This window comes from Magnolia sinica, chromosome 13, assembly GCF_029962835.1.
Source record: "Magnolia sinica isolate HGM2019 chromosome 13, MsV1, whole genome shotgun sequence".
In the NCBI taxonomy this organism is placed as follows: Eukaryota; Viridiplantae; Streptophyta; class Magnoliopsida; order Magnoliales; family Magnoliaceae; genus Magnolia; species Magnolia sinica.
The window spans coordinates 9766017-9838105 of record NC_080585.1 but is presented as its reverse complement, the minus strand read 5'-3'; the positions used below and the strand labels follow the sequence as shown (position 1 = coordinate 9838105).

General features: G+C 40.4%; 3 protein-coding genes across 3 annotated transcripts in view; 2 read left to right on the top strand and 1 right to left on the bottom strand.

Annotated features, from left to right (window-relative positions):
• LOC131222744 (glycine dehydrogenase (decarboxylating), mitochondrial-like) overlaps positions 1-9801 on the top strand; it is an 11343-nt gene extending 1542 nt beyond the window's left edge. The window contains exons 2-15 of the mRNA XM_058217921.1: positions 445-690; positions 789-866; positions 1620-1720; positions 1802-1997; positions 2091-2216; positions 2340-2525; positions 3935-4048; positions 4203-4355; positions 7030-7218; positions 7548-7625; positions 7727-7852; positions 7945-8043; positions 8282-8399; positions 9568-9801. Of these exons, the coding sequence (XP_058073904.1) occupies positions 445-690; positions 789-866; positions 1620-1720; positions 1802-1997; positions 2091-2216; positions 2340-2525; positions 3935-4048; positions 4203-4355; positions 7030-7218; positions 7548-7625; positions 7727-7852; positions 7945-8043; positions 8282-8399; positions 9568-9662 (1905 nt within the window). The 3' untranslated portion in view covers positions 9663-9801. The remainder of the gene's footprint in view (positions 1-444; positions 691-788; positions 867-1619; positions 1721-1801; positions 1998-2090; positions 2217-2339; positions 2526-3934; positions 4049-4202; positions 4356-7029; positions 7219-7547; positions 7626-7726; positions 7853-7944; positions 8044-8281; positions 8400-9567) is intronic.
• Positions 9802-25995: 16194 nt separating this feature from the next.
• Positions 25996-40704, top strand: LOC131222743 (glucosamine inositolphosphorylceramide transferase 1-like). The gene is made up of 4 exons (XM_058217920.1): positions 25996-26629; positions 27024-27146; positions 30752-30919; positions 38450-40704. The coding sequence occupies exons 1-4, from the start codon at positions 26312-26314 to the stop codon at positions 40124-40126; spliced, it is 2286 nt and encodes a 761-aa protein (XP_058073903.1). The 5' UTR covers positions 25996-26311; the 3' UTR covers positions 40127-40704.
• A 2009-nt stretch (positions 40705-42713) lies between these two features.
• LOC131222742 (DEAD-box ATP-dependent RNA helicase 20) lies at positions 42714-63685 on the bottom strand. The gene is made up of 10 exons (XM_058217919.1): positions 63525-63685; positions 63132-63430; positions 51186-51365; positions 50884-51045; positions 50619-50773; positions 44868-44960; positions 44689-44774; positions 44002-44228; positions 43686-43916; positions 42714-43186 (listed from the first exon to the last, which is right to left on the bottom strand). Exons 1-10 carry the CDS (start codon positions 63578-63580, stop codon positions 43128-43130), a joined length of 1548 nt encoding a protein of 515 aa, XP_058073902.1. The 5' UTR covers positions 63581-63685; the 3' UTR covers positions 42714-43127.
• Between the last annotated feature and the right edge of the window lie 8404 nt (positions 63686-72089).

Below are 72089 nucleotides of genomic sequence, written 5' to 3'. Positions count from 1 at the left end.
TTATGAAGGGTGCTTTGTAGAATTCTTTGAAGTGCAATCTCCATAGTGCATGTAGGAAGCTTGAATCAGGACCATGACCATTCATCTGATGGGCCACTATTTGGATGGGCCATAGCCCGACAATACCAGTGATCGCTGATCAGACAATCCTGACCATCTGATCTTTGTGGATTTAGCCTGTTGAATTATCGCTATTGTTCATTTTTTGCTCAACTTTGAGCTAACCTCTAGATTGCAGCCAGTCATACAATGGTCCCCATAATCCAATTCCCTTGATCTACCGGTTATGGCCTATCTACATGATGGCCTAGAAAATCAACAGTCATGATCATCGTCGCAGGTTCCACATGTATGACCGGTGCACTTCATAGAACTCCATGAAGTGTTCATCATAATACCATCCATACTTCTCGTTATTTTGATTGAGTTTAGATGCTTGTGTAGGCCTTGCTTGCAAATATGTCTGCAATGTATGCGGTGTATCATGGTCCTGAAGGCCTCAAAACGATTGCCGAGCGCACTCACGGTCTTGCTGGGACTTTTGCGCATGGGTTGAAGAAACTTGGAACAGTGGATGTCCAAGGGCTTCCCTTCTTTGACACAGTGAAGGTCAAGTGTGCTGATTCGTGGGCGATTGCAGATGCTGCTTATAAAAGTGAGATCAACCTTAGGATTGTAGATTCAAATACGGTATGTGATCATAACCAATCACCATAAATCAGTAAATCTGGTTTTTGACATAGTATTATCAAGGTTTGGCATTAAGACTCCCAGTGCTAGCCTTTCAGGTTACTGTCTCCTTCGATGAAACTACGACCTTAGAGGATGTGGACAAGCTTTTCAAAGTATTTGCTTGTGGAAAACCTGTGAGTATCTCTTTGCTGATTCTAGCCATTCCAAGGATAAAAAACTGAGGATCATGCATTCTAGGAAATTGATTTACAGTGTTGACGCTGCGTATGTGTTTTATGATATGCTGATGATTTTGTTTTTCGGCTGAATATGTGTGAAATATCAGAAGAAAGAGAAGGCATGGTCAGAAATAAGAAAATTGTAACAATTAGTAAGCGGTTTTCATAACACAAATGAAATAAAATTAAGTGTGAAAGAATGAAGTATGAGACTTCGATAGTTTTTGTCTTTTGTATTTTCTATGAATGCATTTGTGGACATTTTGCAAGTCTGTTTTGTAACTTCCATTGCTTATCTAACTTCAGAATGGGTTATTTTGTAACTCTCTACCTTTGCGACAAGTTGTTACTAGAAAGTAAGAGGTAAGAATTAGCGAGATGTAAGAGTCGGAACTTCCATTAACATTTTGGTGGGTCTAGATCAGGATTGTTCAAAACCTTGTCCTCTTTCAAAATTTGAAAAAAAAAGAAGAAGAAGAAAGTGCATCATATGAGTCATACACTGCTCATCTTATGCATGTTCATTTCATCAATCATGATTACTGAACTAGCATAGGCTGATGGCAGATACTATTATGAATTGCATCCCCTAAAAAGTGGTGTTTATCTGAGAGTCGTTGCACACATGTATACTGTAATCTGTGATTCAATATCATGCATTTGAGTGATTCTCCTATTCAATCTGTATGATCTGATTATGATTCTCAGGTGAATTTTACCGCTGAATCTATTGCATCAGAGGTCCAATCTACAATCCCAAGTGGCCTTGTAAGGGAGAGCCCATATTTAACCCACCCGATTTTCAATATGTATGACCCCTTTCGGCAATCTCGCTATTCTTGCCAATTACATTTTATAAGTTCTAACACTTGGTTGCTTCTTTCTTTAAGGTACCACACAGAGCATGAGCTACTCAGATACATTCATCGGCTACAATCGAAAGATCTCTCTTTATGCCATAGCATGATTCCTTTGGGCTCCTGCACAATGAAACTGAATGCAACGGTGGAGATGATGCCAGTGACTTGGCCCAGCTTCGCGAACATGCACCCCTTTGCCCCCATTGAACAAGCTGCAGGTTACCAGGTATTACATTCTTCTGCACGGAACTGCTGATTCCTTCACACTCTTTTTTGTAAGCTGGGCACTGACAACCTTCATTTCATGTCTTTCTTATAGGAAATGTTCAAAGACTTGGGTGAACTATTGTGTACAATCACTGGATTCGACTCCTTCTCATTGCAACCCAATGCTGGTGCTGCTGGCGAGTATGCTGGGCTGATGGTTATTCGTGCATACCATTTGGTAGGTGATAAAACTTACAGAAGGGCAAGTTTTTTCTCATGTTCTTGCGGAAGAAACCTTTCAAGTCTCACCTGTTTACCCTAAAAAATCAGGATATTTATTGTCCAATTTTGAAAACTGTAGGCAAGAGGGGACAACCATCGAAATGTTTGCATCATACCTGTCTCAGCACACGGGACCAATCCTGCGAGTGCAGCTATGTGTGGAATGAAAATTGTCGCTGTTGGAACTGATTCAAAGGGAAACATCAACATTGAGGAGCTAAGAAAAGCGGCTGAAGCAAATAAAGACAATCTAGCTGCTCTTATGGTATGATTTCTGCATTTTAAGAATTCACGGGTATCTGCATTGCATCTGATATTGGAAATTGGTTTCCATTTTAATCTTTTTAATCTTTATCACTCTTCAATGGGCCTGATGAGGTGTGCATCGCTCTCTTATTCAGTTTCCTACACTGTCCTTGACCAGTCTGTTGACTTTTAGAGAAGCTTTTGTAGAAAACTAACATACCAGTGCTATTGTCAATGAGTTTTCTGTTTAGATGAATCCTGGACCATAGCTCTCTAGCAATAGGCAAGCATTCAATACCACATTATTTTATCAAACCATGAAAAATAGCAAATGTTTCGTGTGCATGTTTGATGCAGCCTAGTAGTGAATCCCATCAAAGCCAAGGAGTTGGCCCGCATATCTGTGCGACCAGAGATCTGGGCCCAAATTTTCCCTGATATTGCCCTGATGACGATTTTGGTCAATCTGTGGCTCCAAATGAATGGCAAACAGTTAGCGGGCGCCACATGTTACACAGTCAAACTGTGGGTCCACGAGCAGTTCATTGTGAATTAGCTCAGTCATGTGTTTTTGAACAAAATTTCTTTTAGAATTTTCATCGCTTATTTTGTTTGCCATTGTTCAGCTATCAAATAATGTCTCTATGATGTGAAATTGGTTCCGTTGGAAGCCTATTGAGTTAGCTTTCAAACGAGCTCAAATCAAGTAATTCTGACTGATTCAAGTGAGTTATAGCTGATTATTACGGAAGGATTGTGTGATTATGAAAGGATTTAGGGATATTTTAGTCATTTTTAATATTGTATCGAAATAAAAGTAATTATCAGGATAAAGGAGGGTTGCGTCAGGCTGACAGCTGGTATCAAACTCCCACCACAACTTTTATCATGAATCTTGACAATCTGATGTAGAAATAGATGGTCATGATTAAAGTAATGGATGGATAGGATTATACTGGGGGTTTCTTTTGCCAAAGTATATGAACATGTAAAGACTCTTTTTTGAATAGTTGAATAAAAATTAATTTTTTATGTAATGAGAGAGATTCTCTTGCTTTACAAGTGATTCATCAAAACCTCTGGTGTGTTATGCTCAATACAAGCTTGGTGTGATGCTATGCTGATAAAAGGTGGAATTCGTTTTGTCCGAATCATGCAATACTAATCACTATTGGCTGGTCTGATGCAATCAAACTTGTAAAATAAGATCTAAACCTATGATTCTAGTTTTTCTTTTTTCGAAACTATAGCATTTATTTGTTATCAAAGTATTGAGAATTTGAGATTTAGATTGTGGGCTGATTGGGACAATCCAATTATCCAACGGTCACCATCCTGCTTCAATGTTAATTTTGAAGAAAGCTGCTAATATTTATGTTGGAACAATCTCAAGTACATCCAAAACATTGATTTCTAGTGATTATTCAGGTCACATATCCTTCAACCCATGGAGTATACGAAGAAGGGATTGATGAGATATGCAAGATAATTCATGACAATGGGGGTCAAGTTTATATGGATGGAGCTAACATGAATGCACAGGTTTGTTTCCAATCTGTGTTCTTATAGAGTTCGTCTTGTGCCGTATGGTGGTTTATCTTTATTTCTTTCTTTTCTTTTCTTTTTTGAAAAATAGCAGACTGCATTAAATCTTCTACAGGTTTACATTCTATTTTGATGAGAATTCACTGCACAGGTGGGTCTAACAAGCCCGGGTTGGATTGGAGCAGATGTTTGCCATCTTAATCTTCACAAAACATTTTGCATCCCGCATGGTGGAGGTGGTCCTGGTATGGGACCCATTGGTGTGAAGAAACACTTGGCACCATTTCTACCCTCACATCCTGTGGTAAGATAATCTGTCAAACCAACATCTAATTCGCTAAAATCTTGATATTCTAATTTTGCCTTAGACATTGAATGTGTTTTGATGTGGTGTAGTATTTGTTGGGTGTGACTTAGGTATTTCTTTGAGCTAAAATAATATGATGGGCATGAACATGTACTATTCTTTTTCTTCAAACTCCCCAAATAATTTATTCTACAGAATATCTGCATTGTATTTTAGTTTGTAGGCAATGAGATTGAAGTTGATAGAAGTGCAACTATAAATTATGTGTGATTTACATCATGCAATTCTTAAGAAGGAGACTTGCAATGCTTGGTGATCCTTTGATTGATGAGTGAGTGTAACTTTTGAGTTTGGAAGAAGGTGATTTGGAGAATTTAGTTTCCACATTATGTGTGAGCCTTCGCCATGGATGATTGTTCAAGACCCAGGGTAAAAGAGGAAGGTTTATGTCTAATGTGCAGCTGACTGCAGAACTTTTGCAATCTATCATTTAAAAGCTAACCCAAGCTGGCCCCGAATTGCTGGGAGAAAGAGGCTAAGATGATGATTATGATGATGATGGTTGCCACACAATGTTCACATACTTGTACTTCCCACTCGAAGAGCACATGAGGGAAGGTTGTGTGCCAATGATAGCATTGTGCAATTTAGCTGTCCTGACATTTGTTTCGTGTTTCAAGGACTTGATTATGACTAATGTGCTAACTGCTAAGATGATGATTATGAATTCCTCTTTAGTTAATGGGGGCATCAGATCCATTTCGACAACCTTTTGAGTTTTCACTTTCACTAGGGATGGAGTAATGGTTTGGAGCTTCATGTCAACTAGAGAGTTGAAGGCAGAGACTTGAGACTTACGTCTAATCCCGTTGAACTGTCACAGTTGTTAACAAATGAAATATAAAGCCAGAAGTGGCCATGTGAGTCGCATTAATTCATTGATCACTCAGGTTATTATAGAAAGATTTGAAATGACTAACATGCTTCTGGTAAATAAAATAATAGTAGAAAAAGTTAACTACAGGAAATATATCTCTTTGGTTAGCTTTAGGCTTCCAAAATTCTTCTCTTCCTCTCCATTGCATCCGTTCTCTTGTATTCATTGCTCATGCGATAACAGTTTCTGCTATTCCTTGTACTTCTCCATGAGTTCCATTCTCTTCATATTTGCTGCCATTCTTCAATTTACTAATCTTATTCTTATCCAACTGTATTTCTGAATGCTTTGAAGAGAAGATAGAGCTCATAGGACTTCTAAGAATAGTCAGGTGTAAAAGACTCATAGATTTAAGACAATTTAGACCATATGGTTTTTATTTCTTAATTTAGACAACTTTCTAACGAGCGCAATTATACTTTGGAAAATTATCCTTTTTCAGTGACTTTTCATGTTGATTTGTAGACTGCGTAGGTTGGATTAGGAACAGCAATTTCAGGATTGTGAGGAAATCTAATATAGTTACGAACTTCCAATAGAAGTAAGTGCTTTTATATTAGGGTGTCAGCAAACTTTAAACTAGTGGAGAAATAAGTGAGTTCCCAATTACTATAGGCTTGCACCAGGAGTTGGCATTGAGCCCGTACCTTTTCGCATCAGTTATGGATGAGTTAACGAGGCATTTGCAAGAAGAGATTCCATGGTGTATATTGTTTGCGGATGATGAAGTTTTGATTGAAAAGATGATGGAGATCGTATACGCAAAGCTAGGTTTATAAAGGGGTTCTGAAGGATTTACAATTAGTCGGGACAAAAACAAAGCACATGGAGTGCAATTTTAGTAGCAATAGGACTGAAAACGAGGAATTAGTTAATATTGTAGACCAAGAAGTTTCCAAAATGACTACATTCAAAACCTTGGGTTGATAATTCATGAGAGTTTTATGCGATCGTCATGTACCACTCAAACTGAAAGGGAAATTTATAGGATTGTTACAAGACCAGCCATGCTTTATGTGACAAAATGTTGGGCAGAGAACAACATGTTCATAGGATAAGACTAAGAGTAGCTGAACTGAGGATGTTGAGATGGATGAGTAGCAAGACGAGGAAGGATAGAATTAGAAATGAATGCGTTTGAAGGAACTTAGGAGTAGCAACAATAGGTAATAAGATGAGGGGAAGTAGACATAGGTGGTTTGATCATGTGTAATGGACCAAGAACCGTGCTAGTTGGGAGTGAGTTGGTACATAATGAATGCTCTAAAAGGGCAAGGGGAAGGTCCAAAAGGATGTGGATGGAGGTAGTAAGAAAAGACTTGATGACCTGTGGTCTAACTGAAGGTATGGCCCTTGATAGAGTGGAATGGAAGAATAGGATTCATGTAGCTGGCCCTGGTTAATTGGGATAAGGGTTAGGTGAAGATGATGATATAAGGGTGTCTGCAAACTTTATTAAGCATGGCTATTCCATTATGTTTTTAGTTTAAGTGGACTTGCATGGTTTATGGGTGATATTTAGCTAGTCTATTAAATGGAAAGGTTATTTTGGCACGCTTAGTTCGGTCCCGAGTTGCTCTTATGGTCATATCAAACTTCAGCGAAATGCGTTTATCTTTAATTGCTTTTTGTGTTTTATATGTTCTGACTTCCGACATTGTGCGTGTTCTTAAAATCTGCCTATTTACTGCACCATCCAGGTTCTAACTACTTTATTGTTTTGCATCTTTTAAGGTGCCCACGGGTGGCATACCAGCCCCTGAGAAGTCCCAGCCGCTCGGTACTATTGCTGCTGCACCTTGGGGTTCAGCACTTATTTTACCCATCTCCTATTCATATATAGCCATGATGGGGTCCAAGGGACTCACTGAAGCTTCAAAGACTGCTATCTTGAATGCAAACTACATGGCGAAGCGTCTAGAGGTCTCCTGAATCTTCCTTCCAATTTAAAATTGCAATCCAGGGTTTTAAAATTAGACAGGTGCTAGTTTCTGGTCATACCATGGCTTCTTTGTAAAATATGGGTAATTTTGTCGTGTTACCACCCTAATAGAATAACCCATGACATGAAAATGATATACCGCTGTCTATTTAAACCATGGGTTTGACCAGGGTTTGGCATCTGTCTTTAGAAAGAAAAAAAAAAAGAGGAAATAATTATGATGTTTTGGAGCCTTCTTCTTCTGTAGGTTGAATTGTGGATCAGATCTTCATGTTGATTATTGTCTTTAATTATCATTTTGTTTCTGCAGAATCATTACCCCATACTTTTCCGTGGTGTCAATGGCACAGTCGCACATGAATTCATTGTCGACTTGAGGGGTTTTAAGGTGCTTCAAATGAAAACAGTTTTTATGGTTCTTATTCCTTCTCTTTTTATAATTTCCTTTTTAAATTCCTGCTACTAACTAAACTACACTTGTTTGTGCAGAATACAGCCGGTATAGAGCCTGAAGATGTTGCTAAGCGCCTGATTGATTATGGATTTCACGGCCCAACAATGTCGTGGCCAGTTCCAGGCACGCTTATGATTGAACCCACTGAAAGTGAAAGCAAGGTATACTCACAAAGGAACAGAGCTGTATTCCTTTGCCCCCTTTCCCTTTTCCCTGCTTCTAGTGTTGAAGGGTCTCTAATTTTCCATTGCAGGCAGAATTAGACAGGTTCTGTGATGCTCTTATATCAATTAGAGATGAAATTGCGCAGATTGAGAGTGGAAAAGCTGATATCAACAACAATGTCCTGAAGGTATATAGAAGCATTATTTATTTCCATATTGAAATCCATAGAGTTGTTATAACTAATAACTGTATACTAAGCTCTGTCTATTGATTTCCATGACATCTTACAATGCACTTTGTTGTGTATAGTTAGTATAGTACTGTGTATTTTATATATGTGTGTGTGTGTGTGTGTGTGTGTGTGTGTGTGTGTGTGTGTGTGTGAGATTCATGGAAGAGGGTAACCGAGATGAGCATGTGTGCAGGGGGCTCCTCATCCACTATCACTGCTCATGGGAGATGCGTGGACAAAACCATACTCAAGGGAATCTGCGGCCTTCCCTGCTGCCTGGCTCCGAGTTTCCAAGTTCTGGCCCAGTACAGGTATAGCTTACTTACCATCTAATACAACAGGTGTAGTTTCCAAGTTCTCATGGGATAAGGAAGTTGTCTTTACAATAGGGAATCTTAACCACTTGCTCCGGAGACGTGGAATGATCTGGCATTATTGACCAGACTGACCATCTGATTTTATGGTTGTCGGCCATGGGGACCACTGATCTTTGTTTGGGGCATTTTACCCATCTGATCATTCCTCATGGAATAATATCCATAGATTCTGCTTCTATGAACAATCAGTAATCTTACCCAGAAACTTAATTAAGGCCGAGTTTTTGATATCTGCTGTTCGAGTAGGAAGACAACTTTTGACATCTTATATGATTGCAAGCCACAACTGAAAGAGTGTCTTTTAATTGGCTTTTCCCTTCAAATCCATATGGAGAGATTATCTTAATCTTATTTTAGACACTTTTTCCTTGATGGTTTACCGGGAAGTAACTTGACAGGATGTGATTTTGGTGACATGGGAAGGAAGAATTACTTAGGTCAGAGGTTGTCAGTTATTGGTATACACGTCCCCATGAGATGCAAAAGTGGCCCTATACCTCTTTCATAGAAGAAGATTCTGTAAAGAGATGGGTGTGTGGGGTTAAGCAAACCTCTTCAAAGATTTCCTTCTTGTGAACAACTCATGGCCCTTTACCCATGAACATGACTGAATGCAGATAGTGAGTACAGAGAATCAGTACTCATGGCATCTCCACACCATTTAAAGATGCTTGTTAGTGAGAATATAGATAAATTTCAAAATCCAAAGCCAAAGGTTATTTGTAATGCCTGTTAAGATTTCCACCCAACATTTATTGATGGTCGATATGCACATTGGCACAAAACCTTCTCTCTATGCTCTTTCTTTACCTCTTTTTATTGGGGAGGGAAGATCAGGTGTCAGTTGACAGCACCACAAATTTCATTGTTTATCCGATTGGACGGTTGTCAGGTGTGCGGTCCGCCACCCAGCGACCTTCCAACTTGCCCCCAAATCTTGCGGTCAACCCACATTAGATGATACATCCTTTTTAATATCTGTAGATTTCAAGTATTCGAAAAACCCCATGTGCCCTTAAAGCCCCAAATCAATGGAATATAGAGGCATTCTAGGTTGATTCTTGTTTTGGATGCTAACGTAATATGTGGGTTTGTTGATCAGGGCGTGTGGACAATGTGTATGGTGACCGCAATCTCATCTGCACCCTTCTCCCAGCATCACAGGTTGTTGAAGAACAAGCTGCAGCTACTGCCTAGTCTCAGTAGCATTATGTTGTAATCTTTCAAGGCTGAAAGCCTTTTTTTTTTCTTCCTTTCATTATTGTATATATACTTTCATACTCTTTTTTATATTTTCGAAAAGCGCTGCTAAGGCGCTGGCATCCATTGATTGTTATCCATTTGAGTGCGTTTGGATGCACCAACAAGATGAATTTCGATTATAAGGCTCATTATTGGAGATATCCAAAGTGCAATTTCCTTAGCATTCATATCGTTGACCTGGGATCCAAATTGCAATTACATTGCTTTCCCACCAGAGGCATTTTCATCAGTTACTCTTGATTTAATGGAATGTTGACAATTCAATCCACCGTTCATCCAAATGCAGCTTTGATCTGTAAGTGGTGACGATGCTCTGCACAACTCATCTCACAAGGGTTCTCTTCCAACCAGAAAATGCAGAAACAGGTACAGGTGGATGGCTAGGATCTCTTCCAATCTAGAAGAGTTTTGGATTGCCCATCGGATCAATGATCTCGAATTGAACATGAGCCCCACTTGTGTGGAGAGGGTGCATCAGGACTCCTCAATTCCTCATTCAATAACTGTGTACTGTGCCACATTGCATTGAATCAGATTACCCAAGTTGGGCGCGGCTTCGGATACCTGTGGGGCACACCGTCCATCCGTTTTGACAGCTCATTTTAGGGCATGATCCCAAAATGTAGCAGATCCAAATATTTGGCGGACCACACCACAAGAAACAGTGGTGATTGAATACCTACCATTAAAAAAAAATTGGGGACCACCGTAATGTTTATTTGCCATCCAACCTTAGACCACACAAATATCAGCTTGTAACTAAATGCAACCACGAGCATTATAAGTTTTAGTGCTTTGAAACCACTGGCTTTTTTTCTATTAAAAAATTAAATGGGGAAAATACCTTTTTCACTTTTCATTGCTTAACCAAACATAATTAAAACATGGTAAGTCATAGTGCTCCCAGAACACTGAAAAAAAAAATATCACTTTTTAATGCACTTTGGTTAAAACATTAAATAGGAAAAGACCTTTTCCACTTTTCATTTTTTAACCAAACACAGTTAAAATATTACAAGTCATAGTGCTTCCAGACCATTGGAGCATTTCTTTTTAGAAAATAAGTAATTTTTTAGACTTTTTAAGTTATAAAACATTAAATAGGGAAAAACTTTTTTCACTTTTCATTGTTTAAACAAACATAGTTATATATATATATATATATATATATATATATATATATATGAGCATGATTTGGGCTCGAATATGCACAAAGGTCGAACAAGTAGGCCCATCTAGGTGGAACTCAGCATTAGGGGTGAAATTAAGGTGGGTTGAACCGGACCATACCTTGAGAGGATCCGACCTGACCCAAATTCCAACATAAACCCAACCCAAATTCCTTTATTCTCAATACAAAACAGTCCCAACCCAACCCATATTTGCTCAATTTTCCAACCCCATTGACCCTGAGTCCTTGACAACCTGACCAGAACTCAGGTTGGGTCAGTCAGTTTCAGATCAAACCGAACCTAAGTTGCAGCCTACTTAATATAGTGTTACAGGTGCAACTAGGCCAATCGGAGCCGGCTCTGTTCACGTTCCAGCCCATCCCATATGCAAAATACATGAGCCCAGTCCTACCATCTCTTTTTTTTTTATTATTAAAAGTGCTGGTTCGTCCATCTGGGTCAGATTAAGGGGACCCTGACCCCAAATTTTTTAAGAATCACGGCAGAATGTTGGACCCATACCAGCCCATTAAAACTCAGGTTGGGTCTGAGAGGGAACCAAGTAAAAGATAGCCGACCTGACCCAACTCATTTGTCATATGGGCTGGCGCTTGGGAGTTAAGAGTTAGGATTGAATTTTCACATGAATAATATTCTAAACCATTTAATTACTGATAATTATCAACTCAGATTGCAGGAGACCCATCAACCTTAGGGTTCGAAGAACTGCAGCCATGGGTTGCACTTGTACAAACTGAAAACCCATTTTACCTTGCATACTCTGGTCCAGCAACATCTAAGCAATTTGCTAAGCCCAACAGAATATAATACCATGCCCACCTTCTGGGATGATTCTAAACGCAATCTAGTCATATTCGGACCCATCATGAATGGGAATTAAAAATGTTCCCCAATTGATTATCCTAGCCGTTAAAAAATGATTCCCAACTAATGATCCTAACTGTCAGTTGCTACAGGCCCATGCCTAGCATTTTTTCAAAAAGCAGGCCTGCCCAACAAGCCTGCCTAAACCAGCATCAGGCCTGCCCATTGCCAGGCCTAGTCATATGATGGGGAAGATATAGGGGCAAGGTCTATCCATGATGGCCCACTAAAATGATCAATTTAGATCATAATTTACTACCTAAACATTACCAGGTCAAACCAAAAGGCATCGTTTCAAGGTTATGTGGGGCCCATGATGCCTGTGTGATATCTGTTTGGTCCGTAAGATGTAGCAGCTAATGTTAGGATACGAGCCCAAAAATGGAGCATATCTAAAATTTAGGTGCGCCACAACATTGGATACAATGGGAGAGATATTGGCCATTGAATGGCTAGGGACATTTCTACATTTTAAGACGTGTCTTCATTTGTTTTTAAGTTTTATAAGAGATATGGAAAAACATTTTGAATGTTCTTCCATACACTGACCTTCCTCCTAACAAGACTTAGCGGGATTTGATTGAGTAACTTGGTGTTGTTAGAGATATGCTCGACTTTTAAACAGACACGGATTGGGTATTAACCCTGCCTATGCCAACATCCATAGAGGCACAATGTGGTTAGATTTGATTGGCACGCAAGCTATTGTTTATAATGAAGCCCACACAAAGCATGTTTGAAAGTTGTTCTGTCAAATATATACTTGCCTAGGTCTCATCTCTAATAGTAGTTTGCCTGCCAATCAAATCATGCCCACATTCCTTTCAAACATGTTTTGTATGGGCCTCATCTCCAACCACTGTCCAACCAAATCTCACCACGTCAGATGAAAAGGAAGGTAGGTGCCAGTAGGGGCAGTACATAATCCTTTATTGCTTAATCAAATTTTAAGGCTTTTTTATATTAAAATATTAAATAGGGAAAAACTTTTTTCACTTTTTATTACTTAACAAAACATAATTAAAACTTTGCGAGCCATAATGCTTAGAGACCACTGGAGCATTTATCTTTAAAAAATAACTAATTTCTAAAGCCTTTTCTTTTAAAATTTAAATCAGTAAAAGACTTTTTCACTTTTCATTACTTAACCAAACATAGTTTAAATATTATAAGCTATACTGCTTTGAGACCACCAAATTTTTAAACTTTTTTTGGTTAAAACATTAAATAAGAGAAACCTTTTTCACTTTTCATTGCTCAACCAAACATAGTTGAAAAAGGGCTAATTGATTATTAATGTATCCAAACAAGCCCTTAGTACTGGCTCTGTTTTTGACAACTTTCTAGTTGAAATATGGCTCGAACTTGGTTGCCGACCTTTCGGCGTGACAATTAGGAGTTGGGCCCCGGCCAGGTATTTTTTGCCAGATTAATAATAAAGTTAGCAAATTAGTCTACCTACTTTAGGGTTTGGTCTGACCTTCAAAGCCCATAGATTAGACCCAAAGGCCTAACAAATAGGCCCATTCAGGTGCAACACAACATTAGGAGTGAAATTAAAGCGGGTTGAGCCCAACCAAACCTCAAGAGGATCCGACTTGACCCGAATTCTAACCCAGACCCAACCCAAACTCCTCTATTCTCAACACAAACCAGACACAACCCAGCCCAAATACTATTCGCAACCCAACCCCAATTTTCTCAATTTTCCAACCCTATGGACCCTGAGTCCTCGACCAACTCAATCAGAACTCACGTTGAGTTAGTTGGGTTCGGGTCAAACCAAATCTAAGTTGCAAGCCCTACTTAACATAGCATTACAGGTGCAACTATGCCAATCTGAGCATTGAGCCTATCCCATTTGCTAATACCTGAGCCAAGTCCAACCATCTCCTGTTTCATTATTGTTAAAATTGTCAGTTAGTCCGGCTGGGTCGAATCAAGGGGCGCCCTGATTACAACCTAATTAAGAATAATGTCAGAATGGTGGACCCATACTCAGCCTATTAAAATTCAGGTTGGGTCTGGGCGGGAACCAAGTAAAAAATAGCTGACCAGACACAACCCATTTATCACAAGAGCTAAGCCGAGGTATAAAAATTAAGATTGAGTTTTCACACAAATAATATTTCAAACCATTTAGGACTATTAAGAGCAATTAATTCTAAGGTTCGAAGAATTATAATTATGGATTGCACAAATGCAATATGAAAACCCGAAATCATCTTACAAACTCTGGGTCCAGCAACACTAACCCTGGTATAATATCTGAGCAATTTGCTACGTCCAACAGAATATTAAATGGGGCCCACCTGCCCACCTTCTGAGATGAATCTAAACTCAATCCAGTTGTATTGGGGCAAGTTCAATCCATGATGGCCCACCAAATTGATCAATTTATATTACTATTTACTACCTAAATATTACTGGGTCAAACAAAACATCGAGGCTATGTGGGGCCATGATGCATGTGTGATATCTGTTCGGCTCATAAGATACAGTGGCTCCTGTTAGGATACTAGCTTTAAAATAGAGTATATTTAAAACTTAAGTGGACCGTAACATTGGAAACAATTGAATGAGATGCGGACCATTGATTAGCTAGGGACATTTTTACATTTCAAGACGAGTCTTCATTTTTCTGATTTTATAAGGGATGTGAAAAAACTTTTTAAATAAAGTTATATTGCCCCCATCAACACTAACTTTGCTGGTATGATTCGGTGAGATTTGATTAGATAGCAGACCTGTTAAACATGAATATACGCAGAATATCAAGGCAGGTGCATGTGCACACATGCCCGTTTAAAAGTTCACGGCCTAGACTTTCCATGCATGTGGGCATACACTCGATTAAAAGTCTTCGGGTCATATTTTCCACCAACTACACCCAGCACGTGCATACAAGTTTGGGCATAATTTAACACATTTGACAAGAGTTTATATTAAATAAATATATATAAATCATATTTCTCCTTCCATTCTATCAAATATAAGATTAAATAAAAGCACAAAAGAATAAAAAATAAACCAACATTTTAGTTCTTTAAAATGACTATGGTTTTATTGAAATACATAAAATAATGTAATTGCAAATTCGTGATTGGTGGTCATTTCAAACCGAAACGGATTGGCTACTCCCCCTCTCATGAGCCAATGGCTGGTGGTCGGTGCTATGTGGGCCCACCATTATTTATGTGTTTCATCCATGCAGTCCATCTATATATCTAGATCATTTCATGGTACGCTACCAAAATGAGGTATGTCCAGTCCCAAGTAGGCCACGTTACTAGAAACAGCGTTGAACATTGACCATTAAAAACTTTTTGAGGGCGTAAAAGTTTTGGATCTACGTGATCTTTTCTATTCTCTTCATCTAGGTCTGTATGACCTAATCAACAGATTGTATGTCAAATAAATAGTAGTGGGCATTAGGAGGATTTTAATGGTGGATATCTAATCACTATTGTTTTCCTATGGTGTGGTCTATGTATGATTTATATCCCTTTCATTTTTTTGATCAATCCATAAAATGATATGTGAAAATGGACGAAAGACATGGATGAAACACATACATCATGGTGGGGCCCACAGAGCACCGACTACCGGGCTAGTGGCGGGGGAGTAGCCAATCCGTTTCCATTTCAAACATGCTTTGTGTGGGCCTCGTTTCTGACAAGTGGCTAATCGAATCACACCATCTCTGATGGCCGATTCTCATCTAGCCTTTCTTATCTCCGCATGTCACATGCCCGTCTTCTGGTGTAAAACACACCAATTATATTCTTCCTTATCTCCACGTGTCACAAACGCAGCAATCACATCATTATCAAACGTCCATCGAACCCTTTCCGGGCGATTTTCTGTCCGGCCTTATTTTGCAAGATAAGAGCTCTTCCATTTTACAAAGTATATATCGTGGGGAGCGGATTCGCTGTGACCCGAGTGCAGAGATATCTTTGTGCCTGGGGCTGTGTGGGGTCCAAATAGATGTATGTGACATATCTATTCCGTCCATCTGTTTTGAAATGCCACAATAGGGAAATTTTAAAAAAATCTAGCAAATCTAAAATTCAGGTGGGCCACACCAACAAAATAGTGGTAACAACAATGTCCACCATTGAAGCCTTACTGGAGCTGATCACGATGTTTATTTTCCATCCAAACCGTTTGTAGAATTACTACCACTCAGATAACTGCAGGAATGAATATCATCCTGATACAAAACTTCTGTCATTACCAGGAGCTCAATCCCCACTGTTTCGTGTACTATGGTTGATTGGAGTATTGGATCTTCCTAATTTTTAGAATATTGTACTATTGTGGTCTTTCAAAACTTATGGACGGAGTGGATTTGTCAAGGACATTTCTATGGACCCACAAAACCCGAGCCACAGAGATATCTGTTATAGGCTGGGCCTGGGTGCGTCTCGGCCCGGATTTGAACTGTTATGGCGGGCCTTTGGGCGGGCCTATTCATTTTTAGGCCGAGTCTGGCCCATTGACCCCGAAAAGCACTAGGGCTGGCCCAGTGCTTTCAGGAGTACGGAAGCTGCTATGTCCACTTTAGCCACCACCACACATGTCATGCATGGGTAAATCCGAACCAATCATTCATTCGGTCCATTTCTGAGTAGACTACTGGCCAAATTTCACACTGTCTGGATTAATCCAACCCTTTCTCTTAAGTGAATAAAGTTCATTTTCTTTGAATGGTTAGAATCGTCCGGCCAAGATAATCTTTGGTCAGTAGCAGATCAATGGAGAGTCGTGCCGGATGGATGATTCTGATCATCACATGTCCGACGCCTATGATGATGCGGTGGGCATGAGAAATGGATCTCCTCCCAACACTGTATGCAGTATCTCCACGGGAGCGGATTATGTGCGGCCTCGGCTCCACCCACCACGGTGCAGTCCTTACCGTGGGGACCACCTTGATGTACGTATTTTATATCCACGCTGTCCATCCGTTTTTCCATATCATTTTAGGGCACTAACCCAAAACTTAGGCAGATTCAAATCTCAAGTGGACCACACTATAAACAGTGGTGAGAGAATTTTCCACCGTTAAAAAGTTATTACGGCCCACGGTAAGGTTTACTTGTCATCCAACCTAGTGATAAGGTCAGATGAACCTGTTTGAAGGGGAAAAAAAACAAATATTAGCCTGGTCAAAAATTTTCGTGGCCCATTATATGTTGTTAATGATCAATCGCGACTGTTTCCTGGGCTATGGTGCACCAAAGGTTTAGATCTGCTTTGTTTTTCGGGTGATGCTATAAAAGTATCCGGCAAAATAGATGGACGGTGTGGATATAGAATACATGTATCTCCAGCTGGGAACGGGCAGGAGCTTTGAATGGCTACCCTGGTCTATGGGTCTTATTCACACCGTCCATCCATCTTTTGTATCGTTTTAGGGTATAAGCACAAAAATGAGTCGGACCCAGGCTAAAGTGGAATACATAAGTTTTGAATGGAGCTTATACTTGTGTTTTCTCTTCGTAGAGGTCTACGTAAATTTATAAATATATTGGATGGAAAATAAATATCACCGTTGGCTTAAAAAACTTTCAACGGTGAGGATCATTATTACCTCTGCTTATTGTGATGTGGTTCACTTGGGCCTTGGATATGCCTCATTTTAAGTCTTATATGCTAAAACGATACTAAAAAAATGGATGGATGGACAATGTAGATAAGACCCGTACATACGGTGGCCACTCAAAGCTACTGCCCGGCAAAAGCTTTTGGCCGAAAGTTCCAGTGCTAAAAACTTAGGTGGGCAACGTGATGTTTGCGAGAAATCTATCCCGTCCATCGGTTTTGTAGCTCATTTTAGGACTTGGTTCAAAAATTGAACAGGATCTAAGACTCAAGTGGGCTGCACAAATATAAAAGGTGAGTAGGGAAATTTCAACCGTTGAAGCCTTCATGAGCTCGACATGCCATCCATACCGTTCGTAACCTAATTCCTAATGGGATGAATTGAAAAAATAAATATTATCTTAATTCAAAACTTATTTGGCACCACGAATATTTCAACCGTGGACATTTAATCCTCACGTTTTCAGATCACTTGAATCTTGGATCAGGTTCATTTTTAGCACTGTGTTGTAGGATGAGCTTAAAAAATGGATAGATGATGTAGATTTAACACAATCATCAAGATGGCCCAATTAAGTTTCCAGCTGCGCAGGAACTTCCTGCGAAAGCAGTAAATCCGCGCGCTAGTCAACGCTTATCTAACAGGCTTCTACCCGCCAATGATATTCAGCCAGGTTGCCGGTAGCACCTGGGTCGGTGTTACGCGGAGAACATCTAATCCGCTCCCTAGCTCCACACAAGTTTTTCGACCGTCCATCTTCACCTCTAGATGACACGTGTGAAAGATCCAGGCCATCCATCATGCCCATCCCCATGCAGATGCCCGGGCCGAAAAAGCAGGTCGGGCCACATCTCCTTCATGAACCAAAACATGAAATAGCCGTCCATTACTGACTCCGTGCATTGTGGCCCAATGATGAGTGGACTGGCTTGGTTTCTGGACCAGCAAATCTAATCGGCAGGGCCCACCTGACGGATGCCCGGGATGATCAGTACACGTGCCAGCATGTAGATGGTGGAGTTATACACACGTGTGGCATGGGCAACGACGCAACGTTCATAGATTTTGAAATCCCACTGCGGCGTGAGTGTGTGGGGGCATGTACGTGTGCAAAAAAGTTAAATATTAAATTAATAATAATAATAATATAAAAATAAAAAAAGATTTTGAACTGGTCAGGCCGAGCCCGTTGCAAGCTATTGGTAATGAGATATGATGCAGTGCAGGACAAGAAGCTGCAGTGCTCCTGGTTGCAGAGGGAAAATTGTTCATTCCAAGCAATTGATCCAGACCATCCATTAGGTCCATCTCACATTTCATTGTTCTACCATGCAAGAATCGCAGTGACCATCCATTGGGGCCATCTCACACCCGTCCATTTTCCAAGCGATGGACACGATTGTTACAGTTTTCTGATCAAAATCACTTTTAGTAGATCCATGATGATCCCCAACAAATAGATGGCTTAGATTGTTCTTTAGACCCATTCCAACTGAATACTGACCGTCCAGTTTTTCCGGCAATCAATGAATGGATAGAATCATCCCATTGGTGTGCTTTTTTGCATGATAACACAAGGAAAATGTTTTAGACCTTATGGAAGGTCCAGATCGATGGATTGGATTGTACAAGTGTCATTATGTAAGCTTGAGCACTGTAAATTATAGCACGCTGGAGCACTGGATCATTTCTCAATAATAATAATAATATAAGATTAAGATCAGATGATGATCTCATGCCACGTAACCTGTCTTTAGTGCCCATTCGGTTGTGGTGTTTGGTGAGACTGATAAAATAATGGTACACCAAGTACATATACGGTGGAGAGACAACCAGGGGCCTCTGAATTCTTTATTTCCAGACATCTCGACCAATCACTGGTGGGTGGGACATCCGAAGCAGGTAGGAATCACGCATGAGTGACAAGGACGCTCCGATTTTAGTAGTTTAGTATTCCACTTGTTATACCCGTTGAAAGAGAGAGATAAGGATGAAGATTTGTAGCTGCATCTGAGGGTTGATGCGCACTTTTTATAATCCCATGCATTATTTTAGTTTTAAAATTAGTTTGGGAGTTTACGTTTGATATTCAAAATTATAAATTAATATAATTTTAAATTTACAATTGTGGTTGACAACTTATAATTGGAATGCATAGCAATAGAGACTAAAAGTGTATTAAAATTCTGTATTATTTTTTTAAAATAATTTGATTTAGTTATTAAATTAAGTTTAATATTTTAACTTAGTGTGTATATATAATATTGGACAAAGTGACTATAAGAAGATTATTGAAACATATACTTCTACAAAAATTGATGAAATTTCAAGCCCCTTACGGATATAAGTATAAGATCACAAACAAGCAATGTACCGATGTTTAGATGGTTTAAATCATTCTTTTAATGTATTTTTAATAATATTGCTATTTTTTTTTTTACACATAGAATTAATAAGTCACCTTATATATACTATTTTTTATACATGCCCTCTTCTACTTATAAAAGAGTCAAATAATGTATTTTATTACAAATAACAATAATTGAAAGATTTCAAAACACAATTATGTTCTAAATAGCTCTAAATTAACTTAGGGCTTATTTGTTTCATCGTTTAAGATGATAATTGCATGTATAAATAGGTAATAATTATTTTCAAGGGATGATACATGTATGAAATAATTTTTAATAGCCGATGGTTTTACAAAAATCAAGAAGAAAGCTGAGGAAATGCATAAAATCAATGGGCCGACAGTGATGTATGCGCCTATTCCAAACTATTCATCCATTTTATCAATTCATTAGTAAGGTTATCAACGGCCAGGCCTGGGGCGAGTCTCATCCATCCATCCACATCATAGTGGGACCCACATAATTTTACATAGCGAAATGGTGCAATACAATCCCATTCATGGATCCCTCTTCAAACAAAAAATTAAAAGTAATCTTTATCCATTTAACAGTAATTATCACCTACTATGGCATGGGTTGACGTGACAGGTGGATTAAGGCAGACTACTCACATGGTTGGATAAAAATAACAAAAATACCCTTAACTTGACTCAGGGGTCAAGCACGTCTCGTTCCCCTTTTTTAAATTAGCCATTCTCTCAAACTAATTGCAGGTCTCTCGACAGAGGAGCACAGGTAACCCCTCTCCACTGCACAACATGTGCCGATCAGGCACACGTGCCACAATATCTGATCTGTCCACCAGATGGATCCTACTCTGTATATGGCATGTTCCAAAAATACAGTGGGTCCACTCTCCAGACTCATCACATTATTGGAAACGAGTGTAGGGCTTGAAAGAAATATGTGAATTTGTTCATTCATCCCTTTGTTTTAAAATCTTTGGAAGATCTGATGGTTGGGATTGCGTTATTTTCGGGATAGGATATATATACTTTTGGGCCCACAATATGGATGGATTAGATCCTGTGCAAATGTTCCAGATAGGGACGTGCCTTGGCGTGTAGCTGGGTAGCCTTATACATGCGCGGGCTTAGAAAATCTCCAATACAAGACACGGAGAATCAAGTGTAAGTGTGTAACGTGGCCAGCAACTTGATACGGGGGAGCGGATTAGGTACGGCCCCGGCCTCACTCAACACGGTACGGTCATGACCGTGGGGCCCACCTTGACGTATGTATTCTATATCCACACCGTCCATCCGTTTTTTTCCAGATCATGTTAGGGCATGAACCCGAACAAGAAGCAGATCAAAATTAGAACATAATACAGGAAACGATGGTGATTGATCATTAAAAACTTCTTGTGGGCCACATAAGTTTTGGATCAAGATGATATTTGTTTCTCCATTCATCCAGGTCTTTATGGCCTCATCAATAGGTTGTATGGTAAATAAACATTACGGTGGACATTATGATGGGCTCCAAGAAGTTTTTAATGATGGGCGTTCAATCACCACTTCTTATGGTGTTGTCTAAGTGAGATTTCATTTTTGGTTTCATACTTAAAATGAGATGGAAAAACGGATGGACGGCGTGGATATACAATACGTACATCAAGGTAGGCCCCACGGTCAGAGCCGCACCGTGTTGTGTTAGGCTAGGGCCGCACTTAATACTTTCCGCTTTATACGGTACTGGCATGCAGGAATTTTCAGTTCGACCATGGTTCGGTGATTTAGACCGTTGCTGCGTCGGATTCCACCTTCGATGTAGAATGACTCTAAAAATTCCAAATTTAAATATCTGATGACGTTTTTTCAGTGGACAGTGGTGAATTTCTCTTCCTGACCGTCCATCTGAGACCACAAATCAAAAGGTTAATATTGCTCTGTCACGTATATTTTTTGATGAGCAGTTCCCCTAAGGCGGGACACAACAGAGGAATGGTCTGGATTATCCATTCATGGGCCCCACTTGTCAGATTTGGGAGTATGCGTCTATTATGCAAAGATGCCACTCACTTGTCGTGTAGGGCTGAAAGTCGGGCCGTTGAACCCCGCCGACCTGTGACACTGACCGACCCAACATTGGGTTGGGCTTGGGCAAGATGTATCAATTCTGATCTTGGGCTTGGGCTATACAAACACCAACCCAATGAAACTTGGGTTGGGCTCGGATTAGGGTCTTGGGTTGCGTGACCCAACCTAAACCCAATCAATATATAAGTTACTTATAAATTATAATTGTGTGTGGATCGTATGTGTTAAAGACATCCGGTGTTGTCGGGTCTCATTGGTCCACATCATTTCCGATGACTCAAGCTAACAAGAAACGCAGGATTTCTTTCTCCCGAATAGATTGTGTGCTACACGACATGACTTTTAAATGAGTAGTTATCCTATATTTTAACTTGTTTGTTTAAAATAAATGAAATTCTTTACGATAAATAACTACATATATAATTAATAAAATTATAGATATAAAAAATAAGACATGTATTGAAAAATAATAAGCTAATGCAATTATTAAAATATTAGCATGTACTACCTGATCAACCCAACCGAACCCGCTTAAGTTAGGCTTGGGTTGGGAATTCCCAACCCGAAGTTGGGTTGGGTTGGGTTAGGGTTGCGGTATAAGAACTTTGAGTTGGGTTAGGGTTGCGGTATAAGAACTTTGAGTTGGGATAGGGTTGAGCACCAACTCACCTGACTTTCAGCCCTAAGGTCATATAATCCATCTAGGACACACGCGTATGATGATGAGTATGGGCGTCACGTATCATGTGGGGACAGTAAAACTTGTGTCCTTGCCTCCTTGGAAGATCAGGAACATGAAGATTCATCACAGTACGTAAAGGTGGCAAGTTGGAGTATTAATCAGGACCGTCCATCTAGCTTCTTGAACCGATGCCATTAAATGGAAAGTGGTTAGTAGATGGATGGTCCTAATCCACCTTCAAATTCTAGTACCACTAGACTTGGCCCATTGCTCTTATGGGCCTTGTTATCACTTAAATCTACTCGATCTTGCAATACCTCTTGGGAGCTGATAAGTAACTGCAATATAAGCGAAAATTGAATGACAATGGGAGCGTGGGTCATGGACGGGATCCTCTAATATCTAAGTCAAACTCAAAGTTAAAATGGTTAAAAATAGGATTCTTCTACGTATCTTTTACCCATGATAAGGGGTGTATTTATAAGTTTTTTAGGCCGTTGGCATATCCGAATGAATTTGTTTGATACGTCGAAAGAGCCTATATTGAAATGGAAATATATTTTTGAGAACATCTTCAATTTTACTTCAATTAGCGTGATTTTCAACTATGATCTCGTCGGATCGGTCATGCTTTTATACGACGTGAGATTCTTTTTAGATCTTTTTGTTCCAAGGTTGAAGTCGATATCTAAGGTTGAGGCCAATATCTAAAGTTGAAGCCTGTATTCGTGATCAAGGTTGGTATCCACAGTCGAGGTCATATTTATGATCGAGGTTAACCTTGGTTAGACAACTTGATGAAGGTGATCAGGTTGGTCAATGAGTCTTATTATCGAGTGAGCTCAACTGATTTAGCTTAGTTTTCCCTGGTAATAAGCACCTCGATAGTCCAGAGAGTCTACTTTATAGTTCTCTACCACATGTCTTATATGTCAGATCAATTTAATTTTTCTCACAACATGCCTAACCCTTCACTTAATAGCATTGGGCATAACTTTTAGGCCCCGTGGTTAGTCTTGTCCTGATTGCTGGATCCAAAATATATATATTGGGCATAGGCCCACAAAATGATAGGCGTTGTGCACAAGCCTAAAACTTTTGGTTGGATTAATAACCATGGTGAATGGCTGAGCTCCTTGCTGTGAGTCCAGACCACTTTGCACTGGTTTGCCACTAGAATAAGGTCACCTAGCATATGGTCAGATGTGTATATTTATGACTGAAATCATTTTATTTTATTTTTCTTTTTAGCACTATGCAGCTGTCTACATAGCTATCATCGTAGATGGCATGCCTTTTAATATTAAAATCAAGTCAAGTCTAGTAAAGCCAAGTTTGATCATAGTAAGTGCCATTCTAAATCGGACAAAGCCAATTGTATCATTTATTAAGTTCAAAACAGATTTCTTGAGCTACCATTCAAAAATGTCGCTGGCCAGTGATTCAATCCATCCTTGACTTGGGCATAGCCTCAGTAAATCCCTAACTGTGGAATCTACCATGATGTGTCCTGCATATACACTGTCCACCCATTTTTGCAGCTCATTGTAATTAGCCAAAAATAAAGCATATCTAATTCTCAGGTGAACCACACCACCGGAAAGAAGTGATTGACTATTAAAAACTTCTTGTAAGCTACAAAGTTTTAGATCAAATTGATATTTGTGTGCTCCCTTCATCCAAGTCTTTATGAAGTTATCAACATGTTGGATAGCAAATAAACATTCGAGTGGCCCCAAGATGTTTTTAATAGTTGGTATTCAATAACCACTGTTTCCCATGGTGTGGTCCACTTGACATTTGGATCTGCTTCATTTTTAATTTGGATAATTCCCTACAATGATTTGTTAAAACGGAAGAACAGCATGGATGTAATGCAGATACATTGCAATAGGCCCCACAGTTAGGGATCCACTCAGCTCGGTGGATTCAAGGATCTATCAAAGCCATGCCGCCTCGACTTGGCTCATTTTAGTTTGATTTGTGAGTCGGACCATTATAGAAAAAATAAAAAATAATAATTTTGACTATCTAGGTCCAAGACCATTGGTCAAATGGGTAATAATGGGTTGGACTGTCCACGCGCACCAATGCAACAAAATAATTATTACTCAGGGCTTGTTGGGCACGGTGGCATAGAGAGATTTGAGTTTGCTGATTTTTGTCATTTAGTAGGAAGAAATTGGATGTACATGGATTTCTTCTCTATTGAAAGGAGGGCTCTTTTTAAACTCTCACCTCACATCTATGATTTCAAATTCCCTCGCTTTCGTATTCACTGAGATTCACCCATTTAAGAGATTTCAAATATCCCCTGCCCCAAATGCCTTTAAAGTGCTTATAAAAGTATAAGAGTATCTTTCTTTCTTTCTTTTTTTATTTTATTATATATATATATAAAAAGAAAAGAGATGTTACAGTGCTCTTAAAGCACGATAAGTTATAGTGCCTTTAGTCGAACTGTGAATCCAATCCATTAATCTAGACCTCATTAGGTCTTGTATACATTTCATGATTACCATGCAAATACCATAATGATGAGATAAATAACCATTTGATCCATATCCTTTAATATAGACAATTAAGATCATTCACACAAAAATAGGACTATGGGCAATTTGATCCGTCTATTTGTTAGGACTCATCATGTAGTGCTTATGATTATAAAGAAATAGTTTTATTAGCCAATTATAGTCATCCCATGCTTTGCTTGGAAAATGCATGGCTATTAAAATAAACCCAAACAAAGGATTCATGTAATTGGTGCAATTTTTGCATAACAAATTTTTGCATGTGTTATTGACTTAATGGATAGTTTAGATCACTATATTTACCGGAGCAATCCTTCCACTCTATATAATATATCAATCAAACTAGCATATGCCCCCGTGATCTACTCCATCCATTCAGGTGGTCTAGCCCGTTAAATAATCCCACTTGAAACCAATTGGTTCCATCCATGTCCATGTCTTGGAAAATGAGACTCAAACCTGAAAGGACTCAGATTAGGTGAGATCCAAATTCAATTAGCCAATGGTAGTGTTTAAAAACCTTATGATAGATTGTGTTTCAATACTGAAATCATAGGTTCAAGTCCCACATAGTTATGCATGTATTGAAAAAAAAAAAAAAAAAAAACAAAAACCCAAAATCAGCCATTTAATCCCAAAAGGGTGGGGTTGGTATTGGGTGGGCCACCCAATAGGCCTGACTTTATTCCTATGCCAATGGGCAGGAATAGAGATCTTTCCTCCCTGGTCACGAGTCGGATATTGCCCTGATTTAAGACCCGAAACTTGACCCGGCCCATTTCTGCAAAGTTGCGTCACAGATCTTTTGGTTTACTTCAGGGACACAGAAGTCCCAAAGGAACACTGTGCTGTCAGTGTCATGCAACTAATATCATGTCTTTTCCCGGTCAGAAGCGGTTTATATATATATATATATATATATATATATATAATTCGCCCATTAAAGTACAGAAACCATCTCCATCTCTCTGTCTTTGTAATCTTTCTCTCCTTACTCGCGATGGATTTTCGCTCTCTTTCTGATTGAAGCTTGTTGGGTTTCTTGTTTTCTGTCCTTTTCCTTCTTTTGTATTAATAGAATATTAGTTTTCAGGATCTTTCTCGCATTTTTATTCGATTTGGGTGGAAAGAATCGAAGAAATCGGTGTTGGTTTTGATGGGTTTTTCTCTTTTTTTCAATCTGGGTGCTTTTGATTTAATGAGAAGTTAGTAGAAATGCACATTTTCTGTTTTGGGTTGTCCTGGGAATATGGGGGAAAAGGGTCTCAAGACCTCTATATCTAGTATTTGGGGTTGTGGGGTTTGCTGTAAAATGAGTCTTTGGTGCAGGTTTAGATGGAGATGGAACCACTCTTTTCGAGTTCTCTCCCTCTCATCTCCCTTCTTCTTCTTTCTCGGATCTTTCTTCGTCGTTACCGTTATTGGGTTTGCTTTCTTTCGTTTGATGATATCTCCCTTTCGGAACCCAAATTTGGATTCTTTTGGATGTCGTCCTGACAGCGAAGGATCTTGGTCTATTGGCGTCTTTTACGGGAAGAGTCCGTTCTCACTTTCGCCCATTGAACTGGTAGGCATGTCGGATTCGACACTTATTCCCCTTGTTCTGGTTTTTAATTATAGTGGTATTACATGATGGAATTGAGTATAATTGTACAGGATCATGTGGGACCCATCATGGGATGGGGCATGCCCTAGTACTCTACTATGAGATAGTCCCAGCCATTCAATGGAAATGGATAATGGCAAACAAGGGCCAAATGGGAACGCTAATCCAATGGATGGAATTTCAGTGGCGTCTGTGGACCACAACGTGTCCTGCTATATGAATGATTTGGATCACCAGTTGGCTCCCAATCTTACAGTGTGGCGCCAAAACAATGCTCGATTGAGCGTTCTTAGTATTTCTTGATTGCGACAGTCATGAACGAAGACATTAGCTGTTTGTTCTCATGTGTTGACAGGAAAATCGGAAAGATGACAGTAGTTCGGCATGGCCTGTTGCTAATCCTGTGTTTACGTGCGCTTCAGTCATGGATGCGGGTTATCCCAGTAATTTTGTTGCTGACCCCTTCCTTTATATTCAGGTTTGTGTTCTAGTCCTTCTGTATCTGGTGATATTGGTGTTATTTAATTTCAGCCATTTCCATTGCTTCTCTGAATAAATCGTTAACAGGAACAGTTTATTTTGTGTTTGGAATGCAAAATTATACAGATAATAATAGTAGAATGACATTTCCCACCCTGGAACTCCTGTCGTTACTGCTGTCACCTCGCTGAACCGTGGTTTTGGAATAATTGCATGCGTTTCTTGTTTGGATCACTTCCAGTTCCAGGAATTATCTTAATCTGAAACATTTGCTATTGTCTTAACAGAGATGCTTGTGTGTAGAGTATCAACCTTCCAATCATCTTTCAACCAATTTTTAGCATGGGGTGTAGAAGTTCTTCTTAGCTTCCTAGAATTTTGTGTCATGCTGAGTTCTAAAAAGTGGTTGTGATGCAGGACCGATGCATGAACCAAATAACTTGTGAGATCAAATAACAGAATCAAGACAATTAACCAAAAAAAAGAAAACACAAGCATTGCCTTAAACACTACTGATATCATGAACCAAAAAGGACATAATGCATAATCCTAGCCTAATTTACCAACATTGTCACACAAGATCATTAAATAAAAAGAAATTAAGATCTAATGGATGTAGGGACATCCAATTAGCATAGAGTATAGTTTATTTCATTGTAGATGGCCTAATACAACCTAGGGTGAATTAGGGTTAAAGAGATTGAGATATATAGGAAGTAGGGTTAAGGTTTGGATTATTGATGGGTATGGGAAAGTAAGGTTTAGAAGAAGATGAAGATCTGGGATGGGAGAATGAAGAGACTGAAGAAAATACATGAATAGAGGGAAAAAGAGATGACGGTGTGGGATAGATGGAGACCTTGCACCTCCATTGATGAATATTAGCCTCACACCAATCTCCCTTCCAAATCATATGGAAGTATCTTCAAATCCTTTAAAGATGGAAGAAGAAAGTAAGAGCTTTTCTTTTAAAAAAAATTTTATTATTATTTTTTTAATCACAAAAACCTAATAAGGGAGAGGGTCACACGGCCACCCTCTTTTTATAACTTTAAGAAAGTTGAAAAATTACAATTAACACCCTGTTTTGTGAATTTTGATGAAAATAACTCTAGTCTAACTAAAATCAACTAAAACACTTATAATGATGTCCAAACATAACATAAACAAAACAAAATCCTATAATGTTGATAAAATCTAAGAAAACTAGTGTGGACGATCCACGATGAATGGCCCGATCATGTGATCCAACGGCTCGATCGTCACGTCCTTCCGATCCAACGGATCACTCCATAAAGCAGCCCATGTTTATATTCTCAGTGTGGGGTCTTCTAGATGCCCACACATGCACATGGGGTCTTCAGCACGATCACGGATACTCGCCTAGCCATTGGGAAATCGGTGCGGCTCACCTCCTCCTCTAATACGTATGCAAGGGTAAAATGTATTTTGAAAAACATGTTTAGATTGCTAAAACTCGATTTTGATGGATGAGCAAGTGCTGAGTTGAGTTTTGATAAATTGGTGGGGTAGTTGGAAATGAGAAGGGGAAGGTTGTCTACTTAGCTTAAGGACTTTGAATGAAGCTGAGACGAGGGTATCTTTGTAAGGGAACTCGTGGCTCATCTTCATGTTCTCTCACTGTTGAAGGTGATTCTACAACATCATTTCTTGGGATGAGAGTTGGGATTTTTTCAAGGAGGATGCCATCCCACTTAGGCAATTCCAGTGTGAGAAAGGTATTCGGTAACGGCAACGGTGGACCTTTTTTCCTGAAAAAAATACTTCATCAGCCCCGAACGGAATGGCCATTATGGCCTGTAATGGTAACGGCCATTACATAACCTTTTTTTGGTACCTTGCTTGTGAGAGAATGAAGTAGCTTGTTCCATTGGTAAGAGGGTGTCGTCTAGACTCTAGAGCTGCTTTATGTATTGGGCATGCTTTGCCTTTATGGTAAAATTTATGTACTTGATGAAGTCATTTTTCTTTTATAAGATGTACAGAAGACCACCACTTAGCTGTTTCCTCATGTTATAACAGCTTGTTTCATTTCCTAGTACTGATAGAGCTTGTCCTCAATGCTGAGTTTGTGCGCAAATGGAAAGGCTCAAAATCCCATGGTCTTTGCTTTCATCAAAGCCTTCAGCTAAATTTTAAGGATGCCAATGTTCTAAGAGAAATAGTTCCGCGTTGTGGACAATCTATTCATGTGCTTCTATTCTAACTTGAGCAAAGCGCTTGAGTGCTCTATTAGGATCTTTGGCTGAAATGGCCTTATTCCCTGCTCTTCAGGCATTTTTGAGTAAATACTAAAAAGCCGACAAAAGGCAGAGTGTTCACTGATTCTGCCTGTGGTTCAGATGGAAATGAAGGGAGTGGTGTTGTTAATTTTTTTAAGGGAGAAAAAATCCTATGGCCTTTAACCCATAGCCAGATGGCCCAGACAACACTAAAGGAGGAGAAGAAACAACACAGTTCCATTTAGTACTTAAAAGAGAGACACATGTATCTAATATATGAAAGTTGAAGTCCTTCTGACAAAGAGTTGCTGACCTGGCAATCCTCTCCTTTGCTTTTAATGACAAGTGGTAATGGCACGGAAGATGCATGTAAAATGAGCCCTTCAGGTAATTTGGTGACTACTTAAAAAAGTTTCGCTGATACTAGCACACAAGTGCAGGCAACATTGAACCATCTGATCTTGGACCAAGACAAATACATGGTGTTGGCCACCTGTTGAACAACTTGGATCTTACATGAAGTCCCTTTGCTATGTTAGGGCGCATGTGCAATCGTGCTCCGTGCAGTTCTCTGCTAGCACAAATGAAAAGGATGAATAGGGAAAGCTGGAAAGCAAGCCAAAGAGATCCAAAATTGATCCACGCAAAATGAGTGAGACCTTGTGGAAGCCTGCTTATCACCCACATTCTAAGATTAATTTCATTTTCATGGAAATATTGTGAGTCTCTAGCATGATGCTGGATAGGAGTGATTTATATGTGACATGGATTGTGTGGCTATTAATGGACAAGTAATACACATTTGTATGTTTGTGTGCTCGTGTGAGTGCGGGTGCATGTGCATGCGTGTGGGTGTGGGTGCGGGTGCATGCGTATGCGCGTCTGTGTGTGTGTTTGTATGTGTGTGACATCTCTGTTGTTAATCTTTTTTCCTTTTTGTGGGCTGAATTTTACGCCATTATAAAGAAGGAATTGTCCTTTTTGTTCATTTTATTTAATAAACTTCACATCTACAGCTAATGTACTTTATTACCTTTTTTTTTTTTTTTCAAAAGAAAATGTACCCTATATTTTGCCTTGAGTGCGCGTTCTAGGCATTTTGATGTGCTGTTGAAGTTATGGCTATTTCATGAGCATGTCTCTCTAATTCATTCCATTATTCTACTTGTTTTTTTTTTTTTTTTTTTAAAAAGCCATTCCAATCTCATGTTCGGTTTTTGTGCTATTTGCTTACCTCAGAATATTTGAATGCATTCAGCCAATAGGTTGTGAGGTGTTTATATTTAGTTTGAGTAGAATTTGATTTGTTGTTCGATGACCTTCCTGATGTAACACAATGAATTTCTCTGTTGGTTTTCAGGGATACAATCTGTACATGTTTTTCGAGACGAAAAATTCTATTACAATGCAAGGGGACATTGGTGTTGCGAGAAGTGTTGATCAAGGTGTGACATGGGAATATTTGGGCATTGCTTTGGATGAGGAATGGCATCTATCTTATCCATATGTTTTCAACTACCATGGGCAAGTGAGTAGAAAAAACAGTGTGCCTCTGCTTTTTTATGTTAAGGAAATTTTGTTATGGAGCATCATTGTTGATTATCTTGCTATAGTATGGGTATGAAAGGTCTTGCGTAAACCTGTGGTTCTTTTACGAATTTTGTGTCTAAACTCTAAACCAATGGTGCTATTACAAATATTGCGTGGGTAACCCTTGATGCTATTACATATATTTTGTGGCTTAATGCTATGGTCTGCTGCACCACCTTTGGAGTTGATTTCTATTGCCTTGGAAAGTATGCCCTTCTTTGAATAAATACAGAACTCCAAAATTATAATCTAGATGACCAGCAATAAGTTGTATTTTTAATCAACAATAAAGAATTTTACGGGAGACCCCAAGAGGAAAGAAGAAATGAGATCCATCAAAGCAAGGAAAAAGGGTCCCTTTCTATACAAAGAGAAGATCCACAGATCCCCTTAGCCAAAGAATCAGCAATATGGTTGGATTCACTAGGAATATGTACAATTTCCATAAAGAGTGAATACATTCTCAATTCCTTCAAAATGAAAGCAACTTCCAAGGAGGAGGATATTTTCTGGAGACCAAAGCAATCACATTCCAAGAATCCTCCTCCAAAAAGCCTGTCCAAGCAGCTTGTGGAAGTCTCCATGCCAGTTTTAATGGCCAAAATCTCAGCTCTATACGTGGTTTGTACCCCTGCCAAGCCTGAGGATGAGTTTGATGATACCATGCTCTATTCCCAATTCCAGATGATACAGGTTTACCAACTCTGTGTGGGGGGGGGGGGGGGCGGGGTGGTGGAGGAGAGAGAGAGAGAGCTAGCCAAATTCACCAAAGACCACCTGATTTTGGAAATACTGTAAAACTCTTTTACCATCATGATAGAGATTGGCTGCAATTCACCAAAAGGCCTTTCCGAGGGATATACTGACCTAGATAATTGGTCTTCGAAGATCCATTTATTTCTATCCATATTCCCCAGAATTATGTTTGCCAACCATATACCAAAGTCTGTATTGATTGCCATTGTTTCTCTTTACATGCGAAGACTAGCAAATTGTCATGTAGATTGATTTGTTATGGTTTGGCCCGTATGTCTATATTGATTTCCAATTCCTGATGCACCTGTATATTTTCTTTAAATTTATAGAGGTTTTAATTGGTGTTTTGAAATGCGGATTGAAGAATCCTCCCTACTAGTTTTTTAACAATTATTACTTGGGAGTAACCTAGCCTTAGATCCTTATGTGATATATGGAAGCAAGTTATCAATCATCGCATGTGTGTACAAGATCTGTTCATCTGCTGGGCCATACCTCAAAAATCACACCAATGAGATGATCCTAGCTTCCATTTGGTAGATGATTTTTTCCCACTAAATGTGGACATGAGTTGAAACTTTTGCTTACTATCTGTATGTAATTACACCAATCCTTCAATTGGTGGCGACGACAGTTTGACCAGTGTGAATTTTGGGGTACAATTAATGCAGGGGCATTTTCATATCGGGCTCGAGTGGGGTTGCTTGTGGGATGCAAGGGCACACTCGGGGTGGGTGGCCCGTGTGAGGTGGTACCCATGTGATTTGGGGCCCACGAGGGGGCTTTGGCCGAAGTCCTAACCCATGAGATGTATGGGGCCTGGGCTATCAGATAAAGGGATTGATTCGCCATGCTCTAATAGTTTGAGCTTTTAGAGCAAGTGGTTAATTGTCCTGCATCAACAATCCATCCATAGTAGGACCTCGTGGGTGAGTAACATGCATGTAACGTGTGCATAGATAGATTGCGTGTTAACTGAGAAATGGATGTAAAGCCAAATTCATTCTCTATCCTAATTGCAAACTAGGCTTTTAAAGAAAGTAAACTAGTTGCAAGCGAGAAGATGAACCTACCAAATTGCTGCATAAATCTTAAAACACAAGCCAATGCCATCCACTCACAAGGGCGCGTGCACTAAATTAAGATAAATCCCTCCTTAACCTGTGATGTGATAAATCTGCCCTTTTGCTGCTACCAATATTAAGAAAATCTTATATATATATATATATATATATATATAATCTTCTACAGCAACTATATTCTCATTAAAAATCATCCAAGAAGGTGTTCCTAGGTATGGCCACAAAGCCATATCTATAAACAGTTGTCCTTAGTTTCGTATTTGGAAACAACCCCAACACAAAGACTTTTAAACTAGGACTCTATAAAATTAAATAGCAACAAATATGGAAAAACTTCTAAAAACTAGGACTGTTATTTGCATTCGCATGCTATTTTAGCATATAAAGAGTGGACACATGTGTGACCAAGTGGGTCCTACTCCCACTTTCAATCTCCTCACATGTGTGGGTTGGAGATTTCGTTGCATCGGTTCTCACCAGCTTCGGGAAACTCATCTCCAAGTTTGAAACCCATTTCAGTCCTTTGAAACTCATCTCCAAGATTTGGTTGCATCGGTTCTCACAAGCTTCGGGAAACTCATCTCCAAGCATAACACATCTTCAGTAGCAATTAGAGAACTTCGATGATGAAGGCCTCCAAGTCACCCATGTGCCATGCAAACTAAATACTTCCTGTTCCTCGTGTGCCTGTGTGCATACAATGTCCTGGAATGCTTTCCTTTACTTGATTATTGGCTTCATGGGTTGCATGGCTTGAATGATCACCTCTTGCATCCCTTTGTTGTCTATTGTGAATCTTTCCTCATTGGACCCTCCTATCGTGCATAAATGAGCAACTTTTGGTGAACCCCCAATATTGCACATGGTGATTGTACAATCATCAACATCCTATCAATGCATGACAGATCCATGTTAGAGGAATTTCACACCAAACAGATTCCTTGTAGTGCGGGTACAATGAATAAATCACCAACATTGTTGGCTGATTGAACATGAATTCCCCATTCAACCAAGCAACTCGTGAAGGTTTTGGGTACCTTTTGGTTTGAAGCTTCAATTGATTGACAATTCCATATGACATTATATTGACGTCAGAACCATTATCAATTATGTTGTTCAGAGTATTTCCATATGACATTATATTGATGTCAGAACCATTATATCAGTGTATGGAAAACACTAGTATGCGGCCAATCGTTGTCTGCTTCCTCCTCATAAGCAGTCACAATGCATTGAACCATGAATGAGATAAGCACTTTTATCATTGATACCATGACTTTATCTCCGTCTTCCTTAGTAGTCTCATCTTTTTTCTCCTTATCCTCGGAGTCATAATCTGAGAGAGAGTCATCATAGTAGTTGAGGAATTTAGAAGGGCATACTGCAGAAACACACCCATTACCTCCACATGTAAATCATATAACAGTGTTGCACTATCTTTTCGATGTCTCTCTGATTTTTCATGCTGCCTTAGTACCAGGAGTTGAAACGACCGTTTGTTTCTCACCATTGATCATTATATGGACACACGGTCTTTCTTCAGCCCATGCTACCGTTGCTTGAGGTGGTGTGCTACCGTAATACCAGACAACTGATATGCCTTGATGTTGTGCCTGCAGCACGGTCTTATGATATTCCTGAACTTTAGCGCAATCTGATAACTCTCATCAACGGTATTCAGTCTCCCTGTCACCATCTTCTTCTGGATCTTCAGTTTTAATTCACTGTAGTATCAGGCAATTCATTGCAATGATGTCTTGAGTAACTCACATCAACCCATCAAATCATAATATTTTTGTGTATATTCTACAATGGTCAATAGGATGGCTGTAGCTGTAATGAGGATGGTGAGATGGATGAGTGGCTAGACAAGGAAAGACAGAATTAGCAATGAATGCATTTGAGGGAACTTAGTAGCACCAATAGATTCTTAGCGTGGCTGGATTGCAAATTACGTAAGTAATTCAATGTAAAAACACAATCATTTCGATTTTATGACATTTGTTTAAACACGTAATTCAGCAGTCAAATGTAGATATAATAGGAGACAAGTAGAGGAATTTGTAATCACTACGATTTTACATTGTAATGTGGTGGAAATCTCCTATCCAAAAACAGGAATCAGTGTAATTTCCCTGTTGATTTGACATTTCACTATTTTATCATTACGATTTTACCACGCCTATCCAAACACGGGAATTGTCAGTCAAATTGCTTGTTTTCTAGGAGACAAGTATTGTAATTTGTAATCATTGCACTTTTACAAATACATAAACTGATGTAATTCACAATCTAAACAGGCCCTGAGGGAAAGCAAACAATAGATGGTTTGGTCATGTACAACAAAGACCAAGAACTGTGCCGGTTAGGAGTGAGTTGGTACAAGTTGAAGGCTCTAAAAGGGCAAGAGGAAGGCCCAAAAGAATGTGGGTGGAGGTAGTAAGAAAAGACCTATGGTTCATCTGAAGTTATGGCCCTTGATAGAGTGGAATGGAGGAACATGATTCATGCAGTGGACCCCAATTAATTAGGATAAGGCTTAGACGATGATGATGATGATGATGATGTTCAATGGTCATGTTCTCTTGCCTCAATGAAAGGAGATCTTGAAATGTGACAATTACGTAATCTGAAGGCATGACCTGTCTTTTCAACCTGGCCTCCATTTCCTCGCAAGATGAAATTGGATGAAGTCCACCATGTCTCAGTTCGGATTCAACAGAAGTCCACCAATTCAATGCGAACCCTTAAGCTTCAACCCTTTAAATCGTAGCTTGGCTTTATCAGTCATTTGGCACCACTCAAAACAAATTTCCAATGATTGTAGCCAATCAAGGAAAGCATGTGGATCTAGGTTACCACTACAATCTTGAATTTCAACCTTAATATGTCTTCAAGTCTTTTCCACCAGGGGCCATGGGTGCCCATTGTCTTGCCGAGGGTATTCAGGCTGTTGGTACCCTTGGCAAGTCTGGTACTCATATCCTTAATTAGTATTGTCTCGGCCCAGTGTTTGAAACCCGGGTTGCCTAGACGAAAGATTCACTGTCTCCACATGTTCTTTAGTAGTTCTCCTAGGTACGTGAGTGTTAGAATTTTTCCTCTTACTGTTTTCTTCTAGCATAGACAACTGGCCATTGATCTCATCCATATGATTACGTAGTTGTCCTGTCTATTGTTGTATGGCTTTCACAACTTCACTCTGGTTTCCGCTTGTCTTCTTAGGACTATAAGATGGCCTGCTCCTAGTTGACATAAACAATTGGTATTGGGTGGAGCTAAAGGACAACCAAAAGATACATCAGGTTGTGGGCTGTAATAATCCAATTTAAGCCTAGAATTAAGGGTTGATGGTACCATCAAAATCTGGAATTTTCTGGGGCTGAATTTAGGGGTGAAATGGGAACTGAATCAAGGTCAATTGCAGGTTGTTTGAAGGGTACTGGCAGATGGAATACGGGCAGGTCTAGAGCCTAAAGGCTTGGGTGCACAGTAGGGTATTTTGGGACCGTTTACAAAATACAGTTTATGTTTGTTTTTTTTGGTTAATGGATGAGTGTTGGTAGAAACTTGGATTCTAGATTGTTGTCTTCGGCTAAGATTGATAGGGCTGCTGGATTTCTTGTGGTAGAGGGTGATGGTTAAGGTTTTGACAGATTGTGTTATTGGGGAAAGAAAAAAAGAAAACGAAGAAGAGAAGATGAGGGATAAAAGGAGAAAATAAATTCCTAGTTCCCAAGGATGGAACTCCCTCTGTTGCCAAATAATGCAAACTAGGCTTTCAAAGAAAGAAAACTTGTTGTAAGAGAGAAGATCAGTCTACCAGATTTCTGCAGATGTCTTACCATACAAACCAGTGAGGCGGTGACATCCACACGCAAGAACACATGCACAAAATTATAATAAATCCCTCCTTAATCTGCTACTGAGCTAACCCCCCTGTATGAAGAAAAGCTTCTACAACAACTATATTCTCATTCGAAATCATCTAAACAGGTGCTCCTACATATGGTCATAAAGCCACATTTATAAACAGATGTACTTAGTTTCTTATTTCGAAATAGCCCCAACAAATAAAGAAATAATTTTAAACAAGGACCAAAAAATTAGATAGCAACAAGCAAGGAAAGACTTCTAAAAACTAGGACTGTTTTTGCATACACATGCTATTGTAGCACATAAAGATTGGACACGTGCGATGAAGTGGATCCCACATTGGATCCCCCCACTCGTGTGGATTGGAGATTGGTTGAATCATATTGATGCAGGACAATTATCCACTTACTCTATCTCATAGCCCAGGCCCGACATCTCATGGGTTAGGACCTCGGCCGAACCCCATTCGTGGGCCCCAAATCACATGGGCTGCCCACCCCGAGCGTGTCCCCGCATCCCACGGGCTACCCCACTCGAGCCTAGTGTTAAATGCGCATTAATCACCCTTGGTAAGGAGTCTCGAACACGAGACCTCCCCCGTGGGCCCCAAATCGCATGGGTCACCCACCCCGAGTGTGCCCCTACATCCCACAGGTGACCCCACTCGAGCCCGGTGTGAAAATGCCCCTGCATTACATATCCCTTAACCATCTGTATTGGGAAGCATACAGCTTTGACAGATCTTTAGTGAAGGTGTACACAAGGAAGATCTCTGTATTGGGATTTCTGTCCTCCCACTGAATGTTTTCTTATCATTTTTTTATCTCTACTATTTATAATATGAGTAGGCAGGGTCAAAATTTCCTTTTCCGTGCAGTTAGCTTTTGGAGAGTCCAAAAAATTGGGTTTCCACATGGGAAGGGATTTGAACTAAATGTAAGGGCATTAGGTAATTTGAAGGTGTCTTGACTGCTTAGCAACCAATGGTTGAGATTTTACCCGCTTAGCCCCGTCAATTTTTTAGATTTTACCTGCTCCAAACGGTTATTTTTGTCATATTAAAATGTTGATGTGAGTAACCTACATGCCTTAATTGTGTGTAGCCACATCCACACCAAAATGAGGTTTGCTAGAATACATTATAACATATTGCTCTATGTTGCGTTGGGACTTTAGGCTTTGGGTATGGGGTCATCTTCCAATGATCCTGACCATTTATATGACATGTCTTTAGAGGGTGCATGTACAAATAATACAATCTCTTAGATCGTGATATTTTAGTTACCCCTTCGATCATTTGGCTCTTTTCCTTTTGAATTTGGAAGGTATCCATAACCTTTAAATAATGAGAAGAGATGAAGTACTTCAAGCTGAGAATTATTTTGAGTATCTCCAACCCACAGGAGACAGTTTTCTTCATTGAAAAGGGCCCGTCCAACAGCTGATGTCCCGACATATCCTATCAGGTGTCATACGCTACTGGAGTATGAAATAACTTTTGCAATCTCCTCCTACTCTCACCATGTCTCATAAACAGCTTCATTTCTCCAAGTTCTGCAAACAGCTTCTTCTCTCCGCATGCATTGCACAAGCCATGCCCAGCAACGCTGATATAGTCATCCCTTAAAAATCATTATCTTATTACATTTCTAGAATTGTAATGTGATATCCAAGTGCCAATTTCCGTTTCTCTTTAACCATCTCTTGCTTGTTGATGCTAAAGAGATTTGGCTACATTCTACTGTGGTTTGCAGATATACATGATGCCCGAGGGCAGTGAAAGGGGGGATCTTCGACTTTATCGGGCAACTGAATTTCCTCTCCTGTGGACATTGGAGAAGGTTCTTATAAACAGGCCACTCATAGACACTTCTCTCATCCAGTATGAAGGATACCATTGGCTCTTTACTTCAGATTTCAGCCGATTCGGTACCAAGGATAATGCAGAGCTAGAAATTTGGTACAGTAACTCACCTCTTGGCCCCTGGAAACAGCACAAGAGAAACCCAATACACAAAAGTAACAGGAGCTTGGGAGCCCGAAATGCAGGGAGGCCTTTTATTTATGAAGGGTTCCTGTACCGCATGGGCCAGGACTGTGGTGATACATACGGCCGAAGAGTCCGTGTTTTCAAAGTGGAAACGCTCACCACTGAGGATTACAAAGAAGTCCCAGTTCCTCTGGGAATTGAGGAGTTGAATAAAGGCTGCAATGCCTGGAATGGCTTCAGGTACCACCACCTAGACGCTCAGCAGCTCCCTTCGGGTGACTGGATTGCAGTAATGGATGGAGACCGTGTACCTTCCGGTGACTTGACTCATAGGGTTTTGGTTGGATGCATGGTAGTCCTGTTGCTAGTGACACTGATTACTGTTGTGGGTTTCTTAGTCGGAGCCCTCAACTGCATTGTTCCTCCAATCTGGTCTATGACTTCTAGTAGGAGAAATGACTCTTCATGGTTTCGGGCTCGGCCCCTATACAATTCAAAGATTCGCAGATCTTTGTCGTGCTTGATCCGATGCTGTTCTGCCGTTAGAGCGAGACTGAGTCCAAGTAGGTGTTCCGGAATGTTGGTTCTCTGTCTTCTTTGTGTTACTGGGGCCGTGTTGGTTTGCGTGGCTGTGCAGTTTCTGTTTGGCGGCAATGGTGCCGAGGAGGCTTTTGCTTTCAAGGGGCACTATTCTCAGTTTACAATGCTCACCATGACGTACGAAGCTCGGCTCTGGAATTTGAAGCTGTATGTCAAGCACTATTCTCGTTGTGCTTCTGTGAGAGAGATTGTCGTTGTCTGGAACAAAGGAACTCCTCCCAACTTGGAGGATTTCGACTCTGCTGTTCCTGTGCGTGTCCGTGTGGAGGAACACAACTCTCTCAACAACCGTTTCAAGGTCGACCCTCTCATAAAAACAAGAGCCGTACTTGAGCTCGACGATGATATTTTGATGACGTGCAATGATCTCGAGAGGGCGTTCCGGGTCTGGCGGGAGCATCCGGAGAGGATCGTGGGCTTTTACCCACGGCTGCTTGAAGGGAGCCCATTGGAGTACCGGGACGAGAGGTATGCAAGGAAGAGGAAGAGTTACAATGCCATATTGACCGGCGCCGCATTCATGGACAGTGAATTCGCTTTCAAGAGATACTGGAGCGAAGAAGCAAGGGAAGGGCGGGCCATCGTTGATCACTATTTCAACTGCGAAGATGTGCTGATGAACTTCCTCTTTGCAAATGCAAGCTCATCAAGGACGGTGGAGTACATTCATCCTGCATGGGCCATCGACACTTCGAAGCTGTCGGGCGCTGCTATCAGCCGGAACACTCAAATGCACTACAGGATCAGGACGAACTGCTTGTCAAAGTTCTCTGCAATTTATGGCCCACTCTCCCCACAGAAATGGGAGTTTGCCGGCCGGGAAGATGGTTGGGATGTATAGGCCTGCAGGAAGAGCTGATTCAAGCTTTCACCGGTTAAATAGCTAGTGTTGGTGGTCACAAGCCGCAGGCAGATTATAGATAGGTTACAACACACAGACAAAAGCAATTTTTCAGGATCTTCAAACCTCAATTAGATATGGGATGGACAGAGTAAAATGGCTGACACAAGTGACATTTTGAGGACACGGAACTTGCAGTTACATTACGATGGGCTGTGAAACTGTAAGAAGGTTGTCGGTTAGCAGAAGATGAGAAACAGATAATGTCCCAAATGCTAATATGCAAGTCCAGATCAGCATTCAGTTCTATTTAGTGGTTGTTTATTTAATTGTGGCCTGTTTTGGGTGGCCCATTTTTACCAATGTTGATGATGACCCATCTGCTGATTGGTGGGCCACACTTGCATATTTTGCCATGATGCTGGCATTTGTATCGGCAGATGCATACAGGTTGGTGAGAAACTTGGTTCACTAAGATGTTTCTGATCTTTGTTTATGTGAATGTGAATATTTTTTTAATGTCTATTGGAAGTTAGCCGTAGCTCTGAAATGAACAAAGATTTACGTTTTTCTTGTTTTCTGCTGCGGTTCCAATTTCTGGCTTTATCAGTATAGCTACCCAAACCCGAATCAGAATAACATTACTTGCTCAGTTGCATTGTGTTGTCGAAATGGATTCAATTAACACCTGATTCTAGGGGTTGTTTGGCAACACCGGTTTAGGTGTATTTGAGTGCATTCAGAATCCAAAAGCTGTATGGCAGCATGGATTCAAGAGCAAATAGAGTTGAAAGTGAATGAAATACACAACTTTGGTGTGTTTTGAAATCTCACCCTTTTACTAAAATATCTTCTTCTTCTTTTTTACTCTTTTTAGAGTTAGGAAAATTTCACGTGTAACAAAGGTATCACTAGGTTACTAATCTATTATACACATGGCACGCTGAAGATATACATAAAACAAATTGATTTTTGGATGCATCACTAAAATCACATCAATAGAATGATCTGAATCTGTTTAGACAAGTTAGTTATGTAAAGCAATGGGCTCCTTTGTGATCCTTTGCTTTTGGCCCACTCCGGGCTTGCAATTTCGTCATTTTTGGTTAAAGTACAATCATTACCACGTGTACACTGATTGGGATATTAAAGTTGATTTGGCAATTTAGTTCAAGTTTCTGTAAATGTGCTATAGAATTTCGATGCACTCCTATTTTTGTATTCCAACACATTTCAATTATAAGCTGACAAACACATTTGAGGATTCAGAATCACCTTGATTCATCATTTGGATTCTAATGCATTCCCAATACAAGCTCCCAAAGAGCCCCAAATAGACCAATGCATCAACCAGAAATTATTTATTTGCTCGTCCAAAGGTAAGGGGGTCTAGTGAACATGAAAAGTGTGCAGTTAAAGTATCATCCAACTGTCAATGTTTGGAATACGTGTGGGCCACTTCGTAACTGGATTGGACCTGATTTTTTGGGCCGTCATGGATGGTGTGGCCCACCTGATAATGTCTGAACCCAAAGGTATTCATGTGTTATCATGACCCTTTAAAGAAAGGGAGGAGAAAAAAGAGAAGGTCCCCATATCATGCACATACCCTAGAAAATAACTTTTAGCATGTGAAGGGAGCCACATCACATGTTGGGTGTTTGTGACATTCCATTTCCCAAGCAGCCATGGATTCCCAGCCACTTTTGAGGGACAGTTAACTCAAAAAAAAAAAAAACATCAATCAATGAAGATCAATGGCCATCGGTGAAAAGATTGCCAATTATTATACTTCCTCCCTCACCACAAAAATCATCAATCAATCAAGATCGATCGCCCATGGTGAAAAGATCGCCAACTATTATACTCATAAAAGAAGAGAATGCCCAACTTGAGTGGACAGCAATCTGCCACCGTCCATCAATGGCAGGGAACCCAAATCGAATTTCAAATCCCATTCGGAAATTTGTTGGAATTCCCGCCCTCCACCTAAGGTTAACTGTAGGGAAACTTGCCTGAAGCTGTTTCCTCATCCACGTGTTTTCCTCAAAGCTGCATGAACGGCCACGATCAAAAGGGACACGAGAACTTTACGTGTCACATGATTGTCGAATAAGAACTCCCAACACGAACACAGGCCTAGAGAGAGAGAGAGATGTGCCTTGGACAACTTACCTTCAGCATACGTGACAAATGTGGCACGTGCAATGCAAGATCCAGGCCGTTAATCAGGTTGGTCTTAATACACATGTAAATTCCTTAATATTTTACCGATTGATATTTTCATACACCAGTGGACCAACTGATGGTCCTAATTCTTTGGCTGGGACATAAACATGGCTGGCCCACCAGATGAACGACACAGATATTACGTGGATCATTCCACCTACATACCGTGCCTGGCCAAACAGGCCCTGCAACCCATCGACAAGACAATAAAAGGATTGCAGTAACATCCAAACAGAGCAAAACCCATTGTAATACCCCATTCATCATGCAGCTGTGGATTGCATTGATCTTCCTGTTAGATTTTCAAGACGATACCCGAGCTTAAATAACCAAATTACAATCCACTAGAATTCAGCCAAACACAACAAAAAGAAAAAATCCATTCGGCAAAGCAGTTGCAAATCACAACAAATCAAACTACTATGTTTTAAATATCTACTTTGAACAGCAGCCGATCACAGTCCAACTACAGCATTAAAAATGAGGCTGGCTTTCCTTTTTCTTTCTCTACATTGAACCATGTAAAACTCGGGGAATGCCTGTTCTGTTCTTACAATTCAATCTCAACTGGGCACTTACTGCCTCGGTAAAACAGAACAAAAAAGCAAGCACCGTCACCCGCCTTGCCAAACAAGTTCTTGCTTAATATCATCATCAAGTTAGTGAAGAGAAACCGCAGTGATGAATCAAACTAGAAATACAAGACCTTGTGAATGCAGAGATGATCTTTTGCTGATGGAAATCTGTATTGGCCCTGCTCTCATCGCATCTATCAGCTCCATGAACGCCCGACGCCGAAACCCTTCCCACGATCACGGAATCCCCCATGACCTGATTAGCAAACGGCAAGTCAATAAAGTTGCATTTACAACAAATGACGGGCGCTAATGCGAATAGGGAAAGAGTGGTTACATGATCCTCAATCCAAGGGCATGTGTAGTCTCTTCCGGTTCTCACTTTGTGGAATTGGAGCCCATGATTGGGTGATCCAGACCATTGATCTGATGGGTCCCAACACTAAGATGCCCCCCAAAATCCTCTCAATTGGATCATCCTACTACTTCAATTAGTTACCTTAAAAATACAGTTAAAATAAAGACGTGGTTCACACTCAACTCAAAGAAAGGCTTAAAGATCGGATTGGCTAGGATTTTCCAATTTGGGAGAAGTTTGGAGCATGGCCCATCCATGTTGGGACCCATTAGAATTAACATTTGGGTCACTGAAACATGCAAGTCACTAGTAAAAACAGAAAACCAAGGACAACTTGCATATCCTTCCATCAGGATCATATATTCCCACGTGGAAACAAGCTCCTGTGAGGACAAACCTGCTTGTGGAGGAGCACCACGCCCCATGGCTGCCAGTTCGGGACTGACAGTCTGCCCTGCTTCCTCGAGGATATTAATCAGCTCCTTCGCAAATCTTGCATTTGCAGCTGTAAAGAAAGTATATGCCGTTCCCTTTGCTCCGGCCCTCCCTGTTCGACCAATGCGGTGGACATAATCCTCTAGGGATCCAGGAAAATCATAGTTGATTACATATTTCACATCCTTCACATCTGCAGCCATGAGATGTAATAGAAGAATAAGAAAAATGTTTTTCTTACAACAATGTAGATAGCAGAACTCCATGCACATACATACCCAAACCACGAGCGGCAACATCAGTAGCAGTCATTATTGGACTTTTGCCAGCTTTAAATTCTGAGAGGACCCAGTCTCTTTCTGCCTGACTTTTATCTCCGTGGATTGAGAGGGCAGGCCAACCATCCATACGAAGCTGCCTTGTGATTTGGTCACATCCTTTCTTGGTGTCCATGAATATTAGAATCCGGCTTCCGTCCATGATGTCCTCCAAGAGCTTTACCAATCTGATATTAAAGTTTTAGCATTTTATATCTTACGAATACACAGCCAAAACCAATTTTTTAAAACCCTGACCGGATGGTTGGACCAGTTTGGACCAGAACAGCGGAACTGGCCACCAAAACGAGCCAGGTCACTTCGAAACCCATTCAGTTAAGTGGATAACTGTTTTGTAAAAGAAAAACACGCAACTACATCAGTCAAAGCTCAAACCCACAATTTCCACTTAAAAATCAAATGTAACAACTAGGCTAACAGCAGATTAAATATAAAGTCACTCTGTTAGTTTTTTTTTAATGATTTTATACAAACAAAGATTCCAAGCCAAAAAACAGGCCAAAAGTGTCTCTGACTGGTTGGGCCAGTGGTTGGATGGATCCGCCCACAATAACGGGTCTAGGGTCCAGCTAGGGTTTTAAAACATTGGCCAAGAAATAACAACAAACTGATGAAACGAAATCCTACTTGTTATATTTCTGATTCTCTGAAACAATATCTACATGCTGGCGAATGGCATGATTGGCTTTCAAGTCTATGGAACCAATGACTACCTGTGCCAAGTTGCGGCTTGATTCTGTCAGATGTGAAAGGGATAGAAAAACAGAAATTACTTGTTGAATTACAAGATTGATTGTGGTATTTACCTTGTATGGGTTGTAGAGGAATTGCCTTGCAAGTTGCTCAACCTCTTTGGGCCAAGTGGCACTCCAATAAAGAGTTTGACGGTCTGGACGAATCTACAGAAAACAAAAGGAACTTGAAGGGAATGCTAGAACTGATCTCTACAATATGATCAACAACTAAAGCCTGATCAATTTTAGATTTTAAATCAAGTTATTGGCCATCAGATTGGATGCTGTTCGTATGGACCAATTAAGTTGGGCTGTTCAGTTTAGGTCTGTACTTGAGATAGCCTACATATAATCTGGTTCTACTCGCCTGGTTATGATTGACCTTGTCATATGACCTTTTCGTTTGCTTTTTCTTTTTGAATGATAACTATTAATACTCATTTAAAAAGATGATAACTATTAATTTATTAGAAGAAGCAAAATGGTATTGTACAATGGGAAAGAAACACAGAGCACCAAAGAGCCGAAAATGAGCAACCTTCTTGTCACTCCCTCTCTCACGAGAGTATCATCTACCTCATTTGAGTCCCTCAAAATCTTAGGAAGAATAACACTCCTGTTGTAAGAAAGGGTCCGGGTCTCCAAAGAGTAAAAACTAATTTCCAAAGGCCCTCGCGTTACTAGTCTCCTTCAATGATCACATTGCTAGCATATGAAGATGAGAAATGCAAACCCTCCCGATGAGCCAAGATTTCCGCATTGTTAAATTCCACTTTCCATAGGCCAGAGTGTGGCATTAAAATCACCCCCTTGCCATTTCTAAGAATAGCTCCCCCTTGTCATCCTCTTCAGATTTATCTTACATCTCTAGTGAAGACAGGGATATCCCTTTGTTCTAATACCCCCAACCCAACAGTGACATAGCTGAGTAGGAAGCAAAAAATGGTTGAAAAACCAAAAGGAGTTGCAATAAATATAAAATATAAACCCTTCAAAGAAGGTCACCTCTAGACTATTTCATTGGAAGGACACTTTGCCCTTAGGCATGTACATATGCATGCCTCCATTTCTTGTGGCATTTTCTCGAGGTGCACTTGAAGCACATACCCACAAAGCTTTTCAAAAAACTGTCAAGTATCTATGGCATTTTGTAGCCCCATACAATCAGCAGCATCTGCATAGACTTGTCCCAACTATTAGGGTTGGCTTTACTAGGCTTTGCTAAGCCCACACATGGGTACAACTGTACAAGGCAGGTCATGGACACGACATGCATGTGCCAGGATGGCACATTGGTCCTAGATCTGGTCCATCATTAGATGGATGCTACTGTGAAGATGCTATCAGCCAAGTATCAGGTTGATCCACTCACCAGGAGGGCCACATTTTATGAAACAAAAGTACAGCTGAAAAAGAATAACTTTTATTTTTTTTTGAAAGATGCTGAAAAAGAGTAACTTAGCTGAAATTTCCGAATAAGTCAAACAATTTCTAACATCGTGGCCACCTGCCAAATGGACCAGATCTGTTTTGTGCAATTACATCTACAAGGTCAGGCCTACCTGATGGACAGCTTGGATATTGCACCTGTCAGCCACTGGCACCTATTATGGCATGCTCATGGCAGGCCTGTACATGCGTGTGGGCCTAGCAAAGCCCCGGCTTTACAAATTTTATTTCGCCAACTATCTAGGGTCCCATCCACACTAATTGAATAAGCCTTCATATTTCTTGTTACCGCCTCAATTGAAGTTCTTTAGGTCTTCCTCTAATCCTCTTTTCATGCCCTTCAACCTCAATCAATGTTCCCCTCTTTACTGGAGGCATCCCAATCTTCATGCACATGATCAAACCATCTCAATCTAATCCCCATCAAATAATCAATTTCTCTTATTGGCAGTACTCCTAGGAGCTTGGGATGACCTCATTCTTGATTCTATCTTTCCTGGTATTCCTACATATCCTTCCTCCCATCCCCATCTCTGCAGTAATCAATCTCTATCGTGCTACTGACTGTCCAAAATTGTCCCATATAGCATAGCCAATCAAATAGCTGCCCTATAAAATTTTCATTTTCTAGTCCAATCTACAACATTAGATAAATAGACGATCACGCAATATTTGTCATTTATCAAGAGAAAAGGAAGAAGATGTCAGGTGATCAAGATGCCAGACTACTGCAATGGGAGCATGATGCATCTGCATATGAAACCTCTGCAGTCTTTAATCCTAATGTACTACTAAAAATTGATTTAGATTCTTTAACATTTTAAAACAAGATAGTCAAATCTTTCAAGACCTAAAGGTCCAAACCCCAAATCAATGTGCAAAAATGTCAATGATGGGACTGATGAAGTTGTCTATGCCTATTTGCAGTTATGCCAATATTGACTGGTTACTTTGCCTCGATTGATCTAAACATCTGGCAAGCCTGATAAAAGACAAGAAATTTTTGTGAACTTTAGATATAGGAGCATGAATCTGAGGAGAGGAAACTAAAAAAGCTAAGCAAATCATGAATTGGATAAGCTCTACGCCTCAAAAGTAACAAAGCAAGGATCCCAAAATCAAGAGCGGGAGGTGGCCCTAGGTAGAACAATTTAGCAGTGAAGCCTAGAACCATGGGAAAATGGAAACAACTTCAAGAGGAGAGATCTTTTGGGAAATGATATCTAGTCTACTGTCTACCAACTAAATACAGTAATGACCTCGCTATGCATGCAAGCAAACATTTGGGGAATTTTGTGTAACGACTAAATGGGACGGAGGCAAGGATACACATCAAAAGATTCATGGCAAATAAGATGTTGGACTTTCCAGCCAAATGAAACCCATAATGGTAAAATGTGTTACAGTTATAGATCGTAGAAAACTTATGTAATTTAGACATGAAATGTGTCGATTTAGGGCACAGACACTATGATGTTGTCAAACAATGGGGAACCTTGTAACACCTGATAAGCTTAATGCATTTGTACACGGTAGATAATGTTGAAAAACATTTTATTTTTAATAATAGCGTGGAATGGCAGAACAGGATTAGTGTAGCCGACTCCATTAGTTGGTATAAGGCTTTGATTATGATAATGATGATGATGAAATATTAGTTCACAAAGACTTACATGAACCCTAATATGCTGAATCAATCAAATGAAGCAATCTATATGTCAAAAAATGGGAACCTTGGAACAACCAGATATGCTGAATGTGCTTGTAAACATATGATAGCATTAAAAAACATCTTAATATTATATAATAGTAGTTCATAAAGGCTTAATATATTTGTCATCACATGAAAGGAACCAATTTATGGTTATAGATTTGACAAAGTTTTTGAAGCCAATGATGGTGCATAATTTTGTTAGATATCCAAATCATGATGCAGGCATTTCTTATAGTTAACCAGTGATTTATTTAAAAGAAGAGTGGCCTCTTATACATTAAGACACAATGTAGGCCTTGTTGGGGTAGTGCCCTTGAAAACCAATGTTTATGTTGCTCCTTAACCTATTTACATGACCATTCATTGATTAGCCTAGCTAATTTTGTGTGGAACATGTTTATGATTAAGGGTTTGTTGTCCTTAAACACTCTGAGATTGGACATGTCAGCCTGTGGCTGGAGAGAGATGTGATCCATGGGTATCAGAGCTTTTTTTCTTTTTTCTTTTTTTTTTTGGGGGGGGGTGGGGGGTTGGGGGGGGTTGTTGTTGTGGGGTTTAGGAGTGTGAATGTGTCATGGATGGTTCTTTGGCCTGGGACTTTTGATCATTTACATTAGTAGGATCGCTTGCAGGTGCATCATGCCCTAACTAAGAGACATTTGTGGTTGCACTAGCTCCATTAAATTCTTAGACCTGAGGACATGTGAATGGAGATATCATAAGTTATACTTCTTTAGCTTACTTTACAAGGCTACCTAGAAGCGACTAAAAGTCGGTGGCTGGGAGGTTTCATCGGGATTGTCAAAGTTCACATGATCCAACATGGGATCCACTTGGTTTGCCCAGAACATTGATATGTGGGTTAATCTTAGGGTTTGGACCATCCATCAAGTGATCCAAAGGTTGGCCAGCACTTATATAATTTTCCGATTGGTTAATCATAGGTTTTCAATCATTAGCTTTGATTTATTTATTTTTTAAAGATAAAATTTATTACGCAAACGCCAAAAACAAAAGCAAGCAAGACTTATTATTATTATTTTAAAAAAAAAAAAAAAAGAGAGAGGAACAAAATTTAAAAAATAAAAATAAATAAAAAAACCCTATGAAAAGCAAAAAAAAAAAAGCAGCTAACCCCCTCGCTAGAAAGACCCAAATGACTAAAAAAGGAAGACCCCTCAAGACGCCCAATCACGAAACAGGAGAGCCTTGTTGAAAACCCCTTACGCTGATAAACTACAATTGTGAAAGCATTGGTGTTTGTTAACTATGAGTTTGAACCATTGATTGTTTTAAACTATAATTGATGGGTATCCAATGGTCAAGATCTGAACGACCACTCCTTAGGGCAACACGGGATTGCACAAGGATGGTGACCACGGTTAGTAGAAGAAGTTGGATGGTTGAGGTGTATGGATTAGGAAGGTAAACAGATTCCCTTCACAATAGGGTAGATATGATCTCGTAGGATGACGGAGCACTAGATCTTTTTGCATCTCTTGAAACCCTAGACCTCCTCCCTATATAAGTTCCTATCTAGGAGGGAGGGAGGGTGAGAGCCCTGGGGACGCCCAAGCGCCCTTGGACGTTTTTGAGAGAGCTAGAGAGAGTGGAAAGAAGAAGAGAGGAAGAAGTGGACATTTCCACCTCCATCTCCCACAACCACATGTGTGCACGTCCATCCTGGATGTGTGTTCCATTCCTCGAACAGCTCCAGTCTTATCCCGGCCCCTACCCAGAGATTTAGCCATGGGATCTTGCTCTCCTACACGTTGTATAGATTGAGGAGAGACTCCCTAAGTTGGGAGATCGAAGGTGACATTTTCGAGCAGTTTTTCTGCACACAAATATAATTGTGTGATGGATGGCGTGTATTGTTTTGTGAAATATGGCATGATCGAGACGCTGATCCTTAGGTTAATTAACTAAAACATGGTTTTAAAGTTTGATTCCGTTGTGTTTCATCAAAACCTAACAGGCCTCTACCTTCATGCAGGTCTTTTCTTCTCCTTCTTCTTCTTCTTTTACAAAAGAATTGCCTTAGCATGCCTGAGAAAATAGCTTATAGAGGGGGAAAGAACAATCGATACTGCTCATTCCTGGTAGAAATTAAATTTTGAGCCAATCATGTACTGTAAAAATCAGGCTATTTAATTTGCTCTCCACAGTACAATTAATTGTAGGAGAGGGTTGTGTCAGGCTGGCAAGTGTCAAACTTAAACCACATCTTTTCCTCATGAATCCTGAATACAAGTAATTGCAGGCAATGTGATGCATGTTCCAATACTAATGTTTTTCTGCTTAGAGGACTGGACATTACAGCTGCCTTGAGATCCTTTATAATGGTTCTCCGTCTTTGAAACCTTTCAGGGCATCAACAAACTAATGTTTTTTCACCCAGTCATCCTCACACATTTTTTTCTCCCTTTCTGCTCGTCTCATACACCAAGCCAAATAACATTAACTAGTAGATGTGTCATAAACCAGATTTTGCACTTTTTATTTAACATGATTCTGATGATAGCTTACAACTGTGAGACATATCAGCATGCAGCACCCACTAAGAAACACCATACTGCTTGTCTATTTCTCAGATGCATCCCAGAAATTGAAATATTACATACCAAACATTATTTTGCTTGGATCAACATGAAGCTCACCTGAGAAACAATTTTCCGAATTTGAGGTTCAAAACCCATGTCCAGCATCCGATCTGCCTCATCCAAAACAAGGTAGGTTACCCTCCTCAAGTTTGTATGATGTGATTCTAACATATCAATCAGCCGTCCAGGTGTAGCAATAACAATTTCAACCCCTAGTCCAGAGAACAGAGAACACAAAGAACTAGTAAGAGCCCTGAATACTTGAAAGTCACACCGAATATCAATAATAATACAACAATTGTTAAGCATGACCACCATCTACCTTTCTGAAGATCACGAACTTGAGGTCCCTTTGGAACTCCACCGTATATACAAGTATTCTTTATCTTTGATGACGCCCCAAACTTAGTAGATTCTTGTTGTATCTGAACAGCAAGTTCACGGGTCGGAGCTAAAACTAAAACAATTGGGCCATCACCAGGAGCTGAAAATATAAATGCATTAGACGTTCAAGTCTACCCCACAGATGGAAGGAAAGCATGGAATACTCTTATTCAAATAAACAAATATATATATGTGTGTGTGTGTGTGTGTGTGTGTGTGTGAAGGAAATGAAATTCACACCTAAAAATGGCTGAGCATTGACATGGACAATGGCAGGCAATAGATAGGCAAGTGTCTTTCCCGATCCTGTTTCTGCAATACCAATCAGATCACGACCCTTCAAAGCCATTGGCCAACCCTGAGCTTGGATAGGGGTAGGTTCAACAAAGCCGGCTTTCAAAACTTCTTGGATGACGTATTCTGGAGTCAAGACAATAGATATAAACATCAGTTCTCTTCCAAATGAGAAAAGAGGTTGAAACCAGTGTTCGAGTTGTCGGTATCGCTACAAGTTTCGCTGGCCAGAGATAAAGATATAATATAGTTATCGCCGATAACCAAAAATGTGGGGAAAAAGAGAGAAACATGGGGAAAACGATGGAATTTTTCAGTGAAACTTCAAGACATGGCTAAATACACATATTTACATATTTAGGAAAAAAAAATTGCGAAAAGAATACATTACGTAATAAGTTTTCATTTAATGGGACCCAAAAAGCATGCGATGCCAAAAAAAATCACTAGGTGCATTCAAAGTGTACCAACGAAGAAAGCGCCAACCACAAGTGCCGTCCTTGTGGATAGGTGAATATTGAGGAGCTGAAGACCTTTCACATGTGATTGGACATATAGAAGACCCCACTTAGGGAAGACACATGTGAAGGAAGATTGGAGAAAGAAGACCGAGCGCCCAAAATTTCCCATACTTATGTTATTTGTGCATTTTTTGACTTAGTTAGGGGTCTTTTAGTAATCTTATATCTTTATTTGCTTATTCTAGGGGTATTTTAGTAATTTTATGTCTTTATTTGCTTATTTAAGTGGGGTAAAGCCCTAAACACGAATTTCAACTATTGATGAATGAAAAGCAAACCCTTTGGTTGCCTCCTTCCTCTCTTCTCTCTAATGGTGCTTCTTCTCTCCCCTTGATCTTCTTCTTCTAATTTCTTCTTGTGCCCCTCCAACTTCCTCAAGGTAATAACTTTCTTTCTTCTATTTTTTTGTTTTGGCTAAGTCCTCTTCGATCAAAATCTTGAGAACCGATCTAAACCCTAAATCCCCAAATTCTCAAATCCCTAATCTGAGAAACTTCTTGGTTCTTCGGACTAGTGATCTTCATTGATCGATTGGGTGTGACCATGCAAGATCGGGAGGTCTCATCCCTCGCCGGATCCAACCTAAGTAGTAATTGAATTCCATACTCCATGGTTGTAGTGATGGCCCGCTCCATTGCATGTTTCCTTTATGATTTTCTCAGTTATGATGATTACTGTTAGAATTTTAGATCATTTATTCCTTTTATTTCCGCTGTTTAATTATTTCCATGAGCATGCATCATAATTAGGGCTGTCCTACGTCAAATTTGGTATCAAAGCCTAGGCTTGCATGGTTTTTGTCTAGATCGAGTTATCAAATTAGGGTTTTGATTTTTAGGTTTAACTTAGGAAAGTTCTAGGTTTAGAAAGTTTTCAATTTTAGAAACTTTTCAATTTTAGAAAGTTCCTAATCTGGAAAATTTTCAGATTTGAGTTGTTTCCTGTTTCAACTTAATTGTGTCAGTTCATAGTAGTTTTGCATTCATCGCATTCATCTTGAAAGTCATAACACCTAGTAGTCTAGTTAGGTAGAGTTTGGTTCAAGTCTTCATTGTATGCCCACGAGAAGAGGTAGAGGTTTCGGACTTCAACCTACCATGAATAACGAGCAGTTATCTGAGCAACTTGCTCAATTGATACAAAAGATAACCTCCCTAGAAGCGGGTCAAAGGCGTGAGTTTGCCCGCCTTGAGAACCAAATTACTACCACCATGACTAAGGTGGAGCAACTAGAGGCGTCCCAAAAGGAAAACCCCGCTGTAGGGGAAGATGTGCACTCCCAAGTGGAAGGAATCATGGAAGAACGTGCTGCCACACGTGGTGGTAGTGAGGATAGAGATCGTGGTAACGGTCGTGGTGTGGTGCGAGAGGCACGAGCCACATGTGGTCATCAAGACCGTTATGATCCAGATGAGCGTGCGATGAAGAGTGTGAGAGTTGAGGCTCCAAGTTTTGATGGACGCTTGGATCCCAAGGCATTCCTTGACTGGGTTGCTGACATGGACCACTACTTTGAGTGGTATGACATGTCAGAAAACCGTCAAATGCGGTTTGCTAAGATGAAGCTTGTGGGTCAAGCCAAGCTCTTCTGGACCAACACCGAGCGTAGGGTAGAGAGAGTTGGTAGAGCCCCTATCACACATTGGTATGAGATGAAAGAGAAGTTGAAGGAGAAGTACCTTCCTCTCTCATACCGTCAGAAGCTCCTTGACCAATGGCAATCCTTACGCCAAGGGTCAATGCCTACCGCTGACTACATCGCTAAATTTGAAGAGTATGTGATGCGATGTGATATCCGAGAAGACCCTCTAGTAACGCTCTCGCGTTTTAAGACGGGCCTTTGTGCGGATCTTCAGCGCGAGCTTATTACTCGGCCCTTAACGGACTTAGATGAAGCATATCAAGTCGTGCAGGAGTTAGAGCAGTATCTGAAGGCTCCTGTCTTTCGTCGTTTTGAGTCCCGAGACTCCAATGCTAGATCTAGTTCCCAAGGAACTAGACCTAATATTGGTAATCAACCTAGGGCACAGGCGACCATTCCGCCTAAGCCTAGGGAGGACAAGGGCAAAGGGGTTCTTGGTGCCGGTCCTAGTAACATGAGCCAAGTGAGGTGCTATGAGTGTGGCAACCTTGGCCACATGTCTAATCAGTGTCCTACGAAGAACCGTGGGAGAGCCTTAGTTATAGGCGAGTCCCACGAGGGTGGAGATGACCAGGGTGATTATGAAGTTGAAGAGTATCACCCTGAAGGAGGACTTACTGATGAAGAAGAAGTGGATGGAGAAGCAACGCTTGCAGTAGTCAGGCGTGTGTTAGCTCAGTCTAGAAGTAGTGCTGACTGGCGTCGAAGCACTATCTTCTACACTATTGCCAAGTGTGGTGAAAAGAATTGTAAGGTGATAGTGGACAGTGGAAGTTGTCAGAATGTGATTTCCACTAGCACCTTAGATCGCTTAAAACTGAAATCCACACCTCATCCAGACCCATATAAAGTTTCTTGGGTTGACAAGACATCCCTACCTGTCACCCAGCAATGTCTAGTCCCCATCGAGTTTGGGTCATACAAAGAGTCCCTGTGGTGTGATGTTTTACCTATGGATGTGGGACATGTTATCCTAGGTAGACCGTGGCTATTCGATAATGATGTCACGATCTTTGGCCGTTCGAATGCGTGTACTTTTATGTATAATGGTAAAAAGATCAAACTTAATCCCATGCCACCTGAGAATACACTAGGGAAGAAGAAGGATGAGAAGGCAAGTGAGCCTAGAGAAATGGGGAAATCCAAACCTAAGTCTTTACATATAATCAACGTAAGAGAGTTTGAAAAAGAGGCTAAGGAGGATTCTATGGTGTATGCCCTTGTGGCTAGAGAAATTACACCTGAGGTTCCATCAGAGTTGCCCTGTGAGGTGATCTCAGTCCTGAAGGAATACAGTGATGTATTTCCTGAAGACTTACCGAATGAGTTGCCACCTATGAGGGACATACAACATGCCATTGATCTTGTCCCAGGGTCTACTCTACCGAACCTTCCTCACTACAGGATGAACCCTGCAGCGCATGCAGAGTTGAAGAAGCAAGTTGATGAGCTTCTGCAAAAGGGTTTCATCCAAGAGAGTATGAGCCCGTGTGCCGTGCCTGCATTGTTGACGCCAAAGAAAGACGGCACGTGGCGCATGTGTGTGGATAGCCGTGCCATAAACAAAATTACTGTCAAGTATAGGTTCCCTATACCTAGACTTGATGATATGCTTGACATGATGGCCAAGTCCACTATATTCTCTAAGATAGACCTCAAGAGTGGATATCACCAAATTCGTATACGCCCAGGAGATGAGTGGAAGACGGCGTTTAAGACGAAAGATGGGTTGTATGAGTGGTTGGTCATGCCCTTCGGCTTGACTAACGCACCTAGTACTTTCATGCGGGTGATGACCCAAGCTTTGAGGCCGTTCATGGAAAAATTCCTAGTGGTGTACTTTGACGATATTCTTATTTATAGTACCACTAAGGAATCACACCTTGAACATTTAAAGAAGGTCTGTAGTGTCCTTAGGAAGGAAAAGTTGTACGCTAATCTTAAGAAATGTGCATTCATGTCTAACCAAGTTATGTTCTTAGGATTTATAGTGTCATCTGAAGGGATGCGCGCAGACCCTGAAAAAGTCAGGGCCATAGTTGAGTGGCCAGAACCAAGGAACATTCATGAGGTGCGAAGTTTTCACGGCCTAGCAACTTTTTATCGTCGGTTCATTAGGAGTTTTAGCACGATCATGGCTCCCATTACCGAGTGCATGAAAAAGGGAGAGTTCGTGTGGTCTAAAGCCGCCGTCAAGGCTTTTAAAGAAATTAAGGGCAAGATGGTGGAAGCTCCTGTCATGCGTCTACCTGACTTTTCTACAGTCTTTGTAGTAGCGTGTGATGCGTCTGGTGTCGGTATAGGTGGAGTGTTGAGTCAAGAAGGACACCCAGTGGCCTATTTCAGTGAGAAACTGAATGAGGCAAAACAAAAATACTCCACTTACGATAAAGAATTTTATGCGGTAGTGCAATCCCTGAGACATTGGCGACACTACCTCCTACCGCAAGAATTCATTTTGTTTTCTGACCATAAGGCTTTAAGATATTTGCATTCTCAGAAGAAACTCAACCCAAGGCATGCCAAGTGGGTAGCGTTTCTTCAGGAATATTCGTTTGTTTTGAAACACAAGGCCGGGGTTGAAAACAAACCAGCGGATGCCCTTAGTAAGAGAGTGGCGTTGCTCAACTCCTTGAGTGTAGAGGTAGTCGGATTTGAGCAACTGAAAGATGAATACCCCATATGTCCTGATTTTGGGGGTACTTACGCGTCGCTCTCTAGTGACCAACATATCATGGGTGAATATGTTCTTAAAGATGGCTTTCTTTTCAAGGGAGACAGACTTTGTATTCCCCGTATGTCCCTTCGTGAATTCCTCATCTGGGAGCTTCATTCGGGAGGGATAGCTGGCCATTTTGGTCGTGATAAGACCATTGCCCTCGTGGAAGATCGTTTCTATTGACCAAGCCTCAAGCGAGACGTAGCCAAAGTTTTAGGGCAATGTCGAACATGTTAGCTGGCAAAGCAAAGAAAGCAAAATACCGGGCTGTACACGCCATTGCCAGTGCCACATGCTCCGTGGCAGGACATTAGTATGGACTTCGTGCTCAGGCTTCCCAAGACTATAAAAAAGCACGATTCCGTTTTTGTCGTTGTGGACCGTTTTTCTAAAATGGCGCATTTCCTCCCATGTTCGAAGACGTCAGATGCGTCTCATGTTGCTCGTATCTTTTTTGATGGTGTGGTGCGTCTCCATGGGTTACCTAAAACCATAGTGTCTGATCGTGATGTTCGATTTACTAGCTATTTTTGGAAGACACTGTGGCACATTATGGGAACTCGTTTGCAATTTTCTACTGCTTACCACCCACAAACAGATGGTCAAACTGAAGTGGTAAACCGTAGCCTTGGAAATCTTCTACGTTGTCTAGTGGGTGAACATGTTAAGACTTGGGACCTAATTTTACCAACTCGAACTTGCTTATAATGGGTCAGTTAATAGATCTACAGGGTTGAGTCCTTTTGAAATTGTAAGTGGTTATAAACCTAGAATGCCCATAGATCTCTTACCTATGTCTGTTACCCAAAGGTCTTCTGAGTCAGCCGATGCATTCGCACGCCATATTCATGATTTGCATACACATATTAGACAGCGGTTAAATAAGAGCAATAATGATTATAAAGTTTTAGCTGATTCTCATCGTAAAGTGCAAGACTTTCAAGAAGGAGACTATGTAATGGTGCGAATAAGGCCAGAGCGATTCTCTCAAGGATCTGCAAAGAAATTACAAGCGCGTAGTGCTGGACCATTCAAGATATTACAAAAGGTTGGGTCCAACGCGTATCGGGTTGACCTTCCACCTGAAATGAGCATTAATCCAACTTTTAATGTGGAAGATCTAGTCCGTGCCCATACTCCCATTATTGATACATCGTCCCTTTCATGGCCTTTTTCTGAGTTTGCTACCCAACCCCTTCCACCACCTCCTCCACCCATTACCCATAAAGAAGCAATTGAGGAAATCTTGGATGACGAGATAGTATCCACGAGAGATGGGGGTTTCCAAAGGTATCTTGTCAGGTGGAAAAACAAACCATCGTCTGAATCTACGTGGCTGTCGGGCGACGCATTGCAAGGTATTGATCCAGATCTACTCGAGCGCTACAAAAGTTTCAACTCGTCGGAGTCGAGTTTTTCTCACCCAAGGGGAATTGATGCGGACACAGGTGCATTCAAGGTGTACCAACGAAGAAAGCGCCAACCACAAGTGCCGTCCTTGTGGATAGGTGAATATTGAGGAGCTGAAGACCTTTCACATGTGATTGGACATATAGAAGACCCCACTTAGGGAAGACACATGTGAAGGAAGATTGGAGAAAGAAGACCGAGCGCCCAAAATTTCCCATACTTATGTTATTTGTGCATTTTTTGACTTAGTTAGGGGTCTTTTAGTAATCTTATATCTTTATTTGCTTATTCTAGGGGTATTTTAGTAATTTTATGTCTTTATTTGCTTATTTAAGTGGGGTAAAGCCCTAAACACGAATTTCAACTATTGATGAATGAAAAGCAAACCCTTTGGTTGCCTCCTTCCTCTCTTCTCTCTAATGGTGCTTCTTCTCTCCCCTTGATCTTCTTCTTCTAATTTCTTCTTGTGCCCCTCCAACTTCCTCAAGGTAATAACTTTCTTTCTTCTATTTTTTTGTTTTGGCTAAGTCCTCTTCGATCAAAATCTTGAGAACCGATCTAAACCCTAAATCCCCAAATTCTCAAATCCCTAATCTGAGAAACTTCTTGGTTCTTCGGACTAGTGATCTTCATTGATCGATTGGGTGTGACCATGCAACATCGGTATGTCTCATCCCTCGACGGATCCAACCAAAATACTAAATGAATACCATACACCATGGTTGTAGAGATGGCCCGCACCATTTCATCTTTCCTTTATGATTTTCTCGGTTATGATGATTCTTGTTAGAATTTTAGATCATTTATTCCTTTTATTTAAGTTTTCATTTAATGGGACCCAAAAAGCATGCGATGCCAAAAAAAATCACTTTAATAGCAACCAAAATGAGTTTATATATTACAAATGCAACTGACATACAGTAATTAAGGCACGTAAAAGTAAATGAACTCAAAGAAAAAAACAAATATATGATTGATCCAAAACTTTTGTGGCCAATTAATCATCAATCACCACTTTTTCCTTTGGTATGGTCCACTTGATAATTGGATCTGCTTATTTTTTGGATAATAAGCTAAAATGATTTGGTATCTACACCGTTAACTCATTTAAAAAAATCATTTTATGGTATGGGCCAAAAAATGAAACGAATCCAAATCTTAGGTGGATCACACCACACGAAAAAGTGATCATTGAATGGCAACCATTAAAAAAATTACGGGGGCTACATAAGTTTTGGAGCAAGCTAATATTTATGTTTTCCCTTCATCCAGGTCTATTAGACCTTGTGAACAAATTGGATGGAAAATAAACATCATGATGGGCCCCAAAAAAGCTTCAACAGTGGATATCATTCCCACCACAACTTCCTGTGGTGTGGACCATTTGAGCCTCATATCTGGCTACATTTTGGGCTCATTCCCTAGAATAACATATCAAAATGGATGGACGGTGTAAATAAAACAAATATATCATTGTGGGCCTTACAAAGCCCTGACAGACCATCCATCTCTAGGCTCCTAATCCGCGCCAACGCCAATTTTCCCCACAGCGGAGTTATTGTGAGCACTTTCTGAGAACTCATCATATGTGATGTGAGTCCAAAATCTGAACGGTCTATGTGATGCAGCACTCCATGAAACTTATATGGTTCAACTTTTGCTTTCATCTAAAACTTCAGTGGGCCATTATAAAAGAAAACAATTTTCTCCCTTGATTTGCATCTTTCTTTGCTATGGCCCACTAGAGTTTTAGATCAGGGTAAAATTTGGTTCCTGCGAGTTTCATGGGATGCCACATCACATGAACAATTCAGGTTGGAGGCCCACTACACGCGTGAAAAGATGCGTACGTGCCTCATGTAGCCGTGCCCGATAAAAAAGGACACAGATTAGCTATATGACAGGTTGAGTAGCGAGACTCGCTACTGAAGTGACGTCACCAAGTAATGTGGATCCTATCATGATGTATGTGTTGTATCCACACCGTTCATCCATTTGGAGAGAACATTTTAGGGCATGATCCAAAGAATTAAGCAGATCCAAAACTATAATGGACCCCACCACAGAAAACAGTGGAGTGAGTTACACCCACTGTTGAAACCTTCCTAAGGTCCACCGTGATGTTTATTTGAGATTCAATCTGTTCATAAGTTAACACAAACATTAAATAAGGTAAAACACAAATATCAACTTCATTGAAAACTTTTGTGGCCATTAGAAATTTTTAATGGTGAGCGTCACTCTCTCCACTTTTTCTGTGGTGGGGTCCACTCGAGATTTGGATCTGAATCATTCTTTGGCTCATGACCTAAAATGGTCTCTCAAAATGGATGGACGGTGTGGATACAAAACATACATCATGGTGGGACCCACAGAACTTGGTGACGTCACTTCAGTAGCGAGTTGGCTACTCAACCGGTCAGTAGCGCATCCGCGCCCGATAAAAAAGGGCTCCGAACCCATTTTTCATCCAAGAGACTCTAAAACCCTGGATTCTTCCCCAAATCTCCGGATTTCTCTGGATTTTTATTTTTTTTCGCATTTTCTTCCTAAATCAATTCCGTTTTCAAGTAACAATTTAATAGAAGAAAGAAAAAAAGGAAATTGAGATTTTCTTTACGGTAACATACGAATGGCGAGCTTCGATTCAAATGGCCCACCAAATACAGCTTCCAATCAGGGCAATCTATTCTACAGGTGCGGAAATCCTCCCTATTGAAAGTCTCTCTCTCTCTCTCTCTCTCTCTCTCTCTCTCTCTCCAATTTTTTCAGAATATTTCTTCCGACGTGTTTCGTATCGTTGGACTGCGATACCGATACTATCGGCCAATATTGCGAACACTGAGTGACAACTGGACTTTTCGCAAAAAATCGATAAAATTGCCGAAAAATTGGCAATATTAGGAAGAGAAACGAAAAAAGAGAGTTTCGGTGCCGCAAGTCTAGCGATACCGAAATTATCGGCAATAATTCGATAATATCGCCGATAATTTAAACACTGGTTGAAACACACATGCGTGTGCACACACGCACACACAGGGAGGGCATTGTAATAGGGTTTTAAAGCCCTTACTCTCAAATGTCATCTTGTTTAAGAATTATTATAAACAATAGGAGCCTACCAATATCTAATTTTGTCTTTTGGACTGCAAAAACAAAAAGACTGCACAAATTATATGGGAAGCACTTACTTAAAAATTGTGCAAAAAGGAATGCTCTTACAATTAACAGAAATCTTCATGTTTTTCACATTTGAGGGGAAATTCTAATTTAACAAAATAAATGTTCCAAAACTCATTCAATTGATTTCTTCTCAAACTACCCATCAGCTAGTTTTTTTTTCCCATCTTTTCTGCTTCTATTGTCTTCCTTCAACCACTTATTTTACACCTTTTCCTCCCTTTCCAACCTTGGAAAACCTCTTTATTAGTTCCTCCCCTCCCAACCTCTTTGGCTAATAGATGGTCCACTCTACTTTCCTATCTAGCGCCTCCATACCTTTTAAAACACCTGCCTTCCTTGAAATCACCAAAAGTATCTATAGTGTACATTTTAAGCCTCCTTTCAATAGCTAAAGGCTGTGTCTTGGTGCACAAGTGAATTGGGTTGTGCATACCGATTTAATCAAGAGGAAATGACAAAAAAAATAGTAATGCTCCCTGGTATCTCAAGTGAGAATGCAAGTACCAGATTGTTGCTGTGGATCTCCCAACTCGAAAGTAAGTGCAATTTGGAATTAGACCCTCAATTTGAATGCTAACAAAACTACAATTTGGTTATTTCCACTTAACGGGACTAACAATTCCAATTCAATTCGATTCAATTGTGCATCAAAACACAGAAATGGTGCACTAAGTTTCCAATTGTGTGGAATAGATGGTGTTATAAAGCGAAGTGGGTAACCTTGTGAGTAAAGGTGGAGCTGGCATCAGGGAACTAAAAACAATGAACATATGCCTTTTAGGGAATGGTTAAGGAGATTTGGGATGGAAGAACTAAGAAGATGGCCTATTTAAGCAATTTATACATTGTAAATATAGGATGGCCAAGGGGGTTGGTTACTAAGTCCTCTTCAATATATAGAGCTTCAAGCTCTTGGAAGACTATCTTCAGAATTGTTGATCTTTTCAAGAAGGAAATTGTTTTTTTTTTTTCTTTGGTGTGAAATGGTTCTCGAATTCAATTCTAGGTGGATCATGGTGCTCTGATAACCTCTCCGCATATTTTTCACAAGGTTGGCACATATTTGTGGCAGATAGGAGGCGCATGTCTCCCAATGCATCGCAATCTTGAATGACCGAATGACTTGGGCGCCTCCCTTGTGCAGGAATCTGGATGATGATGAACTGGGGGATATGGTGTGACTTTTGGATCTTCCACAACACTAGAAGCCTTCCCTGCTCAAAAGGGATGGTTGGTCAGCTCTTGTAAGGCAGTTCACTATGGTGCCTAGGATCATTGCCTTTGGATTGCTCAGCACCTCAAAAACATGCGTTCTTAATCGATAAGACCAATAGGGTTTCCTCTCTGCCAATCTCACTTAAAAAAGTGTCTTAAGAGGCCAACTCCCTAAGAGATGCCTCGTAAGGAGGGGGCATTCCCCTTGCCTTGGTATGTCTCTCCCTCAATAACATACACACGCGCGCGCGCGCACACACACACACACACACACAAGCAGCTTTAACCAATGCAACACAAGCAGCTTTAATACTTCTAACCAATGACCTGGCCTAATTATGTTTGGGCGCCCACCAAGTGAGCAGCTAAAGTTGAACTTTCATGGCAACAGTAACGTCGTATTTGGATGAAGAATTGAACTGAATCTCAATTCACTCAATCCATTATAGAGGAAATGACCTAGTTCAAAGACACTGTTTCAATTACAACAACAACCAAATCCCTCATTGCAATTGTGTGCCTCAAGCTGGACCCAAAACTCTATTAAATTCACTTTGGGGGCTAGTTCCTCATTACCAACGGAGTGGGACTAGATCCATTATAGAGGAAAAGACCAAGTTCAAGGACACTGCTTTAATTCATAACAACAACCAAATCACTCATTGCAATTGTGTGCCTCAAGCTGGACATCAAACACTACTAAATTCAATTGGGGGCTAGTTCCTCATTACGAACGGAGTGGGACTAGCCCTAGGTTGGCCATTCACTGTTTCACAAATTGAATCATCACATTTCCATTTAAATGAAGATCCAAATGCAGCCTAAATGAACAGTCATAGCAGCTAGACTAATGGGTTTATAGTGATCCCAATGGGAGAAGAGCATGACCAACACAGAGATTTCGAGTAGGCCTACTGTAGCCATTCATTCCGAATACAAACCCTCATGGACGAATTGAACCACAGACATTCATTTTAATCTGAAGAAGTTGGAGTTGCATTCCTTTTTAAGTCCAACTTGAAAATAGCACAGCTACAATTTGGAGCCCACATCCTCAATATGAAAGTTCTCGGAAGATGACAATTTGGTTGCTTCCCACTTCATTAGATTAAAATTGCAATTCAATTCAATAGCATATCCAAACAGCCCCTTAGTTTCCAGAACACTCGAGCATACAGACCTAGAATTCCAAGAAAGTGTACCTGGGAACCCGACATCGCGGAAATCCTTGATGGGTTTGGGGACGTCACGGCCCTCGACAGTGATCTGGCGCCGCCGACGGTACGCCTCAACATCAGCCTCTGTCATGGACGCCACAGAAGGGCACTCCACATAGAAATTCTTCTCAAAGGGGATCAGGTCGTCAAAGTCCTGCTTCGGCAAGGAAGCACCAAAGCTTTCAGAGTCTTTCCTGCTCGACGATGAAGATCGTACACTGTCGAAGCCTGCTCCTCCTCCTCTGCTGAAATTCGGAGTTCCACCGCCACTGAAACCTCCATCGCTGAAAATAGGGAAAATTAGAAAAAATGAGAGAGAGAGAGAGAGGGGGGGGGGTTGGATTTTAAATAAATATTTAAAAAAATGACTCTTTTGACCTTCTCCGGTCCCGGTACGAACCGGGATCGCTGGCCCGGCTGTCGTAGCGGCTCATGTCGGTGCCGTTTCTCGCTCTTTTCTGTGAGAGAGAGAGAGGGAGGGAGAGAGAGAGAGGGAAGCAAGCAACAGCTCGATTTGGCCTAAAACGAGGGCAACTCTACAAAAAGAGGGCCCAAGGAAAAAAAGAGAAGTAGAGTTCGTTTTTCCTCCGTCGCGACTTGGAACACACTATGCGTCGCCGGTTAATGGGGCCCAAAATGCTGAGTTTTTCGATGATCTGAATTGTTCATTTTGTGGATACAATGCTATATGGAACACCATATGAAAATTACACTATGGATTACTGTGATCGTCACTATCTATAGTAACATTGAGAAGGACATTTTCAATGGCACGCATTCAACTCTAAATGAAATTCTAGGATCATCAATGAAGTGTGATAATCGGGAAATAGCTTATTGATAGTAGTAGAAAGAAGATCGACGGTTCAAATCACCGGATCATCTCATCATGTGAATCGTGGTTGGTGACGACGGACGCTGGCCATAGTCGCGACGGATAAAAAACGAACTTCTCACGTATAGCGCTATGAATCTATGATTCAGAACCTTGCTGCGGTCGCGATTGCCAGCGTGGGCCCGTACCGAGGACCCCTGAGAGCAACAAAGACCGTTGGATAGGAGGAAACAACCTAGATTGTACGTGCAAGAAAATAACGGTGGTTGGATAATTACAGCCAGTGAATAGAAACTCTAGAAATTATACTACCGTCCATTTTGCAGTCTCTCATTTGAACGGACGTGATCTATGCCTGTATTATTCCATGGGTACCGTGATACACTCTGATTTTCAGTCAAGCAGGGTCCCATATTTCGGTGATCTGAACCGTTGATGTGTTGTCCTCAGTCCATTGGTCCATCTTCCCAAAAATAAAAAATATTTCTAAATGGAAATCCTAGTCCTTTAGTTAGGGATCGTTTAGATGCTTTGGGAATTTTTAGTTGCCAACAATTTGTTAATATAAATAGTTTCACAACCACATTATTTTCATTGATTTCTGTTTACCTTTGAAGGAATCGTTCGGTAGCTTGTATTTCATATTATTCAAGAATCTAGCAATCTAACAAGTGGAATTACTTAATTATGTTTTGCTTACTTTATTTTAGAAAGAGTGAGAGAGTGAGAGAGAGAGAGATGGCTTGTAATCAATGATAAGTGAAATTCGTGTGAAAAAAAATCACATGATTTTACTCTAATTTAAATATTTTTAAAATAAAATAAAAAAATTTAAAACAAAAAAAAAAAACAACTTTTAGCGTATTTACACTTATCTCAAATGCTCCAATTGCCATCAGTTTGCACATATTTACACCGATCCATGCTCCTAGACGGCCCCCAAATGAGTGTAAATTGCATGCATGTAAATAATTTTGCATCCAGCATCTGGCGAAATATTTACGGCTTAAAAGTGGGTATTCACACAGCAGAGAACTTGGAATGGTAAGTTCTGCTAAAATCTCAACATTTTTTATTTTATTTAAATGGTAGGGGTGGCAATGGATCAGGTCAACTTACGGGGCGGTTGACTTGAACCACATATAAGCTGGGTTCGAGCCAAGTCCGATGATGCTCAAGATAAAATTTAGCTTGTTTGGATTAATGAATCATGCTTGGTTTTATGCTAATACACCCACACCCCCACACACTTACACACCCACTGGCACCACATGGGCACTCGATCCCTCATCTAAACGGTGAAACAGTCTATCTACCATTGAGCCATGGAGCCGGACCCAATTGATTAGAATACATGACTCAACTCAACTTGATCCAATTTAACCCAACCTAACACATAACTGAAAAAAAGATATCCTTATATATGTGTGTGTGATTGCTTTTTTTGCAAGCATGAAAATGAGATCAAAAACATAACTGTCATTGAAAATCAATCTTATCCGTACACATGAAAGCTCCAGGAATAGTGGACAAGCTTAATATTATCATCTAAGCCTCATCCTAATTGACTGAGGTGGGCTTTATGACTTCTTTTCATTTATTCCACTCTATCAGGGTCATAACTTCAATTAGATCATACATCAATTCTTTTACTACCAACTCCACCCATGCCATTTTGGGCTTTACCCTAGTTATTTTAGAGCCTTCAAGTTATCCAGCTCACTCCTAACCAATATCTAAAAAGCCTAATATAAGATATTAAAGTTAGCATATAGGCCTGGTTGGGCAGATTTTTTGAGCTAGACCCAAGTGCATTCAAATGGGCCAAGCTGGGTTAGATTTGAACTTTTTAAATTTTGCGCAAGTTGGATTGGGACATCAGGTAATAGCTATCAAGTTGGGTTAAGGCTAGATTTCTTGACTCATTTATTAAATAGTTCTAGCTTGGGTTGACCCTGACTTGGACTGAACCTGACCCATTGCCAAGCCTTATCAATGGCTGACATGGTGGATAGATTTATGTCCTGTGCCTATTATAGTCAACCTGGCACAAAATCTATAAGATTTTTAATCGTGGGCATCCCATCCAAGTTATGTTCAGTGCCTTTGCAGGTGTAATCCGTTTACTTGCAACTAGGAGAAGTAGCATGTCCAATGCATGCACACAGGAAGAACGGAGAACTGGACAAAAAAGGGAGAAATTATATCTTAGGCATGGACTACATAAATAAAAAGAGAAATAACATGTGCCCATGGTTTTAATGGTGGGGCGGCCATCTCCATGAGGTGATGCAATAGATAAATAAAGTGGGTTTCACACAGTTATCATGGTAGGCCCACAACTTCTGTTGCATGACTGCTTATTAATATTGTTAATGTTGGCCACATGTAAAGAAGAGATGAACACCTTGCTTGCATTAGTCATTACTAGGGAAATTGGCACCAGGTAGAGAGAGGAAGGAAAAGTAGAATTGGAGAGGGAGAAGAAAAGGATCCAACTACACTCACAAAGAGAAAAGAACAGGCACTAGCATATGCTAGTGACCTATCTACACATTTTCTTGTTTTGTGGCTCACTTGAATCTTATAGCACTTCTTGTTTGCATAGGCATCCTAATATGAAGCAACACGGTAGATATACAAATAAATGTTATCTACAAATAAATGTATATAGTTATAGTAGTGAGCCCCACGTACGCAGTTTTATCTAAGCCATTTATTCATAAGTATACAAGTTTTCAAAATTTTAGAAGTGTGGCCCAATCTATTTTGAAAATCTAATTTACTGCTCTATATAGTCTTAAACACCGCGCCTCTTTTAAAACTAATAGCATGGGCAAAATGTCCTTAACTCCTCATATACATTAGAGAGATGTTTTTACTGATAAAATATAAACTGCCTTGTGCTATTGAAATCTCAACTGATCTACTGATGACAACAGGCACATTTTTTAATCGCTAAAATACCCTAACTTTATTTTGAAATGTTTTTTTTTATAGCTCTTAAAAATTGGAAAGTCTCAGCCTTGGAAAAACCAACTTTAGGGGGCCAAAATGTCTAAAAGGAGCTTGCTTTGCATATGGTACAAATATTAAATATGGGGTTTTTGCCTCGAAAAATATGGGTATTTTACACCCAAAATTTTACATTCAAACACTACTTAGAAATCATTTACCTTAACCCTTTACAACTAGAGAATTTTAAAGGTGGATATCCAAACAGCCCCTTGGTAACCAAAACCTAGATAGTTGAGAAAGAAAATGCACCAATGGTCCATGTTCAACAAAAAAGGCTAAATATATGATAACTATGATATTCCAAATTAGTAATTTGTGGTAGACACCTTTTCCTGAATTTGAGTTGATTATATCAATGGTTTGGATCATTAAACCACGAGGCATCGCCGTTGAAATTGAGTGCCTTTAGTATCTATTGAATTTGGGTATGTTGATAGGATCTACGGATTGCTCAATACGATCAAGAAAATCTCCGAAATCTTAATTTACTTATTGGACAGCTTTTGGGTCATCTTCGATCCTATTAATGGAAGCCTTGATCTTGTCAACAAGCATCGATGGACGTTGATCCTATCGATAAAATTGCACGTTTTTTTGCATAAGTAGGGGTTTTGTTTCCAATTATGAAACAATGTTTACGTGAATTAAGGTTATTCTAAGAGAGCTTTTACGCTTTTTAAAAGGGTTTTGAAGGGGCTAGGGTTTTCTACTTTAGGGTTTTGCATGTAAGTTGATCTCATCTCTTGTTCTGGCGTGAGCTGTTCTGATTAGGCGTGAGCTGTTCTGATTGAAATATAGAGGGATAAAAATCCCTTAATTATATGGTCAGATTCCGTTAAATCTTTTTAGGCGCAATCTCTGTATAACCATATATAGCCTCTCGTAACATTGTTAAATAGGCTGTTTTTCTTTGTAAAGATACACTGAATATATACAGAATTTGATATATACCAAAAAGCTGTCATGGTATCAAAGCCTTTCATTCTAATCTGACCCTCGGCCAGATTCACCGACCCCTGCCATACTAGCCGAGCTGACTACAAAGATGACGGAGGTTCTGACCAAAGCCTCCGTTTCGACCACAACCACAGACGCCGCTGCTGCACCGATCGACATCAAGTTAGACGGCACCAACTATGCCCTCTGGTCCCAGGTCGTTGAGATGTATATCTCCGGCAAAGACAAACTAGGATATATCAATGACGACCTCCCTCAACCTTCTCCGACCGACCAGACCTTCCGACAATGGCGCACAGACAATGCTGTTGTAAAAGGATGGCTCATTAATTCCATGGATTCCTCCCTCATAGGTAACTTCATTCGTTTCCCTACTGCCAAGTTAGTCTGGGATGCCATTACCACCACGTATTTTGACGGCAGTGATGCCTCTCAACTCTAAAACCTTCGTCGACGTGTAACAAGGCTCAAGCAAGGCGGCGGCTCCCTGGAAAAATTTTATAATGAGCTTCAGGGCCTTTGGCGTGAGATAGACTTCCGCCGCCCCAATCCAATGGAGTGCCCCTTAGATATCAAGCACTACAACACGTTACTTCAGGAAAATCGTGTTTATGTGTTTCTGGATGGGCTCGATGACTATCTCGATAACATCCACAGTGATGTTCTGCAGATGCAACCGTTCCCCACGGTAGAACAGGCCTATGCTCACATCCGCAGGGAAGCAGTTTGCCAAACTGTGATGACGGCGGGAGATTCCAATGGGTCCTCGGGTGTTTTTTTGGCATCAAAGGCTGAAAAAAATAACATACCAGTTGGGATACCTACCACTAGTTTCCTTTCCTTAAATGGCAGCAAGCAAGTGACAAACTCTAAGCCAAAGGTCACGGGGGATGGAGCTAAATGCTCTCATTGCAGAAATGACAAGCATACCCGTGAAACTTGTTTCAAACTTCACGGGTACCCTGACTGGTGGCATGAACTCCAAGCCCGAAAACGTCGTGATGGAAACAATGGAGGTCAAGAGAAGGCTGCAGTAGTTACGGCAGAACCAGAGCTCTCTTTTATTCCTGTTAACTCTTCAGGCTCCACCACAGGTAGTGTTCTTTTTGGTTCCCGTAGCTATGGTGATGGGAGCACTTGGATATTTGATTCTGGAGCTACAGATCACATGACGTTTTACGCCAAGGATTTTTTCCAACATTCCCCACCATGGCGCACTAGCATTGCCAATGCTAATGGGGTTATTTCCTCGATTACAGGGGCTGGCACTGTAAAGTTGTCACCAGCTCTATCCTTGTCTAACACTTTACTTGTGCCCTCCCTTTCTTACAAATTACTATCTGTAAGTTAAGTTACCAAAGACCTGAATTGTTTGGTGCTAATTTACCCTACCTTTTGTCTTCTTCAGGATATTCTCACCAAGGAGATCATTAGGTGTGGTACTAAGAGGGGGGGCTCTATTACATGGATGACTTCAGTGTAGGCCAAGCATTTCATGTACACCATCAGAGGGACCAGAAAGTACAACAGATTTTGCTTTGGCACCGTCGGCTAGGTCATCCGTCATTTGGATATTTGAAGCATTTGTTACCTGATTTATTTTCGGGATTGTCAATTTCAGACTTTAGATGTGATACTTACATTTTAGCTAAGAGTCATCGAGTTATATATCCATTGAGTATGTATAAAAGTGATATTCCTTTCGCTCTAATTCACTTTGATATGTGGGGTCCTTCCCCAAAACCCTCTATGTCTGGTGTACGGTGGTTTGTAATATTTGTTGATGACTGCACTAGAATGACTTGGCTTTACTTACTTAAAAATAAAGATGAGGTCTTCAGCATTTTTCAAGCCTTCCATTCCATGGTTCGAACTCAATTTTATGCTAAAATTCGGATTCTGCGGTCTGATAATGGTGGCGAATACATGAACAGTCGATTTCAAGATTATTTTCGACACCATGGTTTGCTTCATGAGACATCTTGCCCTCAAACCCCTCAACAGAATGGTGTTGTTGAGCGGAAAAATCGTCATATTCTCGAAACTGCTCGTGCTCTTCTACTAGGAGCTCATGTGCCCAACACTTATTGGCCGGATGCGGTTACCACAACTATTCATCTCATCAACCTCATGCCTGCCAAAATTCTCGCTTTCAAGACCCTTCTACAGGTCTTGTCGACAGTTGTTCACTTACCTACGGTGTTGATGCTTCCACCAAAAGTCTTTAGCTGTGTTGCCTTTGTTCATCTTCCCAAGAACCAGCGCACGAAACTCGATCCCTGTGCCATTCGTTGTCTGTTCTTGGGATATGCTGAAAATCAAAAAGGGTATCGTTGCTATGCTCCCTCCACCCGGCGTACCTATGTGACGATGGATGTCACGTTTCTGGAATCTGACATGTTTTTTCCTCCCACCGCTTCCAATTCTTCCCTTCAGGGGGAGACCAGTGGTGAAGAGATGAATTGGCTACTCAATCACACTACTGGAGGATCTTCAATTCCTTCTCAACCAGCTCTCGAGGAACTAAATATTGCAAATACTAAGCCAACGGCATCGTCTACTGCAAATACTAAGCCAATGACATCTTTGGAAACTGAAGACGAAATGATAACCCCCCACTCTCCTGTATCCAATGACCCATCTCCTGAGAATATCGCTGAGGTAAGCACTCCACCCATATCACAGATTTTTAACAATGTGGATACTCCAGTTGGCTATGAGCTTCCTTTCAGGCACAATCGTGGAAAACCACCTAACAGATACTCTCCAGAAGTTAAGGAACGGAGGTCGAGGTATCCAATTGCCAACTATGTATCTACAGAGAAACTATCTGAACTTCTTAAGACCTTTGCAAATGAACTTTCCTCATGTCATATTCCCACTAGTGTTGATGAAGCTCTGCAAGACCCTAGGTGGATTCAAGCCATGAATGAAGAGATGGATGCATTACTGAAGAATGAGACATGGATTCTCGTGCCTCTAACCAAAGATAAAAAAAACAGTGGGATGCAAGTGGGTGTTCTCCATTAAATACAAAGTCGATGGATCTGTGGAGCGATACAAGGCGAGACTAGTGGCGAGAGGCTATACACAGACGTACGGCGTGGACTATCAAGAGACGTTCTCACCAGTTGCCAAGTTAAATACTGTCAGAGTTCTACTGTCCTTAGCAGCAAACCTCGACTGACCATTACACCAATTCGACGTGAAAAATGCTTTTCTCCATGGTGACCTCGAAGAAGAAATATACATGGATATTTCTTCAGGATATGTAGTGACCTCTGAGACCAAAATTGTATGCAAATTACAACGGATGTTATATGGACTAAAGCAATCTCCTCGGGCATGGTTCGGATGGTTGAGCTTGACAATGAAGAAATATGGTTTTCATCAGAGCAATTCAGACCATACGCTCTTTCTAAAGCATCGAAAGGGAAAGATCACAGTTTTAATAGTCTATGTGGATGATATGATTATCACGGGAGATGATTCAAAAGAAATATCAAAGCTACAGAAGCAGTTGACAACAGAATTTGAGATCAAAAGTTTGGGAGGACTCAAATACTTTCTGGGAATCGAAGTCGCTAGATCTAATCAAGGGATATTCTTGTCCCAACGGAAATATGTCCTTGACCTATTATCTGAAGTTGGATTGTTGGAGTGTAAGCCAGCGGATACACCAATGATCCAAAATCACAAACTCGGAGAGTACCCAAATCAAATACCAACTGACAAAGGAAAATATCAGAGATTGGTTGGTAAGCTGATTTATCTCTCCCATACACGACCTGATATTGCTTATGCAGTAAGTGTTGTTAGTCAGTTCATGCATTGCCCAAGTGAAGATCATATGGAGGCAGTGGTTCAAATCCTTCGATACTTAAAGTCCTCTCCTGGAATGGGACTTATGTTTTTTAAGAATAATCACTTAAGAGTCGAAGGCTATACTAATGCTGATTGGGCAGGGAATGTCACAGATAGAAAGTCCACCTCAGGTTACTTCACCTTTGTTGGAGGAAACCTCGTGACTTGGAGGAGTAAAAAACAGAAGGTAGTGGCATTATCAAGTGCTGAAGCTGAGTTCCGTGGAATGGTTAAGGGTCTTTGTGCGCTTCTTTGGCTTCAAAGGCTTT

Coding starts and splice junctions, on each gene's coding strand:
- LOC131222743 (XM_058217920.1), top strand. CDS start 26,312: ATGGGGGAAAAGGGTCTCAAGACCTCTATATCTAGTATTTGGGGTTGT. Junction 27,147..30,751: donor ACCCCTTCCTTTATATTCAG/GTTTGTGTTCTA, acceptor GTTGGTTTTCAG/GGATACAATCTGTACATGTT. Junction 30,920..38,449: donor TTTTCAACTACCATGGGCAA/GTGAGTAGAAAA, acceptor TGTGGTTTGCAG/ATATACATGATGCCCGAGGG.
- LOC131222742 (XM_058217919.1), bottom strand. CDS start 63,580: ATGAGCCGCTACGACAGCCGGGCCAGCGATCCCGGTTCGTACCGGGAC. Junction 51,366..63,131: donor CCGCGATGTCGGGTTCCCAG/GTACACTTTCTT, acceptor TCTTGACTCCAG/AATACGTCATCCAAGAAGTT. Junction 44,229..44,688: donor GAGAATCAGAAATATAACAA/GTAGGATTTCGT, acceptor CTTTAATATCAG/ATTGGTAAAGCTCTTGGAGG.